The sequence below is a fragment of the Chiroxiphia lanceolata genome, chromosome 3 (assembly GCF_009829145.1).
Source record: "Chiroxiphia lanceolata isolate bChiLan1 chromosome 3, bChiLan1.pri, whole genome shotgun sequence".
Lineage (NCBI taxonomy): Eukaryota > Metazoa > Chordata > Aves > Passeriformes > Pipridae > Chiroxiphia > Chiroxiphia lanceolata.
In genome coordinates this window covers 100,827,070-100,899,158 of record NC_045639.1, presented here as the reverse complement: position 1 = coordinate 100,899,158, position 72,089 = coordinate 100,827,070, and the positions used below count along the sequence as shown (strand labels likewise).

General features: G+C 40.3%; 1 long non-coding RNA gene across 1 annotated transcript; it reads left to right on the top strand.

The window, feature by feature from the left end:
• The first annotated feature begins 28,665 nt into the window (after positions 1-28,665).
• On the top strand, positions 28,666-54,473 carry LOC116784366. Its single transcript, XR_004356031.1, has 3 exons — positions 28,666-28,743; positions 53,682-53,787; positions 54,363-54,473. It is a non-coding gene; the product is annotated as an uncharacterized LOC116784366 (long non-coding RNA).
• Positions 54,474-72,089: the final 17,616 nt, after the last annotated feature.

Here is a 72,089-nt window from a genome sequence, read left to right as displayed (position 1 = left end):
GTAGATGCCAAAGAAGAGTACATGGAATGAGGTGTGAGGCAAGCAGTGCCCTTCTGCAGCTCACCTGAAACCACAGGAGGCTACACTGACTGCATGACCTGTGGAGATCAGCCCCATCTCTGTGCAATCCCTAGGAAGGAGTGGGTGAGCCCTGCAAGAGCTGACCAGGAGCTACATTCAGTCTCTGCTGGAGCAGCCAGTTTTGTAGAGCTTTTGCTGTAATGTTTAATCAGGCTGTGGCCCATATTTGGGATTGCTCAGACCCTTTCTCCCCCAGTACTATTCTTTGGCACTTGTGTGTTGTTTTCCTGATAGTGATGCTCTGCTCTTTTCTTTAGATCCCATTTACTTGTTGTGGACAAAACAGAGAAAGTTCTCCAAGTCCATTTCAGAACATCATATGCCCTTAAAGGTTTGAAAGGGCTTATCAGTCAGTGACTTTGCAAGAGCATTTCAAACCCATTGCCGAATTAATGGATCAGCTAAATAGTGAGTGGATGTTTTTTACTGCTGTGGGTCACAGACCCCCTTCTGTTTCACTGGGCCTGAAGTTTTATTGCATGAAAAGGGATTGGACTGGATAAACTAGCATTCTTTCCTGAGGACCTAGCACAGCAGGATAATCACACAGTATTGTAGGCAACAGAATGAATAGGAGCAATTGTATCCAATACCTGAGTTATTGGAACATGCCTGCCTGTTCGTGTGAGCCAGGAGAGAAAGATTGTTTTTCCTTTCTGAAGAGGGAAAATTGGAGGGAAGCTGTGCCAAAACCTTTCCAGGTTTAGAGAAGTGGAGGAAACACCTGCTACGCCATCAGCATTCTTGTTAACAGAGACTGCATGAGTGACAGAATCTGTCCTTTCCGGAGATGATTCAGACTCAGAAGACTCTTGGTAGTGATGACACGAACGCCTGGTAGCTCCTGAAAGCAGAACTAATGAGCAGTGCCACTCACTTAGCGTATGGTTTGACAACAGATGCACATGTTGGTAATTAAGTATTTGGCTGCATTACATTATTTTATTTTTGGATTTCTCAAACACACACCCATTGCAATCTCTAGACACATTTCCATGATTTAAAAGCCTTAAACTTATAACAAACATAGAAAAATTAGCATAGATAAACTATACCCCACTTGTCAGAAAGGCTCAGAAGCACATAGGCCTTCCTGAGCACCCCAAGCCTAGAAAACATAGGCTCTGTATGGCAAAACTATACACAGGGAGTAATCCCAAGGACTTCTCCCACATTGAGCAGAGCTGTGTCTGTGGTTTCAGATAAAACCCATACACAAGTCTTAGACCAGGATTTTCTTCTACTGTATCATCAAATCAATCACTGCTTGTGACCCAGCAAAGGCTTGGAGTGGCCTTGAACTTCGTGAACTTCAAAAATATCTGAATGCAATTTACCTTGCAGTGCTTAGAGAGCAGACTCAAATACTTCATCTTAGAAGAGATCTTCTGGAATATCTTATTCTGTTCTTGCATGCCAGCAGGTGCTGTATGTCAACATGTTAATGCTGACCTCAGCTACAAGCTGCAAAATATGTAAATAATGGTGCTTGCTGGAGCATCTTGTTCCCAAATGGTACACCTCAGATACTTATGAAAATTCTCCCTTGGAGCCTATGCAGCATTGCTCTTTGTATCAGATGTACTGGAGGAACAATTGCCCTTGAAATGATAGAATTCCTTCTCAGCCCACTCTACCAAGGTTTCTGTTGTGGGTTGTTAAGGAAGAATTAGGGTGTGTCATGAGGGCATGGTGGAGAAATATATGATAACTTAACTAAGGAGATGACCTAGTCCAGGAATAATGCATGGCATTATGGTTTTCCCCAGACATTATGTTATAGGATAATGATTTTCTTTTGCATGAAAGTTAGGAGCTGAGCCAACTATATTGAACTTGAGTTTGTTTTGAGATTCTGAAAGCATCAGAACTAGTGAGAAGACCTGCTCTCTATCCTGATATTAGTAATGGTATAGAGCAGAGGCCCAAAATCTACTGGAATATCCTTGTAAAACCACCTGTAAAGTTGCTAAATATTTTGGGTGTCTGGAGTCTTGTCTAGAATTTCTCAACCTTGCTTTATAATTCAAAGAAATTTCAAGAATCTGTCCCCACTGCCTTCCAAAAGCATAACTGGTCACAGACTGTGCTATCTTTCTGTGCAAAGATAAGGTAAAATCCCTTTGCTTTCCTCTCTGTATTTGTAAGCCTGGTTCTAGAGCTAAAATTGCAAGGTGCCAAGACTCTGTTTTACTGACTGAGTCTCTGTGTATCTTCCTGTGTTCCTCTTCATTGTCTGAAAGTCAGCCTGTGTAAACCAAAAAATGACTACAGTTTAGGCTGTAGATGTTAGCTATGCTTAATGAAAAAAAATGAATGTTAAGTCAGTGCTGACACTGAGAAGAACACTTAGAATTTTGAAGGAGAAAGACAGAAATGAGAACACTAAGAAAGGTGTGACCAGGTAGCTCCACCTACAAACCGTAACCCTCCAGGGCAATCTCAGGTTTCTGCTGTGTAGTAGCATTCAAAACAGATTACATGCTAACCTAGACTGCAAGCATGAGAGTACTGGAAATCTGTTGCAGGTGTTTGATGGTAAACAGTGTTTATAGCTGCCAGGGTGGAAACATTAATGTGTGTGAGTGAGTGCAAGTGGAGGGCAGGCTTCAAACTTTCACCCCATTACCTTCACATTTCAGTTTTGCTTCGCTGAGTACTAGCTGCCCTGTGAGTTCAGTCTGCTAGTGAAGTTACTAGATGATTTTACTTGAGCATGTCCTGTGTTCAAATTTGAAATGCCAGAATCACCTGAGAAGTAGTGGGCTAATTTATCACAGGCACAAAAATATACAATGGAGACTGAATGGAAGAGGATGAGTTCTGACAGGCATGCCTTTACTTTTTCAAGCAAGTATTTTTGCTTGGGTGGGTGGTGCATTAGTTATATATACAACTCATGCTTTTAGCTACAGCAAAATGTGAGAAGACATAATAATAGCTCTTCACGCTTAGGCTTCCTCTTTTTTTTCTTTTTTTTTTCTTTTTTTTTTTTTTTTTTTTCAGTTCAGTTAGTTTCAGAGTTTAGATTATTCTCTTTCTGAGAACTGAGGGAAGTATTTTTAATACTTAGTGTGAGTGGTGACTGGGCTGCCCTTAGCTTAAGATGAAAATAGCAGTACATTTACTAGGGAGTCAAGCCAGAAGGTTGGACTTCTAGTGCAAGGCACCTGATTACTGCTTCATAGTGGTTCCCAGTCAATCAGAAAGATAAAAAAAAAGTTCATCCAAAATAAAAGGCAAATTCACCTTTGAAGGCTTGGTGTGTGTGAAGGGCTAAGTATGCTCTAGTGGTATCTTTTTCCATGGGGAAAAAAAGAAAAAGTATAGCCAAAAGATAAATGTTTACTAAATTTTTGCTCTACATGTAATAGTTGACAATTGTCCACCATGAAAGTGTACCATGAGAAGGACTAATGAACTTCTTGGTCTCCTCCATTAAGGCTGTGTGCAGGCTGGGGTGGGCGATGAGGGGACAAGAGGCGTTTACCACAGCCCCAGTGCACCCACTGCTGTTGTGTTTTGTGGGTGGGGTGGGTGTAAAGGAACAGGAGGTGAATGAGCTTGTTCAAGTGATCTTGTGCAAGAGACTAAGGGGTAAAATGTTCCCCCATGCTTTGCCTTTTGGAAAATGCATTTCTTAACTTCTACTTGTGCCACTCTAGAGTAAACAATATGAGAACATAAAATGGCTGTTTTAGCTCTGTCTTTTGACAATGGTCAACCAGATGCCTAGGGAAGGGTATACAAGGGAAAACCAGGAATATTTCCTCATAAATTTCCTGCCTTCCTAAGCCACAGAAGTCTGTGTTTAGTACCCAAATGGATGTCTGTCTTGTTAATTTGTGTAACTGCATTTTGAAACTATCTACTATTCACAATGTCCTTTGGCAAGAAACTCCTCCATTTAACTACCAGTTCTGCTGAGAAGAACCTCTCCTCACTTTGATTCTCTCTCCTCATTTCTATTTTGTGTCCCTTGTTCTCAGTGACCATTTCTCATTCCCCTTCCTATGTCACTCTTTTGCAAGAATCCTACCCGTTCAGTTTCTATTCTGGGAAATGAAACATCTGTACCTCCATCATGTGTGCACCTTTGCATGTTTGATGGAGCCTGTGATATGGGGCTGCAGGGGGTCTTTCCAGCTGGGGTTTCTCTAGTATAGGCTTAAGGAGGCACTTGTCTTCCTCAGCTCCAAGAGAAATGGGTAGTCAGGTCAGCTGAGGTATGTCTGAACTCAGGGAGCAGTGAAGAAGCCATCCTCCTTTGCTTAATACATGTGAAAGAGGTGCAGGAATGAGGGAGCACAGAGTGGGAACCATACATCCTTCTCAATTCAGACTCAATCTTATTAATAAAAATACACCTTTTCTAAATTCTGGGAAGGTACAAGCACTTTAAAAACCTAAAACAGTTTAACCCCAACACAACATAACATAAAAAAATCTTGAATTTAAGTGAGGTAGAACTAGTGAGAGTTGAGGACTGAGGTCTGCAAAGCTTCATTCATGTATAGAGTCCTACCTTGTCTGAACTGCCCCTGGAGCCCCACGGGGGGGGCTGGGCAGGTTGAGGAGTGGAGGGTGAAAACATTTCCACAGCGCACAAGCTGAGAGCGTTTGAAAATCAGAGTGCCGAACTTTCCTTTTTTTCCCTTAAAATTGGGCAGATGCTTTAAAAAGCAGACACTTCGTCTTTAATTTGTAGCTGTTAATTCATTTATAAACTACATGTGCTTCACGAGTGATTATGCTAATGCACTTAAGACTATTTAAACCCTTGCACTGATTAGCCTAACCATTCATTGTACAAATAAGATGTTATCTTCAAAACGTGTCAAGCAAAAATCCTTAATCATAAATACGCTACTTTATTGAATGCAACTATTGGCTTTACTGAATTCAGCCACTTACACTTTAATTTTTAACATTCTGTTTGGCTTTGTATTCATGTATACTAATAGAGTGGGACTAGGCTGGTGGAACAGATTTAATAGCAAAAATAGGCAGTTAAATTTATATTTCATCCTGTCTCCAGGCAAAAGAATTTGTGGGGTCACACTCACCTCATGCATGCAGAGGAGCAAGTGGGCTGCAACCCCTCTGAGGCCGGTGGGATACACTGGCTCTCTGCTGTGAATTAGCACAGCGTGGCCCTGGCCCTGGTTCCTGCTCTGAGGTCTGCCAGGTGCTGCAGGGTTGCAGGCAAATCACTTAGCCCAGTGGGTCTGGTTTTCCCCATCTGTATGGGGTAATGATGCTCAGCTACCTTCAACATTTGCTGCTAAGTGCTATCTGAGTCATAGGCATTGTTATTAAAGGTATCTGGAGTGATGATTTCTTCGGGCAGCTTTGTGCTGAAGGTGGCTGAGGCCATTCTGGGAAGATTCCCCTGGGGCTGTCATGGTGTCGGTCTCATCATCTAATGTAATTTTTTGATGAAATGATCCTGGGAGTTAAAGAGAAACGAGGATCTGTTCTCCCTCTGTAGTGCTCTGAAAGCAGCAAGGGTGTTTTGGGTGATATTTCTGATATTAAAAACTTGTTGCCAGCTTGCTGAAGGTCTTCTGCCAGCAGGGTCCCAGGATGGGATTCTGCTGGGGTAACAGGACTCTTGCCTTTTGATTTGGAGAAGGATCAAACCTCTTTTGCCATCTTTGAGGAAAAGTGACAGAACTCTTTGACATTTTTGTTGGTACATCTTTTAAAAATCTGTCTTAAGATGAATTTAAATTACAAGAATTTTTGGTTGTGTGTTGATACACGACCCTGACGTTTTGTGAAGTCAGGAGGAATGTTCTTCTGGGAGTGGGCTACAGGGCAGAGTGGCTTTGTCCTTACCTGGCCTGCCAGCATCCCAGAGAGTTCGCTTATGGTACAAGGCCATGCATCTCCCAAGCCCCGGAGGAAGCTGAGGAAGACCAGTGTAATGAGGACAGGCACTTCTAAGCCCTTCTGCCCTGGTTGTGTTTTTGGGCTGGTTCTTCCTCTGTGAGCTGAGCACTCTCAGCAGCAGCCATTAGAAACTGAGTTAAACTGAGCTCTGGGCTTTGTGTGAAGTAATTGCGAAGGTCAGATATTACAAGTGGAAAAAAAGTCTGAGATAGACATCTGTATATCTCTACCTCTATAAAACTACTTTAAGACATGTGCTGAGGATGGAATACATGGAAGAAACTGTGCTACTTTGCTAAAATGTGATATTTGCTCTAAGGGGCAACTGCTTATACACATGTGGCCCTGTCAAGCAGAACCTCTGCACCCGCCCGTTGGGAATAGTGACACCTGTGCACGCGGATGCTGACTTTTGCATACACAGAAGCTGCTTTTAGGGTGGATGCGTGCAGGCACTCCTCCCTGAACATCTGCAGGTGCGGCTGCATGCAAAGAGACAAAGGGAAGTTGAAAGGAGGCAATAGTATGTGCCCTTCTTGGCAAAAAGTCACAAGTCAAACCTCAAAATGCTGTAAGATTCCATGTTTTCAGGCTTTTCTCTGCAACCAGAAAGGCCAGAGTTTTGAGGACAGACTTTCAGGAAAGAGGACAGGGAGCCCAGCAAAGTGTGGAAGCTGACAACCCTGAAACTTTACCCCCAAGTGTCTCAAAACAGCTGCAGCTGAACTGCCCACAGCATAGATTGAGTGTCATGCTCTGTGTCACCATTGAAGTGGAAACCAGGAGACCCTCTGGCTGTCCTTGTAAGAACAGAGAGTGAAGCAAAAAGCTGCATAGCTTGTGGCAATGCAACTCCCACAGGAATGGCAGCACCAATGCAGGAATGTCACATATCACCACAGCTTGCTTCGTACAAGTGTGTGCAAAGCACATCCTAAAAACACATGTGTTCATGTTCTGCTTTGAGATAAGCAGAGATAAGGCATATCAAGGTCAAGCTGGATGCGAAAGGGTTAAACATCCATCTCACTGCAAAATTATTAACATTTACATTTTAACATTTATATATTTAGTGTCACAGGAGAGTGCTTTTTGTCTTAAGTACAGAGAGGTACAGAAGGTATGTTGGTTCATATCATGGATTATAGACCAAACTGAAACCAACTAAACCATTAGCACAAAACCATGCTGCTTTTTCTTCAATGCCATTAATTAGAAGAGTTGAAAATCTTACCTACTTTCTTATTAAAAATATAGTAGCAAGATTTGCACTTGTATGGATTTCTCAGAAATTTTTTTATGCTCCCGAGAGCCACACGGTATTACAAGGAAACTTACTACTGAAAGGCAAATAGAGGCGTCAAAAAAAAAAGAAAGATGACTAAGAAGGGGACCTAGTCTATGATTTAATTGGAATCAATGGGAATTGTGCCATTTGCCTTTGGTGGCAGCAGAATCAAAGCTGAAACACCAGCTGTAGTTTATTTTAGATTGCTGCCTATCTGAGTTTAAATTTCAGATATCTCCACAGGGTTCTTTTTCTTTTAACTATCCACAATTTATGGCAATAGTATATATTCTAAATGTTTTCCTCTACTAGAGGGTCAGCTGAGCCTGTAAGGTCTGTAGGTAAGACAAGCCCTTTCTTTTTTTTCTGAGGGGGAGGTCTGCAGGATGTGAATCTAAAGGTAGTGGGTATTGCACTGCAGGGGGATGTGCTTTGAGATGTGCCACCAAAGCTGCATGAGTGCAAAGGTGAGAGGTTTGAGCAAGTTGTGCTACTCAGCACTTCTCAGGTAGAGATATGGGGAGCAGAAGCCAGCTAAGTGGACTGGAGATGGAGCAGCCTGCGGGGTGAAAGTCACATCAGGCTGATGACTGAGCTCTAGGGGTGAGGATCCAGTGGGAAAGATGGAGTGGAAGTCCCTGATATTGACAAATAAATCCATAATCTCTTGGGAAGTGCTGTACTGCTGTGAAACAGAGTACAGGGGGAAATAGCCTTTTATAGGGAAGAAGGAAAAAGTAAGGCCTGAAGTCAAAGAAGGACTTTCAGAGAACAACAGGGAGATGGTATTAATCCTGAATAGATGTAACAATTCTGTGTAACATTAACACTTGTATTTGAGTAGCAGTACTCTTCTGGCTGGTAAATGTGTATGATTATCTTTGGGTGATGAATGAAAAATAGTAGTAAGTCTTTGAGAACAAAGTAGTTGCAGAGGTGTCAGCATCTTCTCTACCTGCTCTTTAATAGTGGTTAGTGGGTAGAGAGCTCTGAGGAGGTTTAGGCAATCAGACAGGGAGAAACTAGAGGTGAGCACTTGAGACACCAGGTGATCTAAAGAATGGATAACTTTGTTGTTGTAGGGAGAAGAAAAGTTTTAGAAAACAAAATCCAAGGAAAAATGTCATGAATGTTGGGTGAAGGGAAATGTCTAAGGGGCCAGGGCACAAAAGTAGCTGCATCCTTGTGGAGGAATATATGGAAACTATCAGCTTTGTAACAGCCTAGCCAGGAATCACTAATCACTAAAACCAAAAGAGGTGAGGTGCATCTTAGAGAAAAAGTTGTGGTTTACAGAGCTTTAAAGTTTCCTGGTTTGCTTCTGCTGTGGGTTATTTTGACTGACAGGTGTACTGAGGCAAAGCACAATGACTGTGTTTTCTCCCTATTCCTTTTTATCTGATCAGAGGAGAGAAATATCAGACATGAAATAGGCACTCAACTCTGCTCCAGTCCTCTCAATGGCTAGGATCAAGCCATTGATCTAGCCTACATACTTCACACAATAATGAAAATCCTCACACTTTTCCACTTATAAACTGTCTCCCACCAGTGTGTCTTACTAAAGGTGCCCAGAGCAGAAGCTATCTGACATTATAATAGAAAGCAACTGATAGGCAGTTCTCTCTTCTAGAGGAACCAGAGCTGAACAGCTAATATAATCTCCTGTAAACAAGAACAAATGATGACTGAGATGTTTCTATCCCAATAAATTGCACAACATACGCTCTGTTGTCCTTCTGATTCCGTATTTCTTGAATATTCTAATGTGCCATTGATGTTTAGAGGAGTTTTGAGCATGTCAGGAATGTAGCTGAGGCTTGACAGGTGAAAGGTGTTAGCAAATTATTGCCTGAAGCACAAAGGCCACCTGTACTTGTGACTGCAAAGGTTCCAGTGGCAGTAACCAAATTAGGTTTTGTTGAATTGCTCTGAGTAGGAAAAATATTTTTGCTTTGCTAAAGAAACTAGAATTTGTGGAGCTGAATGTTAACAAGACCATTCAAAACTAAAACAAAAGTATCCTATCTCTGTCAACTGTTATGAACGATATCATACTGAAGTTAAAAAAACCCCAAACTCAAACAAAACCCCAAACAAACCCAAACAAAACACATTGTATCAATTTTCAATTTGTTACCATAATCTGAGTGTTGTGGGCTTTCTGCACTTCTCTGAACCACAAATAAATAGATGGGATCCATCCCTCAGATATCTATATTATGGTCTCCTTCCTCATTTCAATGTGATAGCATTGTGTTGAAAATGCTTTGAGTGAATGCATATATTCAGATACTCTTACTGAAACCTCTAAAATAAGAGAACAATTAGCAGAGTAGGGGACCTAACTATTTATATTATCTGTTGTTCAGCTTAAAAATTCAGTTTCTTTTTAACAGGTTTTCTGTGCAGGGTTTCATGAAGGATAATTTTTGGAGGAAAGTTTTGCAGGAGGGGAAATGGTTCAGAAGCAAGACAGATCTCCACAAAGTGAAATTTATCTGTTTAGCTGTGGACCCAGAGCCTGAGACTAGACATTATCAGCACAGACTGGGCTGACATTATTGGCCCAGAAGTAAACACAAAGGAGTTTATTAATGTGGGTGGCATGATTGGCATGAAATGGAAATAATACTTAGCATTTATAAAGTATTACTACTCTTATTAAATTAAACAATTTTAATATAATGGTTCAAACAGGCAACATCCTTTTTAAAGGTAGGAAATGAGGCTTATTGAGGCTTAATGACACACACAGGGTCACACCACAAGTTTGAGGGATAAGCAGCTGAATTAGAAGACCTGACTTCCATTATAATGTTCTACGTTAGATGACAATTCACAACAGAAAGAATGAATGGAAATAAAAAAAGACAGATGGAGGGTGAAAGAAAACATGCATAAGTGTTTGAAATAAATATATGAACTGGGCAAGAATGAAACTGGTAATTGAAACCTTTGCTCACTTTAAAATACAATTAAATGTATTTGCCTGCAGTGCATTTGAAATAACAGGCTTCTGAAAGGAATGATGGGACCTATGAGAGAAAGTGAAAGCACTTACTGAGGGTGTTGCTAAAACCTATATTTTTACCTCCATTTTCAGGAAAGAATAAGAGAACAGATGGCAGAAATTTCCCAAGGGAGAAAAGAGAATTACTAGAGAAGATCAGGATCAGACCTGCACAGGTGATCATGCAATTGAAATGCCTGAAAACTCAATTTCTCAAGGTCGATATAACCCATGCCTAGGTAACCAGTTACTCTGAATTCTGAGGCAATTGGGACAACACAAGAAAACTGGGAGGTGCTAGAAGACTGGCAAGAGTGTAATATCAGTGATGACCTAGAGAGAATCAAAGTACAGCAGAGTCTTGTCAGCTGGGTGGTTTCTATTTTATGTATGTTTCTGCATCTCAATCATTGCTGGAGTATTTGAGCACCTTCAGTAACAACAGCCATGGGGTCTTAGCTCTCTCAGCCTCTCCTCCTGGGAGAACCAGTGTGTCTTGGAGAGCCTTGTTTCAGTAGCATTTTTTTTTTGTTGTTATTAGTGTGTGTTTTGTAGAATATTTTTTGCAGCAGGATGGGCTGAGAAATGTGCCTTGTGCCTGAGCTGGAAGATTGTGGGTTAGGGAGGAGACTGCACTTCTCAGTAGCAGTTCCTCCTGGACTAGGCCTGGTTAGACTGGAATTGCTGGAGATTTAGCAAAATAAGGCCAGGAGTTCCTCCTTCTTTGTGTAGCTGTTGACCTTATGTCCAGCTGATTTGTGCCTGCCTTCTTTCCACTTCAGTGATAAAGACCCTTTTCAAACATCACCATCAGACTCCAGCTGTACAGAGGAATGCAGTTCTGTTCTAGTCCCTGTCTAACAACCAGATTTTGTGAGATGTTTTGTTCCTAATGCCAGGGGAGCTAAATGCCTAAATATCTTTAAAATCTGTATTGACTTTATTCCAATTTTGTCCAACTAGCAATTGCACAGTGTATCTCTGTGCTTTTGCACCATTTAAGTAAATACTGCAGTACGAAAAGAGACAATATCCATGTGGAGGAGGCTGGAAAACCTGAAGAGTAGTACAGTAAGAGAGCTTAAATAATGTGATTTGATTATCCACAGTCAGCATGATTGCCTGAGAAATACTGTGTCTACCAAAGAGAATTTGTTTTGTTTTGACTTCTCTGAGAAAAATTATGGTGACTTAATACTGTGATTAAAATTTAACTTAACCGTATGGAACAACTGGATATTATAAGTGTTACCCAGGATGATCAAGCTTATTCAGTGCAGAGGAGTAGGTTCCTCGCTTTAGGGAACCTCTTCCAGACCAGCATCCAGAGTGTATGCTCAGAACTCATCCATTTCCTCTCAGTGGGTGTCTCGGAGACAGAGAGATGCCAAAGAAGGCATGAGCTCTGGGAGATGTTCAAAAAGTGCTTCATTTCCCATGTTGTTGATAATGACCGTTCCTGTTATGTCAAATCATTTTATCTGGTCACAAGTGAATCAATGACGTGCTTGACAATCATCTTGATGGATCCTAGTTGGATGCTCTGGAAGAGTTAATGGCCAAAGTAAGAACAATTTTCAACAACTAAGAAAAAGACAGGGTATTTTGAGCTGGAACTAACAAGTTACTAGCGCTGACCACTGAAATGTGTTAGAGACACATAGGCGCTCCTGGATTTCATATAGCCTCACTTCTATCTCTCAGAATTTGTAATTTTCTTTAACAAAGAGCATTTTTTCTGACATTAAGCAATCACTTGGAATATCTGTTGTCCCTTCTCTTATGTCATTACTAAGCCTAAGTTATAAATATTTGGGATGTAACATACAGCATGTTACCCTCATCTAAATAGTGCAAGTTCTGATGCAAAAAGTCAATTGCCTTGCAAGTACGCCTGATGTTGCCTGCAATAAATACCTTGTTGAGGGAAAGAATAGATGGAGAAGAGGTCATGCATGGCTTATGTTGATTGAAGATAAGTTTGTGCCTGGTACAGTAAAAATATTGTTCAGTACTTATCTTCCTTGTGAAAATATTACTGTTGTAATAGTACCAACATATCCATGTGTGTCAGTTGTGTCTCATTCAAGCACCAGCCAGGGAGGTTCATTTTGCCCCACTACATGTTGTAAGTCATCCACCTATATTCTGCATGAGTGTCAGCTGTCCCTGTGATCCCACTGCTGATGCTTCTGACCTGAGCCGTGTGCATTTCACTAAGGTACCTCACCAGACAGTGCTTGTGGATGAAGCTTTGCCCAAAAGCACTCCCATGCTTGTAGTTAGTTGGGGGAATTAGGCCTAGCTGTGAGCAGTGTGTGATAGAGAACGTTCACAAGCCTAGAAGTGGCCCTTGCAAGTTTTACCACGCACTGGAAAAGCTCAGCTCCTTCCTGCCACCGCATTGCTCACCACACTTAGTGGTTTGGTGCTGCCATTTGCACGGGCCTTCCCCTTCTCCTTCCCGGCAGCACTGGGGTGGTAAATTTGTGCTCACACAGTGTCTCAGTCCAGATCAGAGGTGTAGCTCGCTTTAGGATGCAGGTGGTGGGAGTGGGAGTGTGCAATCGCTCGCAGTCGCGCTGGGTGACAGCTAACCAAGACGGCTTCCTCCTCCCACGCGCAGGGCCCAGTGCAGGGTTTTTTTCCTGTTCTTGCCTGCTGTCAAGATGTGCAGCAGGCTCTTGGTCGGAGCGAGTGGGATGAGGTCACGTCCTCTGTACCATGTCAGAATGGGAGTGATGAGCATCTCCCATCTCAGCGCATGAGGAGTCAGCTTCAAGAGAGGTTGGTGGCACTGACAGTTCTTGGTGTGCTGTCATCCTCTGAGGAGGAAGTTCTCTTTGTTCAGACTTATTTCTTATACCAAATACTGATCAAAGTTATATGTTGTTCTGCACCAGCAGCAAATTTGTCCCTGGGGTTTTTATCCTTCAGTTGTTTAAAGCATACTCTTATGATTGATCAATGTGAAGTGGGCTATGAAGAAGTAAAAATTGATTCTATCTCGGTTCAGCACCCAGTATTCTGTATAATTCAAATCAGCTGTATATAAAACGGTCAACCTCTTTCCCATCCCATAGCAGGACTTTAGTTTCTCCTTGATTAGATATGCTGTTTGGCTTAATGTGGGCTGAGGTTGTTCAAGTAGACCTGGTTATTTTATTTGCTTTTGTGGTAATTGAGATTGATACCCACTGAAATTTCAGCAAGAGCTGAAGGAAATTTAATTCTATTGCAGTCAAAGGTGCTGCTTTGTGTGCTGCCCAGCACAGTGGTTTATCACTGCAACTCCTCAGTGTACTGGTAATAAAAGTAATAAAGCCGCAGTTGATAATAGTTTAGTGAGGGTGTGTTGTTTGAATTGGGGTTTACAAGAAAAAATCCTTGCCACAACACCACATATCTTGCCTACCTTTTCAAGGAAATCTTAAAGACTTTTTCTTTTTTGTTTTCTTTTTTTTTTTTGCCTCTTAAGTCTATGTTTTTTTTATCCCTGTATACATTGTGTATTATGAACATCAAGTATACACCTCTTTTCAAGCTGCAAACTTCTACTATGGATAGAATACCAGTAGGGATAATAAATAGGAACTAAATGCGGGTTTGTTTTTTTTGGGGGGGAAGCAATTTACATGTTATGTTTCTGGATCCTAAAGAAAAGGAAGTGTACTTGACGTTAAAATTGGCTTCATGGCTCTAGTTTTCTCAGCTCTGCACCACCTGCCTCTAATCAAACTGTCCAATTACAGGAAACAATTGTTTTCTTGCTTTCTGTTAAGTGCAGAAATTCATTCACTAAAGAACTTTTTACTAAATGTTGCTTTTAACAAAACCACTTTCACAATTTGTTTGAAAATAACGTGCTGATGTTTTTGTCCAGTATGCATGTTAGAATTTCAAGCATATGGTCACCAAGATCCACCCAAGTGCTTTTACAAAATAGTAATATTTATCTTAACTGATTGCAGGGTTTGGAAATCTCTATTGTATTGGAGCAACTCAGTGGACATTAATAGTTTCACGACTGTTGTGGTAATCTGAGAATCATGCCCTGACCTATAATTATCACGTACAAGAAGAGCACTGATAATACGGAGGGAAATTGGTCTCCCTAGATATGTTTCCTTGATGTGAGACGATGACTTCAGGCTGTTTCTGAGCTGCAAATCTCCCAGGTGAAGTCTTCCTGGAGTAGAATAAAGTAGAACAAAAAGCAGAGTAAGAGTATCCAATCTCGGCTAACAATTCTTACCTTGCAAAACTGGATGTCAAACTGGACTATAACCTTAACACGCTCGTTCAGCCCTACATGAGATCATATGGAGAAAGCAATGATGTTTATGTGTCTTTACCTAACAACTGCTTTGTATCTGCAGAGAAAGAGATTTTTAAGGAAAATATTAACAATATTCTCTACAATTTAGGAACTTACCAATTATACTAAAGGTATTTGACCACCTCACAAATTTTATATGAAACAAAATAGACTAAGTAAGAGTGTAATGATCCTAGTTAGGAGGCCTGTATTAAAAAGACATACACTGTAAAATTAACTTGAGAAGCATAAGGCAGTTATTGAAACTGATATAGAGGAAACATCAGGAGCTACTATTCACTGTCTCATAACAAGAGAAGGTGGGGGTATTCTATGACATTGACAGTCAATAAATGTGAAACAGATAAATCAGTAACTCGTAGGCATTAACTAGTAATCTCCCAGCATGTGGAATTAATTTCTATAGGAAATTGATATTAAACTGCAGCACAATTGGCAGCATTGCTGCAGTCATGTTGAGAGGGGTGATGTACTAAAAACTACTTTTTATTTCCAAAATGTGTTTAATATATGTCTGTGTACTCACATACAACTTGCAGCTATGCTAACTGGATCAATAGCCTGCTATTTCCTCTGTTAGTTGAATCAATGAGGAGTTGTTTTGTATACACACAAAAAAGCTTTGGAAATATGATACGATGTTCTACATGGAAATTTCTCTTTGTCCTCATAACTGTACTTGTCTATGCCTTTTTTTTCTTTCCCACATTTTCCAATTTTTCTGCATTTTACATCAAGATCAAGAAGAGAACAATGCTGGAGATTTCTATATTGGCTGGCTTGTACTGTTTAGCAACTTTTTGTTCGTGTGCTGAAGGGAAGTCTGGGGAATATATCACTTTATTCCTGTTATTTCCAAGATTTTTTTAGTCGTACTTGATGGCTTGATCTTGCTGCATTTATATGGATAGTGGAGTGGTATGTAAGATAAGAATAAAAATTGAGTAAATATAGAACAAATCTTCATTGATTTTAAAATAGAATAAAGGAGAAGAGTAACCTAACACAAAGCAAATATTGCTTGCATTGTAGTAAAACCCAGACAAAATCTGAAATGCTCCATAAAAAGGGAGACAGCATGTTTACCAATTTTTATTCCTATGACATTAGTGATTGTTTTTTTTGTGTAACCTGTTATTTATTACAGTACCCATCAACATAGTAACGTCCATTCTTCATGTGATGGATGCAAATATATTTTACATATGTTAGCCAAACATCCTGAATGAATACAGCCTTACTTTTCTGGAGCCAAGAGAAGCCAAACTAGTACCCTGACTGACAAGTGCTCAGGTCTAGTGGAAGGCAGGTACGGAGAGATGCAATTCCCAGCACTCTTAACATTGCAGTTTGTGCCTATGTCTTTTTCTAAAAGCAGATATAAGGTTTTGTCCTAAATCTTGGGTAATACAGAGAAGAGAATTTGAAGAACACAGGAGGTCCAGAGTAGTGGATAGTGTTGCCTAGATGTTCTTCATATGGGTGAAAAGGCATGTAGCTATGTTCTGTATGTTCTGTATGTGTAGGTCTGTATGGACTTTTTACAGTTATAAGAAGCTGGAGTGGTGGGTATGAAGACATTGGGGAAAGAGTAAGGTTAGTGGGTTGCAATGCAAGGATGAGGGGTATGGGGATAAAAATGTCCTGGCATAGACAACTGAAATGCTGGGAATTACCAGAAAAAAAAAGTATCATACGGTGATAATTCCATCATTACAGACCTTGTCCCTGGTTATAAACTGACCCTGTTTTTCCTGCTAAAACAGGGAAAAGTTGTTCTCCGATTTCCAAGTTTCCTTTCATAAATTCCACTTGAATTGTTGTCCACTGTCAGTGTTTTGCTTGAAACATGGTCATCCTGCCAGGTGTTTGCATACACAGGTCTGCATGCACAGAGGGTTACTGCCAGCCTGGCCCTGCCTCTGGTGATCTGATGATCTCTGGTTTTAAGTGCACGGTCAAGGTCAGGGAACAAATAAGAAATTGTATGCTTAAAGAAAGAAAGAAGGATACAAGCAGAATTTCAAAACACTGGAGATTCTGCAGGTCCACTGCCCACTTGGAAACAAGTGCTATAAATCTTGCATGCCTGATGGCCGTTCAGCCTCTCCCTGCTCTGTAATGGGCAGTGGGCAACGTGTGAGCTGAAACAGAGAACAGCAAAAGCCTCAGATCACTGTCAGGACTCCCTGAAGGGGAAGGAAGTCTATGCACATCAGAAAAAGCTTTTCTCTAGCATTTCTGCTGTTTCCAGTTATTTCAGGTCCTGGTGCATAAACCTTCCAGTGTGCTGTACTGGAAAGTTCTAAATTAGACAGGTCTACCTACACAGAAGGAATAGACTCATTATAGTGGTTTCACATCAGCTCACTCAGGGATTATCCCTGGGCAATGAAATTTTTGTATGGAAGACAGAGGCCCACATGAATCACTCAGATGCCATCATTGCTTCCTGCTCTTCACACCCTATCTTACTGCATTTTTCCCACATTTGTCACTAGCCATAATCAAGTTTTGGTGTGGGTCTTGCAACTCATTTAGCCCTATAGAAATAAAAGCTCTTAGTTTAAATATGCATGTCTAACTTTTCCCTTAGGAAGAAAATGGTTAAAAAAAAGAGACTTTTCGCATATATGTCACATTACTTAGTTATGTAAGAATGTCCATTATCCTTCGAGAGCTGGCCCAGAGTCCAGCAAGTCCAACAGCCAACAGGTGCCCCCAGATGGCTTCAGAAGAAGATGCAAGAAACATGACCTTTGAGGCAGTGCAGAGCATGGTCTGTGCTATCACTGTGTTAGTGAAGTTGGGCCGTGTGATTTTAATGGGGTAACACTGCCACTGCCAATTACACCTTGGAAGATGCTGTCACAAAAACTGATGAGCCTCCTTTTGAACTAAAAGATAGAACAATTGGTCAGCCATCCCTGTGGCAATTCCTTTGTGGGTCAGAACAGTATTTGGGTCTGTGTTTTACTGTACTAGTTAAAACTGTAATGAACAAATGTAGCTTTTTTATTCTGGACATAGTGCAAGTAGTTTCTAGAAAGAGACAGAGCCTGGAAGATTATGATACTGCTCACGTGGCTTTTTGAGTGGGTAGCTGAAACATTTTAAGTAACCAAAAATAATAGTAGGGAACATACGAGAGCTTTTTGTTATGTTTTCTATTTTGTAGGACAGTCTTTAGCTAGTTATTCATGCTGAAATTCATTACTTTCAGGACTCACAAATATATTTTATGACTATCTAACAGCTTGTCTGCATATTGGAACACAACCTCACAAATAGCAGCACAAAAGTATTCGCAAAATTAATTTAATTAGTATTCTATCAGCTCTGGAGCATAACTACTGTGAATAGGTGTTGCACAGACAGTATAGTTTAATGATTCCTGGAGTATTTTAACTCAGGACTCCATAACCTAGTTTTTCAGCCTTTATGCTCGTAAAAAGAGGGTCACAAAATCTGTCAGGCTGCCCAGCTGTTAAATGATTTGCTTATATTTAGGTAGCTTAACTAAAATTGGTAGAACACATTGAAATATTTGGATGAAAGTTGCTTTACAGTGTTAGCACAAAGTATTATTATTAGAAACATTATTACATTATCAGCAGTGTGGCTTACAATGAAAGCCTAGGAACTTCTGGCTTTAGGAGATGTGGGGTTTTTTTGTTTTAACAGAAATATTCAAGAAATTTAAAATAGACTCAATAAGGACATAGATGTAAAACAAATAACAGTGATGTTAACTTTATTAAAAAGCTTCATTGTGGTATCAGGCAGGAAGTGAAACTGCTTTCAAACTGCAAATATTTCTCAATCATTTCACGCACTAGCAATCTTTGTAATAGGTTTTCTGTTATTTTTTGCAAAATGTTCAGATGAGCAGATAAAAGTTCAGACATGAGGGGAAAGGCAGTCATTTTTCTTGGATTTCACTAGCCATATATTTCATTCTGTGATTCAGAGTGACCTTAGAGTCTGTCTCAAAGAGCAGATGTGCACACTGAAGGTTTGAGCCCTATTTTTGTAGGGCCATTCCCTTTTATAAGCCAGCAGTGCTATATGCTATCAGCCTGCTAACCGGCCTTGGGTGTTGACTCATGCTTGGTGAGAGTTCAGTCAGAGACAGCTGAAGTAGAAACAGCTCCCAGCTCTCTTCCCACCTTCTGCTGGGGACACTGCCTTGCCATGAGCCAGCGGGATGTGATGTGTGCCTGCACCCCAGCCAGGGCGCTGATAGCTCGCTGTTCTCCTGTGAGCTCCTGCTGATTTCAGGCTGTAAACCCTGCTGACTCAAGAGGGGATACTTGTTCTGCTAAACCCTCCCTGGGATGGTAGCTTCCAACAGAGGGACAGAGACGACAGTTGGCAACAGTAAATGCTTCATCCATCCCAGTTAATTCTGCCAGCAAATGTGCATCAACACTTTTAGGTTTTGTGCTACTTGGAACTCCTTTTCTGTCTCTGAGTATCATGTTATGTTGATCCCAGAGGGTCGAGTACAAAAGTATTGAGCACTTAGAGCTACTAAATGTCCTTAGTTGATGAATTAATGGGGTTTGAGAGCACTTGGAACTGGGACTGCTCAAAAAAACTTCCATTAAAACTGTTGCTTGACAGAAAAACAGTTTTTTCATTAAAAACAGAAAGCTAGAAAACTGAAACTTCAGCTAGCATATTCATTTCTGCACCTGGGTCAGATGCAAAAAGCACAAGGACTAAGTGTTAATTAGGTATCTCTTGACTCAGTAATTTTTGCTAAAAGTGCTGTGTGTGGGGCATCTAGACAAGCAGCAGGTGTTGTGGTAGATTTTACTTGTCTGATCATGTAGTTTCTAGCCACCATGACCCCAGTCTTTCTCTGAATCTCTTCAACCAGCAAAGGTTTATTCTCACTGTACAAAAATAGAAATAAAAAGGTAGTAAAAGCACATTAAACATTTCCAAAGTAAATTCATTTGAAAGTGATCTAGTTTAAACACTTATTGGGTTATGTTTCAGTCAAATGTTTGTCTAAATTCTGGCAAATTGAACTCTTGGTAAATTGAGAGAAAATTAAGTTTTTAGTTCTGAGGATGAAAACAGCTTAATTTTTGTAAGAAATTATATGTTAACAGTGTCTACAGGTCTAGACACTGGCCTGGGATTTGGGAGGCCTGGATTCAGTTCTTTGTTATTGTGTGGTTTTCAACATATCACTTAGTTTTCCAGTGCTTCACTTCAGCATCTGCAAAACAGGAATGCTGTATTTACCTTTCAGAGGTGTTGCAGAGATCAGTACTTTGGAGAATGTGATGTGCTCAATCACTATGGTTGTATAGGACAGTGAAAAGTTTGAAGCCTGTCCTTTTGTTGTTCCCTGGATTCCTATTCTTGACATTTTGCTTTGCCAAACAGGGGAAAATCACAAAGCAATCCAAAATCATATCAATCTGCGGATCCTGCTCTGTTTGCATGTTCCAAAGCCTGTAAAGTTTTATTAGAATCTTTGCAGTGACTTCATATACTCTGTGTTGGACTTTATTGACCTCAGGACCCATGTGGATCAATGCATTTATTGTTTTGTGCTGAACGTCCTTACATTTCAGAGGGTGATCTCAAGACTGCTGAGCGCTTGTCAAAGTCTTTCATTAGATACTATGTGCTTGTTTTGGTATCCACAAGTTTCTCAAGCATGACACTAAGAGGAAGAAAAGCATTAGTGCCTAAAAGGGATTGCTCCATTTGCTCTGCTTGTTCCTCAAAACTTTTATAGAGATAACAATATTAAAGTAAGGCCTAATGATAACATGCTGGAGGGCAAAGAGACCCCTCACAGGTGTTATCATTCATAAAGATACACAACTAAACCAGCTAAAAGGATGGGATAGAGCCTCTCCAAGCCTTGCAGGGAGTTGGTGGCTGCAGGGTGTGCTCTGAATGTTCCGGGAGCCTTGATTCATTATTGTTATTGCACTGTTGGCACAGCATTTGTGAATGCTGTAGAAAGGTTTATAAACAAGTGTCAGATAACAGAAGTACTTGATGAGCTCTTGAGTCACACAAACTGCAGATAGAGGGGCACTGATGATTATGAAAAACTGAGTGATTTCTAACGCAGTTTAGAGGAGATGGAAGAGGACAGTGTGGTTTGTACCTGAATGAGTTCATCTGCTCCAGATGGTTCAGTTCTTAAATCTGGTTTTGGTGAAGCAGGTTGGGAGTTTTAAGATCATAAGATCATTCCGGTTAGAAGGGACCTCATGTGAAACCTTCTACCCAGGTTGGGTCAGCTAAAAGATCAGACCAGGTTGCTCAGGGTAGGTATTGAAAACCTCCAAGAATGGAGATTGCACAACCTCTTTGGGCAACCTGTTCCCCTGTTTGATTTCAAAGGCTTTTATTGTGAAAATATATTTTTCCTCAGATCCAGTCTGAACCCCATTTGCAACTTACACTCGCTGTCCTCCCACTACGTACCACTGTGAAGAACCTGCCTCCATCTCCTTGATGGTTATCCTTGTAAGCACTGGGGGGCTGCTGTTAGTCTTCCCAAAGCCATCTCTCCTTCAAGCTGAACAAGCCCACCTCCCTCAGCCCCTGCTTGTTGGGCAAGTGCTCCAGTGCTGGTGGACTGCTGAAGTCACTCTGGTTTGTTGATAGCCTGCTTTGCAGTCATACAGATTCACAGGAAGAAACCTAATTCATTGAAAATCAAAAATTTTCATTGGAAATTTCGGTTTTCCCTGTAGAAAACTGTTTCCAGTTCGAATGTGGCCCCAGCAGTCAGCCAGCCGATGCACTGTGGGGCTTTGGCCTCACTGGCTCTGCAGCGTTGCAGCCGCGGTTGGGGCAGATTGTCAACTGGCATTGACAAGGGTCTCACTCAGTTCCAGGACTGCTGAAACATTACTCTGGAATTTCCAAAATGAAGTACTGTGTAATTTTAGGGAGGAGAATTCAAAAAATGCAACATTTTTTTCTCCAAATTGACTTCTCCTTCAGTTCCCCTTTTTCCTTCCCCCTCCAAGTAATTTTCTTCAGAATTGAATTTAAGTAAGGCACAGGCTAAACCTACAAATCTTTTTTTTTTTAATTTTTTTTAATTTATCCAGAGGATTGTGGGAAATGGGCAGGAGACCCTGTCATTAATAAGGTGTTTGTTTAACAGAACAAAACTATTTCCCTCTTTACTGTAGACTTCAGATTCTGAACAATTATTAACTTGTTGCCTTTTCCTTCCTTCCTTTTCTCTTTAAAGTTGTACCTGAGGTTTTGCATTTTGCTCTTATCTGCTGCTTTCAACATATTAAAAGTAAATTTTTGTGGGATTGCAGAGGCAGAAAGCAGAGGATGTTCCAGAAGAGAGGCTAAAGTAACAATAATACGATTAATTATTGTTTTTTATTAGTAATTGCACCATTATAGATATAATCCTAATTTTGCACGTGCAGGCAAACTCAGAGTATATCCTAGGCAAACTTGGAAAGGGACTGTGTTGCTAGTCCTGGTGAACCTTCTCAATTGACTTCCTTTCCTCCTCTCATGTTCCCTGCTCTATCACTTGACCAACATTCATGAGGACTTGGAGGTGACTACCTGAGGTATGTGACATCATCAGAAAAAACATAGAGTTCTACCTGGCATGGTGTTGTATTAAGAAAATGGGCGAAAGGGCCAGTAAATCTCATTCATCCACAGAAGGTGCCTCACAATGTGGGGTTGAGCTAGTGGACTTCTGAGCCGCGGGAGGCTGTAAGTGTGAATGCTGTGCTGGATTGAAAAGGGCCTAGAAAATGTTATAAACAGTTGTAGCATTTGAAGCAATAAGACAGGCTTAATTAAATCTCATATTTCAGCACATTGGTTAGTCTCAGTAGGGATCAGGAAGGCTTTTTCCTTATCCATATACAGCATTTTGTAATTGGTCAGGTGCATTATGGGGTTATTGTCTTTCTCTAAATCTGAGGCAGTCATTAAATACTCCAGCAGGAGTGGGGTGCTGGACATGAGCAGTTGCCTGATGTGGCATGGATGATTTGGTCTTCCTTTCGGTTGTCAGTTGTTTTCCCTTGTGATTTATATTGTGATTCTTGCAATATTGATGTTTTTCTTGCTCCTGGATAAAGGTCAAGGCCATGAGAATCTTGGCTTCTCACTAGGATACCAATTTTTTAGCCCTTCTATCAGTCCAATAAGGGTTGGAAGCGCAAGCAAAACCCCTGAAATAGAAGAAAACCCAGGCCATCTTTTACTGCACTGTGTAATATATTGGTTGCTAACACTGTCTTTGCATGTACCAACTTAGATCAACTATGTAATCCATAACTTTGTCCTATAGTGAAAACTATAGAAATTAAGCAAGTGGGAAAATGCTTCTGATCCTTGAAGTGCTCTAGGAGATGGATAAGAAGGTGTTTTATGCCTGCGTCTTCTCCATGGCTGCAGTAGTTGTGACTACAGAACTATTTCTACACAGACATTCAGTGTTCATGTAGCTGGAAGCCTGGAAAGCTTTAGTCTTTTGGGAGGATTGAGAGGAGTATCTAAGCCCAAAGCTAGATGTTTGTGTGTGCCTGCTTAACTCCTGCCTGGTATGTGACTGAGCTTCCTGGAGACTAATGTAGCTGCATAGGTCTCCCACATTCTCGAAGTCCTGATGTGATCATGCAAAGGGCAGAGGTGTCTGAAATGGTGGCACATTTGATGCAGGTCGGACGTGAGGTGTTGAATCTTGGCCAGGATGTGCCTGCAGAAGTATTCCGTTATCCTGGTGAGCAGTGCCGGGGGTAGCAGCTGAGAGCTTATCTGTCACTGAGTACAAAATGCTTATGGCAGGCACACCATGTGTTTCTGACTGCTGTGTGCAGATAAGCAACCTTTTAGAGTTTTGTGACAGTGGGCATCCACTAGTTGTATCCATCTGCCAGCTGCTCATGGTACCATGGAATGGAAAAGGTCATTTTACTGGGGTTGGAGAGTGTGGAAGAGGGTCAGAGGAAACATGACCAGCCTGTTTTATCTTGCCTGATTGAATGAATCACATTAAAAGCAATCCAGTTCCTGTGCTATATTTCTAGAGAGTGGCCAAGATTGCTTTAATTAAAAGATTTTTTGTTTAAAAGTATCTCTCTAAAATCCTTTATAAAGTATTTACAGATCATTAAGATGGCTACTAATTGTCATAGATCATTGTTTACAGTGAACTGGGAGCAAAATTACGTATGGTACTGGCCATTTCTTAAACAAGGAAGGACCATCCCTACCCTGAATTGCTTACAGTTATTGCCCAGCATGTGTATTGGGGGATGCAAGGAATATGAAACTGATCCCCAGTGAGTTTAGTGTGGAAGCTTCTGATAATGTTTTAATAATATGGAACTCAGGCAAAAATTTAGCTTTCTTCTCAATAATGAATGTTCGTGAAAAGTTCAATGTGTATTTATTGGGTGTGTTGTGATACTGGCACATGAACAGAATAATAAGGGGGTTTGTATGCATGAAAGGGTTTTCACCTGCATATTGACTTTTAATTCTTTTTTTAAATGCTGAACAATAAGGTTTATTCTAATTAAAAGAAGAAGATGGATTATTCCTCCAGAGTGATTCTGGTAAAAAATTTAATTTGTGTTGTATTAATTTCCTCTTAATTGTTTGCGAGAAAATGACATGGTGAAATGCTTAGGCTCTGTGCAGAAATGAAGAGTAAAGTATGTTTGCAGTGTATGAAAAAAAATCTTTGCAAAATTTGCAGAAGCTTGTCTGGTGAGCTTATGCACCTGTGTATTGGTCAAATTATATGCTTTTAAGTGAAAGTAAGTGAAGAAAATTACTAATGACACCCAGAGCCAGTGCAAAATGGTTTCAGTTTCTTGAACGGGGCACCAAGATGTGAATCATCATATTTTCACTGTCAGAAAAACCTGAGTGTTTTTTCTTCAGGGTAACAAAGATACGTGTCAACTGTCTGAATAAAAAAGCTCAGAGAAGGCAACAACATTAGTTTTACCATGAGGTAAACTCCCTCAGGTCAACCCCAGGCAGGGTACAATGCTCATCTTGGCAAGTCACCTCATGGTAAAACTTGTAATACCTCGTCACTATTTTTCTACCTCAAGGTACTGGTGTGCATGTTGGCTACCTTGAGGTAAAAATGCTGCCTCTTCATCAGCAGGCACCAGCCCTCAGTTCTGTACGTGCAGGCCAGCACTGTGCTCCTTCCCTGTCCCCAGGAGTGACAGTCAGCCTTTACCTTTGCCTACCCCATCTTTTTCTGCCTCTCCAGTGCTCTTCACAACATAGAGGAAGTCTCTCATGAATTCATTTGAACCCACTTCACCAAATCTGGCTCATAAAAAGTTCTCAGGCTGTCAGGGGGACCCTGTTAACTAGTTTCAGAAAAATGTAATATTATTGAAAATCACTGTGTGGCATGTATTCTGCAACCCTGAATATGGCACTGAGACCTTCTTGCGTCATGCTTTTCCCCTGTAGGCTCTCTCCAGGCTCCTCTCCCATCTACTGCTTCTTCAAGCATTCCTGCTGACTTCAGGTTTGCCATCTTACACTTGGCATATCCTCGCTTCCATCGCTACTGGAAAATAGGGACCTTCTTATCTCTCTATCTCATCTCTCTCTCATTTGCTGAAGGTCCTTTATTTGTTTCTGTGCTAGGAGCTGGGAATACAATTTTCCTTCCCACCAGTCTTATCTCCCAGGCAGAGCAAAAAGAGGTAAATTATTCAATTGACCACATTTTAGCTGTAATGGGGTGAGAAGCAGATGGTTAATAGCCATTGTTATTTTTCTTTCCATTATATCAGCCATTGCAGGGGGAAATAAAGGTATTGGTTTGACTGGGGAGAGGCAAGGGATTGCATGCATCCTTCACTTTTCTCTTTGGGTGAACGGGCTGTCATCAAAATCATATGGTCTGTGCTTTGATTTGTAGAACTTCTCCTGAACATTGGGCTTGCCTGGAGATGACATTGAAAAGTTCCCATATTACAGGCAGACAGATGAATGCCCTTGAACTGAAAGTAAGGCCTTGCTTGACTTAGAAAATGAATGTCATTTTTTTGGTATTGTTATTGAAGGTAGTGTTATACTCCTGTGTATCTGAACATGACAGCAGTTACAGCATGGGTAAGTGCTTATAATCATCTCTGATAGTGTTTATTTTAGAAGTCAAGTGAATCACTAGAATCCTGCTTGCTGAATGATTTTATTGGGGAAAATGGTTGCCTTGCAGCTATGTAAACTCACAGACAACCAGAAAATGATGTGGTACCAAGTCATCACAACACCTTAGATACATTCTGTGTTTCAGGTATGGAAGATCTCTCAGTTTAGCAGATTATATTTGAGTATGCTGTTTGTCAATTACTCTTTTTAATTTCTGTCCTAATTTTCCTTCTTCTAGTGAGAAACTGTGTTTTCTCATCTCCTCTTCCTCTACAATTTGAAACATCTAGTGTTACAGGGTACCTCTGTCAAGACTCTACATTTCTATTATGGAGTTATTCGTCAGTATTGATCATTGTCTTCTCCTATCAGGATGCTTTAGCAGCAAAGGGCCACAGTATTAACATCTGTTTGACTCCCTAGATTTTATTCTAAGCTCTGCTGAACCTACCCAAGATCAAACTCTTGATTTATTTGTGAGTTCAGACTTCTTATCCCAGGTCCTGTGAGTGATCTCTTCATGTGGGTGGCCTCTGTGCTAAAAGGTTGGGCCTTGCATTTTTCTAGCCAAGTCACATGTGGCCCTCTGGAATCTCAGAAATTTTCCACTTGATAGAAGAAGGGGACTTCAGAAGCACTGCTATAAGTACTTAGAAATATAGTCTGAGAAAATGTTTCAGCGTTCAGATATCCTACTGTCTTTCCCGCTTTTGGAAAATGGTGGCATATTTCTTTGAAACTGCAGTTTGGCATACTTGTAGGTATAGGCTGGTTCTGACCTGGATTTAGTTGTCTATCTGCAGAAACAGCACAAGGGCTTGGAAAGCTGCAAGATGCAACTTTAACTTGTATAAGTTATATCAATATGTTTTGTCTTCATTGAGTTTTGAATTGGTCCTGATGTCCTGATGACAGCTTCCTGAGCTTCAGGATGCTGTGAAGGAAACACTCTCCCTTAGAAATCAGTATATTAAAGGTTCAGCAGATGTGCCAAAAAAATAACTTTTGGGTTCCTGGGTTTAAGATGCAAGTCACCATTTTTGACTTAAGTACAGGGTTATATTATTAGAGAATGGCTTCGGCAGAGGCAAATTACCATTTACAGGCGAGAGAAGTGCCCTGTTTCCTTTGCCTTTAAGGAGAAGGTTTTCATTTTTTCACAAGTAGATATGAGTTTACAATTCTTTCACACAAAGGACTTACATGAAGGCTTGCATGTAAGCAATGTGGTGGGTCATTAACAGTCCACTGAGGAGGCAGTAAGTGGTGGCAAGTATCTGCAGGTGAAAGCCAAGTAGATAAATATAAGGCACTTTGGAACCTGTTTTCTTATCTAACCTTTTAAGATTGTCATTAACAGTTTCCTGTTTATCCTTCAGTTGAAATTTCTGCTCACCTTGAAGAAGCCGATTGTTCAGTGGGAAGACTCATTAGGAACTGTATCACATTCCATCTCAGCAACTGAGCAGTCAGCCCTGAGGTTTTATTCCCACTTCTGGATTGGAAGGCTGCTTTAAGTAACAAAATGTTGCTGAAGTCTAGTGTCTTTGGCCATCTGAATTTACTTGCTTTAAAGCTAAAGGTTATGTATTTTTCATTTTTTTTGTGTGTGTATTTTTTTGGGGGGCCCATTTTAAGACTAAAACCAAGAGGTATCTCAGGGGGTTTATGGTTAGCTCACACTATGCAGAATTACACACAGTAGGAAATCTGGGGATTTCTCTCTCTTGCTTCAGTGACTCTAGCAGCTTGCCCAGCAATCCTACAGCGACATGTTGTAAGGGTCATGGGTTTGGAGCAAAGCCAGCACTAGTGTTAGCAAGCAGAATTCCTTATGACTCCACCATTTTTTTTTTTTTTTGCTATTGACCTAACACAGGCAGCAAAAGTAACATGTCTGAACCTATTTCCTTGTCTGCTCTGGTGGTTACCCACTTTCTTCTCCCCTAATTCAGGGAAAGTGGGGAAGAAAAGTTTGCCTGTGCCCAGCAGCACTGCAGGTGTCTGTCCCTCTGAAAGAGTCCCAGTGGTGTGGGCGTGCTGGAAAGAAAAATCCCCAGTGACTTCACCCAGCTTGGCTTGTGGTGGTTACTCACAATGAGGTCATTTTTTTCTTTTTTTTTTTTTTTTTTTTTTAGCTATGCATGTTTAATGCTACATCTGAGTTTTTGCATATGAGTGAAACTGCAGCCCTGGGACTGATTCAGGGAGTTTTCTCTGCAGAGTAATTTTGGTGAGTAAACATAGATTAGAGGAAGCTGGGTTAATCCAATAACTCCTCCCTCAAGGGCAGGTGCAGCAATGTGGCTCAAGGTACAGAGGAAATGCCTTGTTGACACAGGTGATCAGAGCAAAGTGGGTAAAATTGATATAATGATATGAGTTTGCAATGCAAAGCCCTGCTTTCTCAAGGCTGCTATTTTCAGCCTTCCATAGCGCATCTCTGTTCTTTCACCTCCGTTTGGTCAGGCATCCTGTTGTGGGTAACTTCCCAGCTCCTTTTCATGATCTCTCAGTAGCTGCATTGCTGCAGTGTAGCTTGGACTGTGCTGTGCTAACCTGTGAGGATTATTAAAATAAACTCTGAGTCATATTTAAGCTGTACGTGGGATAAGATGGTTATCAAGGTTTATTTTTTCTTATAATTAGGTCTCTTAAATGTTGCCTCATTAGATATCTTCTGTGACTGTTGGAAAAGTCCTCAGGGGACTAGTGGTTGTTTGTTTTCAAGGGAAGTTCACATGATAAATACAGAAACTTGCCACTCTGTGAAGGGTTTTTTATTAATGACAATTAACCAGATATTTTTCTTTAATCCTTGGTTCTTGTCCTGATTTCTCTCCAGCCTTTCCACTGCTATTACAGCTCTGATATTCTATAGCAAGTAAGAACATAACATTACTACTGTTCATACGTGGGAGATGGAGGAACTGCATTAAGAGCCCATCAGATAGGAAGGTAAGAGGCTGCTTAGATTTGTGTGGAGCCACTTCCAAGCTTGGCAAGCTGGACTGGAGTGCCTTGGCCCAGGCTGAACTCTTATTCCTATCAGCACTGCTGGGTTTGTAATAGCTCTAAGCAATTCCATTCCATCCTTCCCTTGAATGTTTAGCACCCAGGGGTTCAGGCATGGCCTGCTTTGTCTCTGTGCTGTTCCTCTTCTTCCTCTATGCTTAAGGGGCTGCTTGGGAAGTAGCACCATATGCTTTCCCCTGCTCTGCAGTAGGCTAAGATTTCATGTTGCCTGTCCCTTGCCCTCTTTTGCTCACGTGGCTGTCCGCTGGCTCACCTCCATCTCTCAGTGCCTCCATCTGATAAGACCAGTGTTGTTTAGATACATTTCTGGGAGGTGTCAGAAAATATCCAAGGAGACGTAGTTCTTTTTTCAGTCGTCTTTTCTTCTAACCTCAGTCAGGAAATCTTAATCTTCAAATTCTACTTCTCCAGTGGTCACCACTGGTTTTGCCTCCTCCTATCTGTCCCCTCACTTCCCCTTCAAAAACAGGAATAACTGGCTTGATGGTCCCACTCAGAACTCGTGGTCCACTGCGTGTGTGGGACACCACATGTGAAGTAGGAACTGCTCTGAGAGAAAAAAAAGGATGTTTCTGGCCCTCTGAGGCAGACCTCTGCCTTTCTGCTTTCCACTGTTGAATTATCTCTAACTGTCACAAGTTTTAGGTGAGGTGGTTAGATAGATCTAACTGCATAATACGATCTCTCCAATGATAGCTTTTACAGTCAAATGTTGCAAGTTTTTTCCATTTCTTTCTTCATCTTTTTATCTCTTTGTAATTCCATTTTTTTTTGGTTTGCTAATACTGGGATATCTAAGATGCATTTTTAGAAGGACTGGTGGATCTGGAGTGCTCACAAATTTAAGTAGAATTACCTTTTTTTTATTTCTTTTTTTCTGAAAAGCTGTGCCAAAGGTGCATAGATTGTCAATATTCTCCTCAAGTCAAAAATTTCAGCCATGTAGTCAGAGACAAGGAGGAAATAACATGTGGTACAAGTGATCGCTCTTGTATCGTGAGCAATGGGTTGTGAGCAAAGACCATGAGGCTGAGACTTGTTTCTCTGCATGATTTGACAGATTGATCTGTGATTAATCTGCAAACAGGAAGAAAAAGGGGATAATTAACAACAAACATGAAATTTGGAATGAATAATTTGATGAGTCGAAGGCACAGATTAACTGTATTTTAGATTCAGAGACTATTTGGAAAGGTTAAAGCTAGGAGGAGTTCTGGAAGAGGCTGCATCAGCAAACTGGTACATTATTTACTCTGGCAAGGTTTTCAGCGGTAGGGAAAGCTATTCCAGGAGGTGTTAGTCTGGGCATGGTCAGCACTGGCTCAGAGTTTGTACAAAATGCAGATTCAGGAGATTACTGGGCACAGAAGCAGACTTTAGAGTTGTGAGGTGCTTTGTAACATCAGCCTGTTGGACTGTTGGATCAACTGAGACGGCTGTTCTCCTCTCTGGAAAAGAGGAATTGGCCCATGCTGTGCAGTGACTAACAAATTGTCCCTGAGGACTGGCGAGTTAGGTAGGAAAATGTTATTTACCTTAAAAAAAACCCCAACATTTTTTGTGCGTATTCAAGATGCTAATAATAAACTGTCAGTGGAGCTCTGCCCTTTGCTCATAACTGTGGTCATCTCTTCTCCACATTGTGACTGAGTGTTAGCATTTGTCATTTCACCCAAACTACTCATGCACTAAAACTTAACAATCTGGCCATCACATCTCCCCTGGGAGGTTTGGATGTGAATCATGGAAGAGGTTTTGGGTCTGTGCCACAAGTCATGGGAATTTGTTTTATAGTGAACCACATTATGTCCTAGAACTTTACATTTTCAGGAGCCGAGTCCAGGAGTCCTAACTCAGATGAAATTCTTCTTGCAGTTGGAAAGTTTGGCTGTCCCAAATATGATTTAGGTTTTAATTTGGCTTCTTGTTTGCAGTTTCTTTTCTTTCTTATATATTTTCTCTTTGGATTGAGACTGATTCTTTTACATGAAAAATCTGCCTTGATTCCATGAGTGGCTAGTCAGTACTTTTTTTTCGGTACTTCTTTCTCTTTTCTTTCATATAATTGAAGATATTTGGTTGAACATCCCCACTTCACACTATGGTCCATACTTTTTTTTTCCCTCCTGCAGTGTCACAGGTGAGGCAAGAGTTATGAACATTTTTCTGAAGATTGCAGATACCTGGGTTAGACCCAATTAAAGGCTGCCCTGGGAGCTAAGGACGTTCGGTACATCACACACATAAACCAGCTGAAGGACCACTGAACTCAGCTGCAGCAGAACATCCATTTGCTGGAAAAAGTAGGCTGATAAACCCTGTGCACTGACTTCCAAACTGAAGTAATTTCACTAGCATGCCTTAAAAAACAACCAAACACCTCCCCTCCAAATGTCCAACCCCCCGCCCCACCTAAAAAAACCAAACAAAACCCTAGCCATAACCGCCAAACACTGCAGAAAGGAGAGAAAAACTTCCAGAGAGATATTTGGTTCATGCTTCCAGAAATGTAGTATCTCAGGTCAGGTCTTCTGCAGGAAACTAAAATAGTTTGTGGGAAGAACCAGCCTTGTTTGTTCTTAAACCAGCCTTACAGAATCCACATGACATTTTATTATTTTGTAGAACTTGCTTTTATATATGAAAAATAATTAAAAGGAGAATACAATTAAGCTGAAATTAACTAAGGCTGGATGGATTCACCATAGGCAGTGATGATATCTGGAGCTTAACAAAAACCAACCTGTCATGCACATCCAAATGGTATTTTGAGATATATACTGAGCTTAAAAGAACTAATATTCCATTTGAAAAGAATAAAGGATACTATTTTGGAACTTATTCTTTTTCTGAGGCACAGCTGAAGGGTGAAACTAAGCTTTTCCATACAGATATATGAGACAGAATTCATACTCCACCAAATGAGACCTTTATGCTTCCACCTGCATATTATGGCTCTAATAAACACGTTATCAGCTCGTGAAAATGATGGCAAACAGGTGACTGGAGGATTTGATAAGTCAGCAACAAAGATTAACAGATTTTTCTCAAGGAAAAAGTACGAGAGATTCCTTTATTTAAAACAATTGCAGCATGTGAATTGACTGCACTTAAATCATTACTGGCAATTAGTATGTGTCAGAAAGGTTGCAGCTGGCTCCAATTACAGGTAGAACTTTTAGAAGCTGAACTTAATTGTACCATGTGATAGTGAGAGGCTGAGCAATACAAACCATCATAAGGGTGCTCCCAGTGCAGAAAGGAGGGCAAGATCTTATGAGCCAAAACTTGATTATTTTAACTAGGCCTTGTCCCCTCCTCCTGGGAAATAGATATTGTAGGGAGAAATTGCTGGGAATGCAGTAGTTCACCTTGCTGAGCTTCTTCAGGTGCTGGGGAGAGCTTAGAAACTATGCAATGCAGACAATACTTCTCTTTTGTCCCTCTGCAGTAGGTTTGCCCAATTTAGGGTCTTGCAAGTCATATCCAGCTTAGGCTGCAAAATCCATTCAGCTCAAGGCCAGCAACTTGCTGCCTCAAAGTCCCTGCAGTTGTAGGCAGGGAGTGATTTGCAGACTGCCTAGGTATTTTGATGGGACACTCCCTCTTGTGTAATTGTCACGTGTGAAAAACTCTTTCCTTGTATGATGGCATTATGTTGGAGTCTGTGGCATAAAGACTCTTGGATTTACAGCCATGTGCTTGAGATGTTTCTGCTCTAGCCACGTTATCAGGATCTCTCTTGGTTTCATGATGTGCTATGACCATAAGCCTTCACCTTGATCATGGACCAAGGCAACATTTTTGTTATTCCAGTTCTCTCTCCGGTTGTGTGAATGTGTTTCTTGTCATGTGGCAAAACAGTGATGCTTTGAATAGAACTAGTAGGTGACTGATCATATGTTAGGAATGGAGATTACAGTATGTTGACTCCTTTTTTGTGTTGCTTTGCCTAAGTCTTGTTCCCTGTTGCAGGAGCCTAAAAGTATGGAAGGTAAGTATTAATATTCCCATTTAGGGATTCAATGCTGCATGTAAACCTGATGTGTGTCCCAGTGTCAAGATGATGCCCTCAGGTGGAGCCCAGGCTTACTGCTGGCTTGTGGAGGGGCTTGTGTATCTTTAGTGGAAGAGGGGAGAGCATGGAAAGCATGCTACCTTTTTGTCTCTTCCCTCTCTTATATGTCCACTGGAGGAGAGAGGCTAAACCTTTATGATATATGTACCGCTGAGTCTTAGCTTCCTTTTTCCAATAAAAAAGTGTATCCAGGCTGTATTTTGAAATATTTTGTTGAACAATTTGAACTGGTTATTACTACTTCAGCTGAACTTATTAATGAACTGTGGTATGACTGTATTTGTATCTCCTTGTTCATTAGCCAGCAACCAGTGCCTGTGTGGGCAGAAGCAGGCATTTCACAGTGTGCTTGCACTTGGGCTGATGCATGGGCTCAGGCATCCTATTGGTTCTCTGTATTGCTCATAAACCCATGTTTGATCAGCGGGACATTTACCATGAAACTCATTAGAGCTGCTATTTTGAGAAAGCAGGGTGATGTTTCACATAATGTGCTAATGTGAAAAGGATGCCATGCTTGTAAAACTAAACTGGAACTTTGTTGGAGAAGCATTAAGCGTTCCAGCCGTGCACACAAAGTTTCAAGTAATTCCTCCAAAGTCTTCACTCTGACAGTTTTTCTACTCACATCCAAGTTCCACAAACGTTGCCATAATGTTGATAATATGTTTTAAATCCCTAGCTCTTTCTCTGAGATTTTGAGATGAGAATAGTAATCAAGTAACAACTGGGATCTGAGAAAAGAGAGTCCAGAATTCCCAAACTCTCCCTATGTTAATGTACTTTTCCTTGTATCAGCATGAACAAAGGTAATTGCTGTGTAGTCAGCTAAGGTACTTTTGGGAGAAATAGTGTTAGTTTGTTGTATGAAGCCTTTGTAAGCAGAAACACTGCTGTCTCTGGCCACGTGATTTGTTCAAAAGCAGCACACCCATTTTTGACACAAATATATGATACCTCTACAAGAAATGATCTGTTCTGCCCCATTTATTACATTCACAGGGTGCCTTCAGTGCTGTGGGGCCTGTGGATGCCGCTCCTAAAAAGCACTATGTTGCAAATTCATAATTTTCACAATGTAATGGCCCATCCAGTGTCCTCAGCTGTGTTGTGCGCTGTCTGTTGCTGTCAGTTCCTGAGAACAAAAGTGTGAACACGGGAGATGACCTTCCAAAAGAAACTTTGAATATGTTAAAGCAATGCATGGTATATCCCTTTCCAAGCTTTGTCTCAGTGTCTCAAGTGTTGTACAAGTGAGAGGGATGTCGTGTTCAGGGCTGTGCAGCTTTGTGAAACGCATTTGGAGGTGAGCTGTCTTAGCCATTATTGATGCTAAATATGACATTTTATTCCATTTAACTGTGCTCAGAGAGATGAACTTCAGTATTAGCAGGCCCAGACAGGAGCTGTAGAAAATGGGAAAAGTAAGGAACAGTGCTCACTGGGACTGCATCCCTTCTCACAGACTCTCTGAGACCAGGGGCTCAAGGCAGGGTTGTCTGGAATACGGTAGGGCCATGTGGCTGTCCTGTTGTCACCTCCTTGGGAATGTCTTGCTGGCATTGTCTTAGGCCTGTGAGCTGCCTTCAACCTCTTTGGTAGACTGAGTGTTGCAAGCTCCATGTAGTTCCTGCAGCTCTTGACACACACCAGAGACAGCTCCTTTTATTTTTTAAAATGAAAGCTGAGATGCTTGTCTAGTAAAGTAATTGCTGGGAGAATTTTGCCTTCTAAGAAACAAAGCATTTCTGTCCTTATGCAAATTTAAACAAATGCAATACTGCTCTTAGTGGAAACTGCCATGGGGTATGCAAGAAAGTTCATGTCTTGAGAAAACCAGGCTTCTAATGGGCAGTCCTGGGTCTTGCTGGCCACATCTCTTTGAGGTCTTCAAGAGCTGCACAGATGTCTTTTAATTATACTTCCACAGCTGAATAATCTGCTTACTTTTTGGGAACAGCTCCTGTGTTAGGCAATTCACTGTGAAGAATGGAGGTTGCAAATAGGTTCCTCTCCCTTAGTGAATTTATTTCATGGAAGAAGGTCCTGGGGGAGAAAAGTTTTGGGGAAGTAAATTCAGCCTCACACATGGTACATATTCTTTCATGTGCAAGCCTCTAGCAATTTGTTGTCTCACTGCTCATGTATTAGAAGAACACAGGAGCCTTACAAGAGACTTAGAGATACATCAATATGGTACTAAATAAGAAAAGTCTGTGTCTGTCTTTAGTGTTGAATTGTTCTTCAGTGTTTTCTTTTGTCTTTAGTTATTGTAGTTATATAATTTACCAGCATTGCCTGTACAGATATGTTGGGGACTTTTGGTGAGACCTGGGATTTGGGAGGAGGATTTTGGGGTCCTTTTAGCTGCTCTGGCTGTGTCCTGGGGCATAGCATTTTGCTTTCAGGACTCCTGTACGGTATGCCATGAAACAGCTATAGGAGTAACTCTAAAGAGAGGTGTAGTGACATGTAAGAACTGCAAATGGGTAAAATTGCCTATAAGTTCTTTGGTGAAAAGCACTCTTTAAATGTAAATCATTATTATTATTGCCTTCAATTATAATCCATTTATGTCTCTGGACAGTGTAAACCAACAATGTGGGAGCTTTGCTGCCCTTCAACAATCCCAGCTCTGTGAAGTTACTCTTGGCTTCAGAGACTCAAAGTTCCTTACATGGCTCTTCTTCCTGTCTCTTGCCCACTCCTAACTGAGACTGTCTAAAATGACTATTTCTAATGGTTTGCATTACATTCATGACCATATCTTGTGTGTATGGGAAAAAAAAGGCTTTAAAACACGATTTGTTTGAACTGCAGTCCTCTGAAAAATGAGAGCTCTGGAGAAAACGTCCAAGGACCCTGGTGCTCTGGTAACAACACTGGCTATTGCAGAACTTGGGATGAAAATGGGAAGTCAACAATACTTGAGGTCACTTTATTTTTTTTTCCTCCCCTCTGAAGATGGCTGCAATTGAATTGATTCTACTTGCAAAGAACCCTCCTTGTATTTCTGTTTTAATAACCTGCCTTCTCCTCTCCCCCATGCCTCAAGCTGTGGTAGGGATGACATTCCCTAATTGCCCAGGTAGCATTTTGAAAGCCATGGGACACATCTTTGTTCCTTAAAAATTTGCCTAGTGAAAAAGCACTTTCTTATTTTCACAGGTTTGTTGTTCCCCTGTGTGGGAGGCAGTCCCTATTTGTTCCCTCCACTGCCGTTCTCATCGCCCATATTTTCTTCACAATGTCTGCTCTGTGTTTGGGTGTCAATAGCTGGGCTTCACCCTCCTCAGGTCTCTGACTGCTGGGGATTTGCCTTAACAGCCAGATCTTTCGTAGCAAGGCTTTTTGTAAGACCTCTCACTCCCGTGGGAGAAGCTGTCAGCCCACACAGCTTGTCCTGAACAAGGGAATATTTGAAGGTTTTACTTAACTCACTTTCCCATTTTTTCACAGATTAGTATTTTTTTAGACCCTGTTATGTTGTTTAAATTGAGTCTGACCACCAAAACAAATGAACATTGTGTCACCACATCTTGGTTCCTTTCATACAGCTGCAGCTAAGAGAGTTTGGAGACGGTGCTACCTGCAGAAATGTTGAAGCTAACACTATGTATAATCGTAATGAATTACATTCAAGGTACTCCATACATAAATCTGGTCACACCAGAACAAGAACTGTGGAAACTATATAACATTAATGTATACTCATTACATTCCTCCTTTCACAGGCTCCAAAGTTGTCAGGCTGGCAGAAGGGTGGGGACCTTGGAGTAATGAGGAGTTAGATATTTTACTAGAAATCATTGCAGCTCTTCATTGAAAGGGGATAGCCTTTAGAAAACAGGGCATCTGTGATGTACAATAACTGCTAAGGAGTAATGAATTCTATGTTTGTTGTCTTTTTATTTGTGGCAAAGAAGCTTTTCTCATTTTGCAAGTTTATTGAAAAAGGCAAGAATAAAAAAAACCCCAAAACTTGAAAACTCTGTTTAAAATGTATAGTTCAGCTTTCTATTCTCTTTGAAATCAAAGACAAATTTCCTACTGATTTTCTCAGGAGCAATATAAAGGCCTGAAAACATAGGTAATGTTCCTTCTACCACATGGAAACATGTCATTAGGTTCCTCCCTGGATGGTTTTGGCTATATCATTACAAGCATACACCAAGGACTGAATTTGGCCTCACAATGATTAATATTTTGTTTATTCAATTTGCAGAACCACTACTCAAAATGAAGGCCCAGCTGACTCTGAAACGGGGAGGAGGAATACAGGGCAGCATCCATGCAAGATAGGGTGGTAGGGTGACTCCTTCCATGAATAGAGAGATTCATGTATCCAGAGCAGGAAATCAGTACCCAGAGTGATGCTTTTTAGCTGCAGTGCCTCGTGTTGGCCCTTACATCTCTCATACTGCTTGTCTTTTAGAGCCACTGAGTGGTCCATGCCCCTAAAAATCCTTTTCTCTTTTGCAGGGGAGTAAGTGTGGATCCAGTCATCTAACTGGAGTCCCAGGTTTGAATCTTTTGCTGAGGAGCTTGGCTGGTTCAGGTGGAGGATGTCATGTTACATCAGGTGTTTTTCAGAGAAGAGTGGCACTTTAACAGCCAGCTCAAAAGGAGGGAATTTCCTTTCCAGGCAGAATGAGCAGGCAGGTCTGTCTGTTGTTGATCACCAAGTCTGTGGTTTATTTAACTGGTTTTTTTGTGTGCTGAAAGCTCTAGCTGGTGATAGAGCTGCCAAGCTTTATTGCCAGCAGCATACTGGTGGCACTAAGGCTTATATCTGACTTCCTACAGCTGCAAACGCTACTAGCATTAAGATTTCACAATGCCTGGGACACGACCACTGGGATGAAGGAGAGTGGCTTCTAACTGAATTCAGGCAGTGAGAGAGGCTAAGGAAGGGTGGCTTTCTACAGAAGGGAAAACTGCTCAATAGAGGAGAGCTACCCCCTACTTTTCATTTACAAAGCCCACTGCCATTGCTGAGTCTATTCTTGGTTTCTTATGCCCCAAAGTGTTTCTTTCCAGACTCTATGTATTTTTTCACTTTCTATCTTCCACTTGTATGTGATTTGGCATGGTGATTCATGTCTTTGTTATCTTCAGACTGAATTCCTGCAATGGAGGATGAGGATGGAGGCAACTTGGAGACTCACCTTGTGCTGAGAGCCAAATGTTAGCTGCCACCATCCTTGATTCACTACAGCCAAGCCTTCAAGGTCAGGTCCTGCTTATGAAAGCTCCTGTCTAATCACATTTGTCCTGTGATTCATACACCTTTACTGGCAGTTATGTTCCTGCCTCTGAGTTCAGTTGTGGCTTGCCAGTCAGCATGATGTTAATCATATGCTAGGCCCCTCGATGTTGGCTATTGTTCTGCTGAGGTTTGGTTTTGAGAAATGCTGTCCACCTCCCACTTCAGCTAGAGCAAAGGTATATTTGTGTGCAAAGACAGAGGACTTTATAGTCCTGTAGAGATATAAATAATATTTTCTGTTATACTTAAACACAGAAAATTCTAGTATATTGATAGGCCTCAGCTTTTAATACTGTTTTGTTCCTTGACATTCAAGTTTTTTCTCCAATCAAGAGTAGGTATTGTCACTGCTGAGATGTTCAGGGGCTGCTTTCTGCTCTGAGATCTCTCTCAGTGATTCACTTCTCTGGGCTTCTAAGTAGTTGGTTTGCCCAAGGTGGTGTAGCTGTTGTTTTCCTTGAGAGTAACACACAGCTCATGGCTGATATAGATAACAAAACAGACACTGTTTAGAAAAAGCCCTCAGTTCTGAGAGCCGATGTTAATAATCCTTGATCTCCACTGGCTTCTTGCAAAGTTGACAATCTGCTTCCAGGGTAGATTGTTGGTATTTGCAGTTTTAACTAATAGGCAACTGTGCTATGGGATGCATATTGGGATATCACTAGGATCAGAATTACTAAACTCTGTTTTAATCTAAGCTGGGATCACATTTGAGATTTCCCAGCCAGCACAGGACTCCCTTAGATCTGGTAGCTGTTGAGGCTCCAGTTGGCAGTCACAGAAAACACTGAGAATTTGAAACTGGAGTCAGAGTTGGTGACATGACTGTTTCTAATGATGATAGATATATCAGGGACTTACTGACTTTTTGTACTTCTTTTTTTAAAGATGAGCCTAGGTATGAAGGCTATTCCTGAGTTTCATGATTCCTCATAATAATTGTATTCAACTCAGTTCTACAAGGGTAAATTGGCATGGGAGAACCCAGACAGATGAGAAGCATAAGCAATACAAAGCAAATACACATTGTGTTACAAGACTATATGGGCAGATTAAGCCCCTACCAAAATGTTGGGCATACACCCTTGCTGAACCTCTGCCACAGCCCATCCAGTGGACAGTGCTGTATCCTCTAGTGCTGGGGAGTAAAAAAGTCCTCTTCTTGTGCACTTCAGTGAAACTGCATCTGTAGGACAGGCTGTATTTATTATGTGCATGTTGGAAAAATGAGGTAAAGAAAGGGAAAGAGGTTATAAACATAAAAAAATGTGTACATTTATTTTCAACACAGCATGCTACATGCTACATGTACCACTAATTGGTAGTGGACTGCATGACTCCAGGCTCAGTTCAAATCCTGAAATTCCAAGACAGAAGAGTTTCTTTTGAACTCAGTAAGAGAGAAGGACCGAATTTTGCATGTATTTGAAGCTGATTTCAGTTGTGACCCTTGCAATAAAGGCATCACATATAATATGTGATATTCTTCTTGGTACCTCATTCTGTGACATAAGTTGATAATGGGCCCAGCCAGCACTCACAGTGCTTGTTGTCTCTGAATCAGAACACATCCGCAAGGATGAGAGTGAAACTTAAGTGTGGAAAAGTTGAACACAGTCTTAGGCATTTCCTATAAGCATGAACAAGTCCCTTGACACCTCTCCCTTTCTAATTTTAGTGATAGAGATGGTGCTTTTGCAGGAATTTATAATTGCTGTTGATTTCTTCACTTAGAACTTGCATGGCTTGTTTAAACAGCATTGCAATTCTGGAGTTCTTTTGCAACATTTTAGGAGGGCACTAAAGCAATATAAAATAGACTAGGCCTGACCCCAGGGAAGTTAAGACATGGGTTCAAAATGTCTTATTCACTCATTCTCTCTGCAACTCAAGGACAGCACTCTTGTTTTGCACCTGGAGTACTAGTTTGTCCAAGGCACAAATTGCCCCCAAATTTTGCTTTCTGTCTTCATGCCTTTCTATGACTGAAAATCTACAGGGGTTTTTCACATCTCTTCTCTAAAAGAATGCCGTTGTTTTTCCTGTTATTGCCATAAATGCTTCCCTGTGAGTCCTGGTATATAGAGAGGAATTATACTTCTGAAAGTGGTACATCTGTGTACTTCCCTTGCAGCATGCTAGGGTAAAGATAATTGCCTGTTGCTATAATATTCTTGTGGAAAAAATGCTGTATTTCTGAAATAGAAGCATACTGCGGAAAGTCAGTACAGGTTTAATCCCCTGGTCTGCCCAGACTGTCAATGTGCCCTTGAGCAGGTTAGCTGGTCTCTGGGTAATTCAATTACTTATGAATATAACTGAAATAAGAACACTTCCCTAGTGTCTTTTTATGCTGTGGCAAGAAATACATTAAGGACTGTAAAATATTTGTAATCTACAATGGTCAAGCCATATAAGCCATTAAGGTGGCTGTTAAAATATCTGAATAAACAGTTTGTCCAGAAGACCCTTGGTTCTCCGTGAGGAATTGCAGCCATAGCTTTGCCTGCCTGTGCCAGAATGCTGTACAGCCTAGTATGACACTGTTAATCAGCATTTCCCTTCCTGAAAGGATTTGTTGGAGAAGCACCATTTTGCTCCACCTCAGACAATGTAGGCTGGCTGAAATCTCTGGGAATGCTTGTCACAGACAGTAAACTTTGACGTGCTGCTAATACCTCGTCAGGGACCCACTAGCCAGGGGATCCTGCTGGTACTTGTGTGTTAAGTGAAGGTGGTCAGGGCTTTTGTACTGTCCTAGATCAACATATTTCATTGTAGTTCTCTGCATACTGCATCTTGCATCAGATCTGTCCCACTAAATCAATGAAATTATTTAAATAAATTACTTTTATTAATTTATTATATGAAAAATTTTAGAGCAAATTCCTTTGATGTATGATATCCTAATCACACCCGCAGGGCATTAGCAAGCACAAGGCACATCTGAGTGTCTCTAATTCCCTAGTGGTGTGATTATATCTCATAATATTCACAACCCCCTGGAGCTTCTTTAGTGGTATAAATAAATCAATTATTTAAGTCAAATACTTTGATCATTAGAAGCTGCCAGTAAGTGCTTGAATGCCTGAGCTGTGCAATTCACCAGGAACGATCTTGCCTCTCAAAATGCTGAGCAGCTGAGCCGAGTGCTACCAGCACTTCATTTCAATCTGCTTTATAAATTAGATTAGAAGTCAGTTTCCAATACTTCATCCTGGATAGCAAGGAAGGGAGAACTGTACAGGGGTGGAATTATGAGATATTGCTGCCAACAGATCCTTTTATCATTTAACACTGCTGTCATAGGTTAAATATGAGCTACTGTTCATATTAACTAATAGCTATTATACTGAAAACTGACACAGGGATTCCAGCTAATGCACAATGAACCTGGTTCACACACACTGCATCATATTAACTATTATTTGCACATATGGATGGAAAGGAGTTTTGAGTCACTTGGGATATATGGCAAATTAGCATTTTATATCATATTAATGAAGTGCTAATTGCTCCTTGCAACCTTTTTTTGTGCAAATTGAATGGGTCCTATTTGCATTGTCATGTAACTGCCGTATTACCTTGCAGCACTTTCATTAGGATGAGGCAGCACAGAGTTCATCAAGGAAAAACTATTAGTAATTGTGAGATAATGAGTTATGAAACCCATATTGTTTAAAGTAGAGCAGAAGTACTGCAGTTGACTTTGGCTTAGCTTGGGAATAATTTTATTAATAGGTTTTATAAAATATCTTTCATTTTGCATATATTAAACTGACCTGTTTTAAAACAGAGCTCCCTGCTCCAATATTTTCTCTTTCAGTTCCTGTTTGTCAGGGTGTTTTGTGTCTTCTAATGGAACATGAAACATAGTAAAAAATAATAAATAAGGGAGTAGTTTATTGCTGCCCATTTGTCTCTAAAATTAATCACAAGTCAGGAACCATTTGAAATTGTAGAATTGTGAAATAGGAAAGTATCTCTAAAGATATTGAATTTACAGGTGTCCATGAGTCTGACCAAACAGCAGCCAAGTCTGTAAAACAATTTAAGAAATGTTGAAGATGTTACAGTCCTAATCATTTGCAGAATCTTGTTAACTATCACAGATACAGTTCTCCATAAATGTGAAATATAGCATGTGATACTTTCAACTAGGTCAGGTATTTTAGAGGAGAAGGACAGGTGGAAAAAATGAGGAAAAAAATTGAAAAGTAATTTCATGCTAACTCAGGGACGTTTCCATGATTGTGGAGGAAGCATGATTAATTTCTGAAGCCTCTGTGGGAAAGGCACCCAGACAAAATTACATAAATCTACATTAGAGGATTTAAATGCTTTTGCCAAGAAAAAAATGATCTGAATTTTAGGTAGCAGAGCCCGTTGTCAGTCAATTCATCCAGATTTAGGGCCTGCACCTTTTCTTTTTTAGTGAAGTATTGGATACAGACAGATTGCAAGTTACAGCCGAAGGCAGCGTGACAGCTTTATTGCTGTTGCATGGCCAACATGTTGTCTTTGGGAAATAGGCTGTGGACTTTCAGAAAGGTATGCAGAAAGAAATGCTTTCAGATATTTGTATTATTAAAACAAAGCTTGTTAATACAGATTGACTAATTCTCTCTCTTTTGACTGTGTATGCAAACACATTTATGTAAATGTAGACCTATGTGTTTATCAGAAAGGTAATCGCAGCTTGAGAGATGACTGGATGAAGAAACTGTACATAATATAGTCTGTCACCTAATATATTCTCAAGTGTCTGCAGGGGTGGGGAGTTAGGACCTCAAACAGACATCCTGAATACAGAAACAACTGCACAGAGCCTTGTCCCAGGTAGGCATGAAACAATGCAGCAACGGAAGAGCTTCTTACTGACCTAGACTTAAGACTGTTTCCAAACAAGCACAAGCAGTTCAGCATATTTTTCAAACCTGAAGTCTATTGTTTTTTCAAACCTGAAGCAGGTTGTTTTGTTTTGCCCTGTATGTGATCCTGGCTTACCTGGTGTAAAAAATGTGGATTGTCTGGATTTCAGTTGTATTCTGCCCACTCAAGGGCCAAACCAGAAATACTTGAATACGGTGCTACTTGCATCCAATTTGTTCTGAATTAAAGTAACTGTATAGGTGAGCTGAACAAAACTGTCTGTATGACCACATCATCTGCTTTTTGCCTTTACAAGATGCTTTCCACCGTGTCTCCATAACCTTAGACTTGCTAAAGTCTCTGTGGTGAAAAATATTTTCTCGCTGGGAGACTTCAGTAGAAGGTTGTGAGAACACAAATATTATTTTATTGGTGAAGTCTTACCTGATAGCACTGCACAGATTTGCTGCACCGTGTGTGTCAGAGTTGAAGTTTTAATGGGCTAGTGAGTTATCACAATAAATGTGGACCCTGTGGGGAATTGTTTACTGTGTGTAAGAAGATGAGGAGATTCTGGGTGTGGACAGGAGAAAAGGGCGATATGGCAACCTCAAGAATTTTATGGGTTTATGTTAAACAAACAGCAGCAGTAACATCAGGAGGTTATCAGGAGCCTGAGGAGATTCAAGAGCAAAGATCTGGTAGAGAGATAGAGGAATCAGATGCACAAACATTCTTCCCTGCTGACAGGTAGGACTGCATTGGTTTATTCCTCTGCTAGTCCAAATGCGTCTGGGAGAGGAGCTGAGCAGAAAAGGGAAGCTGGTAAATGAGGAAGGCTGCTTCTTGCTGCACAAGCCGCTTCCTGTATTATGTGCTCATCTCTTTTCCAGGCATTGCTGACCAGAGTCCTTGCTGAGCTCCAGAAGCTTGCACAGGGCTGTGTGGCTGTTAAGCTCTAGTTAGAGTGTAACTTAAGCTCATAACTACCAAAAGTCAGTAATGTTTGACCCTGTTCAGTGGCCTGTGAGAAATTAATTCAATTTCATTAAGATTCCCTGCAGTTACTTTACCTGGTTGGAAAAGTACTCCTGATTTCCTCAATTGGCACAGATTTTTTTGCTCTGCCTACAGAAGTAAAGGACTCTGAGTGAGTCTGAAGCAAAGCCAGCAAATATGTGCCAGGCCGGGGAGTACTTCAAATCAGGCTTGGAGACACCTTGTTATGATGGCATGGAGACTTCATTTCTGTTGCTGAGATCTGTATCTCCTATTTGTCTTAAAAAGGAAAAAAAAAATTTAAAAAGAACACTTCCTTCTATGGGCTGATGAGTAAGAAGCTTTTCAGACACCTAAAATGAGTAATGTGAAAAATTAATAGTTTAGAGTCCAAAGAAAAGTTTGTGTGACCTCGGAAAGGGAGGGAGAAGAGAGAGTCTTTAAGGGAATGACAAGAATCTAAAAATATTGATTTCAATTTGCCATGGGAGGGAGCAGGAGAAACAAGCCATTGGAACAAGTTCCTGAAGCTTCACGCTAGCTGGAATGTCTAACAGCAGAGTGAAAACAAACATTTCAATAAGGTTTGCCTTCTCAGGAAAGTTTACGTCCAGTCCTTCATCTTGCACTCTGTCATTGGCAGCCTCTGATCCTATTTGAAATAGCAAAGAAGACAGAACTTTTTGTGCTCATGGAAAAGAAGAGAAAAACTATGAAGGAAGTTTTACGTTGCAGGGGGGATTTCAGGCTTCAGCAGGATCCCACTTGTGCACTTGTGAAAGGCTGTGCTCAGCCTCTGGGGCTGGAGGGAGAAGAGGGTAGAGTTGTGCTCTGTGCAGAAACCCAAGGCAGCTCTCTGCCTTCATCCAACCTCTTCTAGGGGTGCCTGCATCAGGTAGCCCTTTGCCTTTCTCCAAATTCAGAATCCTCAGTGCAGATATTGTGAGGCATCCTGAGCCTGCAGGATTTGATTCTGTGTTTTGTGTGATTTCAGTCCAGTCTCTATCTCAGTAAAGTTGCTCCTGAGTTGGGAGCTCCAGTAAACCCTGCCTCAGATGGCCCACATTTCCCTTGACGGGGAAGGACACAGTGTGTACATGTGCCTCCAACTGGCCAGGCAAGAAGGAAGTTTTGATATTTGACATGACTTTTTTACCACTGATATGGAGTTCAAGGAAAATCACGGTCTCTATTGCTTGGGATCTTTGAGAATAATGGAATGACTAAGATAAGATGATAAATTGAAATTTGGAAATGGAAGTGGCTTAAAATCAATGGATCTGAAGGTGACTGGGCTATTGACATGAGGTGAACTTTCTTGTGACCTATATGCATGCATAGATTGACACCTATACAGGATCAAAGGAGCTTATGAAAGGCTAGAGTACATGAGAGGAAATTGAAAATGTATAGGTTGTTGATCTCAAGAGTGGCTTTTATTAGTTATTGTACATAATAAGTGTTGTGTCAGAAATGAAAGGGATTAAATCTCACCCAAGGTACTGCACCTGAGCAAATATTGTCTTGCCTGGGTGAAATTTGTGCCAACACAAAGAAGACTTGGTATGAGGCTATGTACTGCTTAAGTGTCACTTAAGTCTTCGAAATGAGGATTATGCAGGATTTTAGTGGTACAAAAATATAAGGGCAAATTTCAACCCTTACATTGCTACAGTGTATGTCCTTGGGGCTTCTGGAGTAATGTGGAATCTCACCAGGACACATCAAAGCAGTTGGAAAGTGCTTTTTCTGCATACTGACCACTTTCTGGATTTGTGAGTTTTTCATGTCACTGAACTGAAGCTCTGAAGTGCTGTTAGAGAGAAACTAACTGGATAAGTGAGTTTTAATGGCTGAATGTTTTATTCTCTGCTGTATTTTCCAGTGGCTCAAATGCTTTGAGCAAGCAGAGGACTATTTTGCTGAGGTCAGTAGATTTTTCTGAGATATACTGTAAATGTTGGGACTGCAGTTGACAGTTGGAAGTATGAATAGAAAACTCAAAGTTTCAGAATAAAAGTAGCAAACATTTTCAGGCCAGAGGAAGAAAATTCTAAGTCTGGAGATAAAGGAAATACGTTTCATGCTGAATCCTTCTGTCTAGATCTGCTTTCAGCAGATGACACCCACCTTTCAATCGCACTCTTGCATCTGTGCCGGGTTTGCACACCTCTTGCTAAATATTTTCCTGTCTGTGGAAGAATGGTGAAATGGTTTCATAAGAACACAGACCATTTACTTGACAGCCGTTCCCATATTTAATTGTCTGTCTTCAGTGATAAGGCATGCCTACATAAGCTGGACTGTAAACACCAGAGGGGAAAGGAGCAGGATATAATCTTGTACACGCAGTATTTTCAGAAAAACGTTTTCTATTTTTTGGTTGGATTCCCATATTTATTATGTCTGCCATTTGCCCTGCCACAACATAGGCTGAGGGGAAAAGAAATGGGGAACCTCATGATGTCTTTCTGCCCCTCCTGTGTGTTAACCTGTTTCCAGGGTACCTTGTAGCGATGCTTCTGTTTTTTAACATCTTTGTTCCATGACAGGGATTTAACCAATGGGGAGTGAGAGGCTTTGGAACACTGTCATATAAAACTGTTCCTTCTGAGAGGATGTTTGAAACTGTGTTGAAAATGTAATGTTTTTGAGGGGCTTGTGTCACCTGCTGCCCTCCCTATCATAACAATCACTGCCCACATCATAACAATGCTTCCTTCCCCACAAGGCTGGTATTGATCACTGAGCCCTGGCTATATGGATGCTTACTAACCAGAGTTACTGGTTAGTCTGAAGGATCATTTTACATGGTTTTGGGGTTTTTTCCCCATTTTTTTCCTAAATTTTTTGCAACTCAAATGTATTCTGTTAGTTTCATTTGTCCTGCACTCTCCTCCTCCTCTTTCTGTGCTTAATTTGATCTTACACATATGATTGTAAACATTGAATTTTTATATCTTGGATTGATGTAGTGGTTGTGTTCTGATCTGAAGCTGATTAGTAATCTGAGGAAGCCAGATCAATGCTGGTTTAGGTAAAATGATCACAGATCTTACCCTAGTGGCATGCATGGTTCCCTACCTTCCTGTCAGTCCCCATACAGCACCAGAGCCAAGATTATTCTTTCTGATGAAAGGAAATCTAATTTACTAGGTTTAAATAGTACTGCAATCAGCATGTTTATAGCTAGTGCTAATTATATCAAAGTTTTTGTTGATAAATTGATCCTATCCTACTCCTGTGTCTCTTTGGATATTGAGTTTCTTGTGTTGCCCTGGCCAGTACCTAGTGATCACAGCTAGATCACAACTGCTTTTGCTTCATGGCCTTTGCCGGCAAAACCTTGAGCTTGTATTTTGCTCTTTTGAGTAACTGATGGTCCGTAACAACCATGCTTACAAGTGAGAATGAATGGAGGTGCTTTGCATGCCAAGAACCCTATATGCTTCTCTGGCATATGAGGAGGCCATAGGGTGGTGATGGACTCCTCTGTCCTTCCTCTAATATTTGCCTGCCATAGGAACACTGGAAAGCAGGTCATTGTCCTCACAGGATCCCTGTGAGGTTGGCACTACTGCTGTCACCATTTTGCAGATGAGGAAATTTTTGGCAGAACAGAATCAAATGACATAGCATTCCTCTAATACACATCAGATGGTGATATATAGAAATGGGAATTTTGTGTTGTAGTGCTGTATACCTCCTTCCCAAGTTTGGCTAAAGACTTTGCATTCTTCCTGATTTCTGTCCTAGTCAGAATTGCTCTGTCATGTCCTCTAAATTAATTTCTATAAATTTTCCCTAATTTCCCAAATAAAAACACTGGAGCATATTTGTGTCATGTTTACAATGTACATGGAGGTGAGGGGAAATCTCAGAGGAGCCAGGTCATGGATGTTTAAACTTGCACCTGCACAGCTGTGACTGAGCTGAGAGTAAGCACAGAGCAAGCAAGAACCTTTCTGTGCTAGTTATGTTTCTAGGGAATCTTTTCTTTCCATGGTCAACAAAAAGTTTTGGAAAGCAGGATGGTTTTCCCTTCGTATGTTTTTGATACTTCAAGGCAAAAGTAAGGGAATAGCCATTTTTTTATTATTAGTGGGGAAAATGCATTTAGATTTCTGAGCAGCTTTGTCCCACCTTGAAGAGAAAGAGAAAGAAAGAGGAGGAGAAAAAAAGAGGGAGGCAGAGAAAGAGCATCAAAAGTTTTTCTGTCTTATTTATTTCTAGAAAAAACATCACTAGTGAGCTTATTAGTATGGCATTTTCAGTGGAAATACAGTATTTCTGCTGGACAAAATGCAAGAATGTTTTATCTCATGGAATTTCCCACTCAGGAATGGAACAATTCTTCATACTGCCACGGCTGCCTCAGCTCCTAATATGGATTTAGCAAGTAGCTCAAAAATACCCATTAGGACCCAAAGACATAGTTGCTATGGTGGTTTTTCAAAACCTTAAAGGGGTATACTAAAAAAAGTCAGGAAAAAACATTTGCTGTAAAAATTGTTGGTTGCAAAATAGGACGGATCCTGCATTTTGCTGCTGAGCTACCAACCTTTTGTTTTGATTTCTGCCACAGCAGGTTCTGCCTTGAATGCACTATGAAATTTGTTTTTGTTTTGTTTTGTGTGCACTGAGCCCAAGTAAAAGCCTTCTGTGAGGATGTCAGTGCCATTTTGCTCTCAGAGATTGTAGCTTTCAACTTGATGCTGTCTTGTAATGACACTATTCTTGTTCATCCGTGTTTTGATGGTCTTTTGATGTAAAATGTGCTTTCTGAATGAATGGGTTTGTTCCTTGTTTATAATTCAAATTGCTGATGCCTATTTTCACTGACTTTTTAATTATGCAACATTTAAATCCAGAGTTCATTTTCTTTGAGAAGAATCCTCAGAAGGCTTTTAAATACCAAGAGACTACTTCTGGTTTGGGGAGTCTCTGAGTCGAAAGTGCTGCAGGAGAGTCTACTGAGAAGGCATCACTCCATGCTTACCCTGATATCACACTTTTTCCTAAGTTTGTGTAATTGCTTAGTGATGGAGGTGGGATGGATATGCAGTCTCACCTGGTACAGCTCCTTTATATCCCAAATATCACAAAATATATGCATGTCTTCAGCCTTTGTGTCTTTTTTGGATCTCACTTCCTGCGGTTCTATTATACAATTGAACATGACTTGTGAAAAGGTGAGCATGTTTTAGGGTAATATCCTAGCAGAAGTCCCAGACTTGTGTTAGTAACCAGGAGCAGTGGCATGTGGTGACCTGTGGTTTTACTGTTGGCACACTCCATTGCGTGGTTCTGCCCATGCCAGCAGCCCTCTCTGCAGTGGTGCCTGGATACGGGTTAGGGCAGCAGTGTGAGCCAGGGACTATTCCAAGCAGGCAGACATGGATGAGAACTCCTCTTTGGGGAGTGAGCAGAAGGACAGAATTTAGCCATATGGACATGGACTGTGCCATAAAACTTGTGCTCAGGGGCAGGGACTTGGCCCTGAACTGCTGTATTTTCTATTCCAAGGCAGGCCTGTTGATTTCTGTGCCACGGTGCCAGGCCCTAAGACAGAATGCATTTACAGCTCTCTGTATACAGAACGTAATTTTAATGCTTGGCTCCTGCTGCAAAAAATGTCACAGTGAACTTCAAGAGGATTGTTTATGTCCCCAGAACCTTAAGCTGGAATAATGACTCTAATTTATTTATGCACATTTTGACAGCTTGTTATGTTTTATTCCGTAAAGCTAAATGTGGTCTCAACACCTTGGAATTATTGCTACCCAGTAATGATGCCAGGGAGATATAGGGATTTCTATCTCTGAGCAGAGAAGATCTTTTCCATTCTGTAAGGATTTGGAACCACTGTCCTTGCGTCTGCATATCTGTTTGAGAATGTATGGTGAAACTGAGGGGTAATGTGTCCTAGCTGCATAACTGAGTGGGAACAGATAGACTCTACATCAACACTGAATGCTTGAATAACCCAGAAACCAGTGACCTTAAGTGTGGGATTTGTCACAGTCAGACAAGAGATGGGGAGCTCTGTCCTAGGGTAGAGACCTGTAAATGCTTGCTTGTTCTCTGATATTAGACTGTTTGTTTTAGATCTGCTGAACAATACAGTTTGTGCACCCTCTTAAGAGAGACTCGGTCTCTTTCTCCATGGAGGTCTGGAAGACAGTTAGGCCCCTTCTGGTCTGAGAGGGTTGTATCATTTCTGGGTGTGATTTATGTACACAGAATGTTTCCAGTGTCTAATATAACACGTTGTTTGATAATATATTTACAGCTGGGGAGTTTGTAGGAAAATTGAATAATTTTGTAGCCAATAGAATATGATATTAATAGGTGGAAGGCAGGAGTTTAAATGAAAACAAAAGAAAGCAAAACCAGAGCACTAGTCATTGGATTCTGTATGGCTTTGAGTTTCTTTTTCTGTTATCTACAGCAATATCTATGCTATTAAAAAAAAACTTGTGAGGAAGCATTCCCAAGCATTGCGCTGTCTACAATTAAAGTGTTAGAAGAGTTCCTGGCAGACTTTAGACCTGGACCAACTAGATTTCTCCCAGATAATTTACAGGCACAATTCAGGGATTAAATTCAACCCAGGATCCATTCTACACAGGTACCTGACTATCTAGTTTTGGAGACTATATAGGTTAAATAATATGAATAGAAAATATTTGCAACCAGTAACTGTAATCCCAAAGAACTGTCCCAGGCTCGTTCAATTGTCTAGTGCAGATATAGCTAATGCAAATTTACTTCTATAGCATATCCATTTGGAAGCAGTGTTGAAATGGGGAAGGGGAGAAAGAATATGTTTAATCTAATCCAGGATATATGGGGATGACAGAAATCTCAGACTCTTAATTCCTTGCTGAATATCTTCTATTGGCTCTTAGCAGTAGTAGCACAAGAAAAATAACATTCATGATGGGCCAGTGTGGATCCCTGGAGTCTTGGTAGGGACTACTGAGAGACAAAGCTGTAAATATGTCATGATGGACTGAAAAGGAAAAGGTACCACGCTAGGGGGAACTCAGATTGTAAGCATTGGCTCATGTTCCCCAACCTAAGTGACAGGGCAGACTGATAATTGCTTTTGGGCTTCAGTCTGTGTTTTAATGCATTATTTTTTTAAACTTTTTCTTAACTGACTATAACAATAGCACATTTTCCAGGACCAAATTTATTTACAGGCCACATGGAGAACATGAATAGTTACTGCTTTAGAAACAATAGGAGGATGTTACTCTGCTGTTGATACAGATGCACTAATGTAAATGATCCTATGACCATTCAGTTACTAACTCCTTAATTAAAGGTTTAACTAGGTTTATAATCTGAGAGGGAGAGCTATGGCCACACTGGGATTCATATGCAAAATCATTCACCATCAAATTCTAGTGGGACAAGTTAGGTTTTCTCACTCCTGTTCTGAGGGATATCTGTTAATGATCAAAGTCAACATGAAAATTGACCACCTTTGCAGTCCAAGGAGGAAGATCTGCTTGAACATGGAGAGTGACCTGAATTTCCACCTTGTTTGAGTTGGCACTTCATATCAGGATTTGAATCTCATATTGTGCATGTCTTGCAGGGATGTCAGGTTTATAAGGATGGCACTCGCATACAGTTCCGTGATCATTGTGACAGTTCCCTGGTCTCTAAAGTAATTTCCTGGAAAAAAATGTGAAAATTGTGAGTGCTAGCCAGTGATTTATGGCATTTTAAGTAATGGAATGCAGCTGAAAATATTGATATGCAAGAATATAACCAAATCTTTGCTATAACCTTATGTGTAAACTGTGTAAGAGTATGGCATGCTCCTCTGTCCTTTTTGAGAGAAGGTACAAATTGGTTTTCTTTCCTGAAAGGTTGCAATTCCTATTGTTAGCAGAGGCAAAACTTGAATGTTGTTAGAGAAATGAGCTGTTGAGAGTCTGGTCTGAGTTCTACCATCAGTGAAGTCTGCTGTTGTCACTCACAGGCATTTTTCTCTGTGGTGTTTTAGCCTTGGCTCCTAGTACTAGCTTAAAGTATCTGGTTTTTTTTTCAGAAGTGGCTGGTCCTGACACACAATAAAGAATGCACAGCCTATGTCTTCTTACGACCTTGCCCGGGACTCTGTTTTATCTTGCAAAATGTACATAGCTGGGCTCTGTTGTGTCCTCTTTTCAGACAGGAGACACTGGCAACAAGAAGTAGCTGATGGAGTTTTGACAGCAGGTGTTTCATTTTATTTGGCTGCTATAGTGGTTTTTGATATACTAGCATGATTTTTTTTTCTTGTCTGTGAATTCATGTGAAAATGAGTTATGGAGCTGAGACCTGGACTGCATTAGGAAGTTGCTGTGCTTTAAATTAATTCTCTATACAGTGAAATATGACCTTTGGATGTTTGGAAAGGCCAACCACCAAATGCTTTCTTATTTTCATATACTATGGACAGGGATTCTCATCTTCAGGCTCATGCTCCAGAGAGATTGACCCTGCAGGACAATGGACTGGTTAGTTTTCTGGAAGATAAGCAAATACATTGTGGCAAACTTGAAAGCTCCTCTTCAAGTTTGTAACTTTTCCATTGATTTTGTAGCTAGACGGGTAAAAATAAGCTGTTTTCTGGAGACTCTAGCCTCCTACCCATCAGGTTATGTACCTGTGTATACTGAGATACAGCCCTCAGTAACTTCTAGCATTTTGCAGTAAATGGACATATGGAAGAAGGAGATTGTGACTTTGTATGACCTTTATAAGGAGTTGGCACAAGGTTATATAGTTTAATTTGGGCTATATTTTGTTAGCTTTTGCACATATGGAATGTCATCTTCCTCTGCAATAATCTCACCTATATAGTAGTGTCAGAATCTGTCCTACCAGCTGGAGTGAGCTATTCTACATTGTATCTGATATTCTTTCCTTTTTATCTGTTGAGATAGAGTGCTTTGCTGTGTATTCTGATATCCCATGGCTTTCCTTTTGGAGCTGTGTTCACACATCTTGATTCCATCTGTACACTTGAAGAGGCCCGTTAGGTGGAAGATGTATCTGTCAAACACATGTAGATTCTGGACAGCAGCCCTTTACGGGTCACGCCTTGAAACATTACTAATTTGATTTCAAAGGGAGCTATTACAAAATGCCTTTTGTGTTGTTAGGCCTCAGGAGAAGGACCGCAGTTGGACACAGTGAAATGCTGCATTTGCTATAGCCATGACGCTTCTTGTTGGAACAGATATGAGAATCAGTCATGTCTTTGTCTGGTAGCACTGCACCTCTTCAGGAGGAGTCCCCTGATGTGAGAGGGGGATGGCTGAATGTGTGTTAAAAGGTCCAGGGGACAGAATCTTAGTGATCCACAGCATCCATCAGATGCTGTCCAAAGCTGTTGAACAACCTCAGGAAATGAGTGGAAATCTGACTCTTGTTTGACTATCCTGAGTCCTGAGAATGGCACGGTGGGTGCAAGACGGTTGACATACACATCTGTGCACTCTGTGGCAGTGCTTTGAAGATCTGAGTTGCAGCCTGTGGATTTTTATGATGCAGTCATGTGCATTTTTAAGAATTAGACACCTTTGTGCTTGAAGTTAAACATGACTGTGACTCATTCATCTGTCATTCTTACAGACTTGGTGTGAGAACCATATGGATGCAAAGAAATACCGTAGACCCAAGATGCAAGTTTATATGTTGCAAGACAGGAGGCCAAACACTGAAACAGCATCTGACAAAAGTGAGTACTTGGTCAAAGTTTCCACTTCTGTTTGGTCAAATTTCCAACATAAATTAAACCATTGTCTCAAAGTAGTGGCTTTTGCCCCTGGGAAACTGTGGATCTTCCCCCACAACTAATTCACTATTTGCAATTAGTTACAGTTGGTCATAGGCTGCACAATCTCTGAGCACATTAGAGCAGTAGTAGTAGCCTGACTGGCATTTGTAAACAGGGAATACTTGGGACTTCATAATACTCTAACTCGGTGCAGTAGTGTGCCAAAATAAAGGTCATTTCAATTTCATATTAGGTCACGCACTTTTGAAATTACATGTGTTTAATGATTTTTCTCCAGTAAATGAAGGATAGCAAGTATTACACTTAATAGGCTTTGATGATATGCCCACAAAAAAGACAAAGTCTTTTCAAAAACATTAAACTGATATTTTACCCGAAAAAACCCCCAAAACAGAACAAAGATTCAAACTCCTGCCCAAAGCTTCTGTAATAAAGAAAACTAGACTTTTTGACCCTTTCCAGATGACAGTTTGCAGAAGTTTCACTGTAATTTATTTAGGTATCCATCACTAGAGAGATTGAAGCTGATCTTCTGATAAGGATGGAAGAGAAAGAAGGGTACAAGTTGAGCTTGTCACAGAAGCTGTATCACAAACCCCATAACAGGACCATTAGAGGAGTGAAAAACTGGCCCTTATGTGTATGTAGCCTATAATTGTGCATAGAAAGTAGTTTCTGTCTTCTCATGTACTAAAGCTGTCTTGTCTTCCTACTCTACCCAGTACTCCAACTGGTTGTTCCCTGTTATCTTTCTGCCAGGCTATGGGCCCAACAGGCACAAACTGGAACACAGGAGGTGCTATCTGAACATCAGGAAGCACTTTTTCATGGTGTGGTCAAACACTGTCGCAGGTTACCCAGGGAGGCTGTGAAGTCTTTATCCTTGGAGATACTCCAAAGCCATCTAGACATGGTCCTGGGCAACTTGCTTCAGGTAACCTTGCTTGAACAAGGTGTGTTCAGATGACCCCCAGAGGTCCCTTCCAATCTCAACCACTCTATGACTCATTCTGTGGCTGCTTGATCAGGGCTACTGACATCTTGTCATTCAAAGACCTAAAGGCGTTGAACAAAATCTGTTACCCAGTCTTGGTTTTTGGAATGTTGCTTTTGGTGTCAGCAGTGGGTCGTGTGCCATAATTAAAAAAATTAACAATTCCTTCAGCACAGACTATGAGAGAGAGCTGTTTTGATTCTTGATGTTGTAGCTTTTGAATGTGCAGGAGAAACTGTTGCATGGAGGAGGACATGTGAAGACTGTAAGAGGTAGGATGAACACTAATAAATGGCTGATAGTGTGAACACTGGTGAGGTACACCTTTCAGTAGTTTGTAACAAAGCTTATACCAGTTGGGGTTTGCAAAAGTTGCTTCTTAATATTCTTTAGTAGTCAGAGAATGAACAGTCTCTTGAACTGGTCACACACTAAGTCATGTCTTCTTTTGGGTCACTACTCCCATTGAAGTCAAACTGATGGTAAACTGTAAACGGAGAAGTCAATACCGTATGCAAAATAAAGTATCCATCCTCCTGTACCTCCTGCCTGCCCCCACTGAGCAATAGGAATAGAAAGAGATCAGGACTGGTTTCCTGTCAAAATGTGGTATTAGGCTGTAATCCTAGAATGAAACAGCTAAAGTAATTCAAATTAATTTCCTTTGGAGACCATTTTCTGAATGGCACTTTAGGTGCACAAACTGCAAGAAGGCTGCAGTGCTGCATACAGATGATAAATCTTTCTCTGTTATTCAACTAATCAATTGCTTTTTTTTGGGTCAATGGTTGTATGACATTATTTAACAGAGGACAGCTAAGTCCATATAAATAATTTAAAAAGCAGAAAGAGATCGTGTACTTGCTGTCTTAAACAATATGATGAAATTTAATAATAAACCATTCAGTACCACTCTCAGTTGTTCTTACAACCTGTCCTACAATGTTTTACTATCAATTATCATGCCAAATAGAATATGATATTCCTATTTTTCCAGTGCATGGGCATGAGCACTTACATCAGCTTCCATGATAAAAATATTTGGCTTAAAAATTATTTTAACAAATCGTGAATTGTTTCTAGTCATATCAAATTCAATGCCACAAGATAAACAAAATGGTTTCAGGAATACTTTTGATGCAATGCTTAATGTATTCATAGTAATAGGAAACTAAAATTGTTATTTTTTAAATGCATGTGCCATGGAACTGAGAAATATTTTAAGACAAAAAAATACTGTGTCTTTGCTACTTTTTGACTGATACGATGCCCAACAAAGTTGGTAGAAATTCTCTTCTGAGCAGAGATAGCAGGAGGGCACTGCAGTCCTCTTCCTTTGCCATGATTTCTGTATAGCTACACATGCATTGTGTCACTGGTTTTAATTGGCCCTGTTACCTGTCAGGGTAAGTTATTCTTCAGATCCCCTTTTGCATTTCAGGTGCATGCTACCATCAGGGTGTCTCTGTGCTGAGTACTGCGGCTGCTCAGCCCCTGGCGCTGGGACACATGCACTCGGATGAGGGGCTGAGACATGTGGAATTGTGCAAGGGCTGGTGCCAGGGATGTCAGAACCAGTAACCAGCCTGGCATTATGGGCTTGGGGGAAACCACCCCCTGGGACTGCAGCTGTGCTGCGGGACTGAAGACAGGTTGTGTTGCAGACGTATAGTAATGCTTAAAGTCTGGCTGTGCTGTCAGAGCATCATGTCTCGTGTTTCACAAGAGAATTGTATGCAGTCTTCGGGCCTTTCATGTCTTATGTTTTATCCTGAGACCCATTTCCTTTTGAAAAGACAATAAAAGGGGTCTAGTGGGTAGGATTTTTTTCCTAGTAGAAGAGAAATTTTTCAGACTTTGCATGCAAATTGTTGGAAAGAGGGGGAACACTGTTACATAAACTTGAAGCATGAGAAATGCAAATATATTCTGTAAATGATGTGTTTGTTTGAATGAGTGATCACAATCAAACAATACATCTTAATTGTTTTCTTTTCTTTAGAATAATCTTACAGTCCTGCAAAAAGTAATGAGAACACCATTAAAACAGTCTCCAAACTTTATTGTTGTAGTTAAGACTTTAGTGAGAATATGTGCAAACAGTTACTGTCACAAAATCAAAGTTACTGCATCCATAATAACCACAGCCTTGCCACTTTGCCAAAAATGAAGAGATTCTATATCTATACAAATGGTTTAAAAGACCAGTGGTGGGAAATTCTCTTAATTACTTACCTGTAAAAATATGAGTTGCTGGCCAAAAAAAGAAAGTGTAAATTTTTAGTTGTTGCTATTGACTTATACTGTTACATAGAACTACCTCTGAGTTGACACTGTATTTTGAAAATTGATTTTTTTTGGGGGGGACTCCCAAAACTTTCTGTTTGCATTAAATCTCTGTTGCCCTCTGATGCATCCTCTCCTCCTTAGTGGTTCTTTTAAATTCCAAGGTGCTATGTGCTACCCCTGGCACAAATGTGTATTTCCCAGTGGAACTTCCCATGCTGATAGGGTTGGAGAAAAGGCAGTGCACAGTCCTGGCTTGATTTACATCTAATGATGCGAGCAACTGTCGCATGGGATACACATCTAAGAAAGTAATTCAGGTGGTATCAGAGTGCAGGAGGTGTTTTCGTTATACAGAGTTGGTTTCAGTATATTATAAGAGGAAGAGGCTCTATTTAGTATTCAAGGAAGGATGGCAGATTGGAAGTTATGTTTGGGATGGGCTCTTGTCACTACTGAAAATAACTGTGGAGTCTCCAGGGAGTCTATTCAACTCTGCTACATCTATGTTAAAAGGAAACCACGTCAATTGTACTCAAGAACTTGGATGAGTTTCACAAAACCACTTCAGCATGACTTAGTGTTTTCTCAATTTTAAAGAGTGCTGTACCTTCTTAGTACAGGATAGGGATATGAAAAGTAAATAAACCATTCCTGTATCCAGGATGAAGGGAAAGAAGTGGATTAGGAGGAGCATGGAAAAATATACTGTAAATATAAGTTTTACTGCATGTAATGGCTACAGTGCTGGCTTTGGGGATCAACTTTCCACTGTCCTGCTCTGTGGGCTGCAAAGTGACTGTAAAAGTCTGCTCAGAGTGACCATGTCTCACAGTCTTTGCACAGATTTAAATCTGTGAGACGGCAAAGAATTTGACCCAGGTATGGGTTATACACAAGTACTCAGTAGAGTCCATTTGAGATACAGGAGGTTTCCCTGCTCAGAGCAAACAAGATCTGCAACCCACTCAGAAGCTGCTCCACTTAATTGTTCCATACTTTTCTTGGCCAAAATCTTTTTCCTTGTGTCTGAAAGAACACCTTTAAGATTAACCATGGAAAATGATTTTTAAGATGCCTTATTTGCCCTTGACAGAAAAACTCTCTGTTGGGAGACATTGTGTCACAAAATTGGAGCTGTGGTTCAGGCTTGGTCATGCTGCTCCTAACTTTTCCCTGCATGACTGCACTGTGGCTTGAATTGATCACAGCAAGTAGATTGAAGCTGTTAGTTCATTTAATTGTCAGTTCTGTGTCTGTGCAGTAAGTCAGTCAATGATTCTTCTGAAGTGACTGCTGCTGCATCACACAGCTGCTCACATGGCCATTGAATGTGTATTGATGAGGCTAATGTAGTCACTGAGCCAGGTTCACATCTAGCAATGTCACAGCTCTCCACATATCGACCATGATGGTGATTTGTTCTGCAGTAGTGTCCTGAAAGCCTGGGCAGTGTCAGAATCCAATGTACGAGTTACTAGATAGGATGATAGAGGCTACATGAAACTGAAGAAGCTACATGAAACTTGTGAGAAGACAGTAAACAGCAAAACCAATGGTGCTGATGGTGGTACAGAATGCACAGGCTAGTGTTACAGTCATTTAGATGTATCATCACTTGAGATGCCTTAAAATAGCAAATTTAGTAATTATTTTTAAATATTGAGCTTAACAATAACATTTTAATTAAAAAGAACTTTATAATGAACTTTGCTGGCCATTCTGAACCAGAAAAACATACATGATTAATTTTTATGAACCAAGTGATAGGGGAGTTTTGATGAATATTTGAAAGACCAGTAGCAATCTTAAAAGTTAGTCTAGGGAAAATTTTCATTTGTCCTGATTTCAGCAGTGGACCTGTAACACATCTGGAAACATCTTGTAGAAAACAGCTGTTAGGTCACCAGTCCACCTCACCCTGAAGATAGGTAACTGTATTCTGTCTTGAGATGTGTTTTCATGTTACTTTGAAAGCTAATATTAATTTAACCCTATTTTACGTCTTTTCCATCTCTGATGCTGCTGTTAATAATCTCTGCCTCTTAGATGGTTTTTAGCCTACCAGCATTTGTAGACTAATCACTTCTGATCACTGACAACCTCAGCTCTATATGAAGTATTGATATAGAGATGAAAGGCTGTGTATTCCATTAGCGACCCTTCTCTGCATTCTTTACATCTAAAAAAAATTATTTTTCTCTATAGGCTCTTTTTTTCCCCAAGATTGCTCTCTCTTTGTCAATCATTTTCCTTAAAAATGTCTTTGAGACTTATCCTGGGAGCACCATGGTCATCTTCATCAAAGAACAAGAAAGCAGAACAATCTGTGGCATCAAAGAAATATTCCTCATATGTACAGTTTAATAAGATGGGATTCATGCAACATCTCAGAATAACTAATTTCTTTTAGAGCAGAGGCATTCCAGTGTTATTTATGTTGATAATCATTCCATCATTCTAAGAATTCTTCTAGAAAACAGGATTCTGTGTGTAAACTGAAAACTTCACATTTCTGGGGGGACAGGTCAGTCATGATATTTACTGTTGTAGAAGTGATCTGGGTCAATGATAAGTTGTTTGCGACCACCTGGCACCAGCCAGAGAAACATGTCTTGGGTGTATTGGGGAGAAATTATACAGTTGCATATTTTTTATGCTGAGATCAACTGTGGGGCCATGAACAAGAATTAGTTCTTTCTCAGAATGAAAGACGAAAAAAGAGTGTGTACCGTTGGGCACCACTGGAGCAGTACTTACTTAGCTAATAACGGTACTAAGCCTATGGAAATGTTGGGAGTAAGTCCTGTTTCCCTGCTGCTTACTGTGCTGAAGCAAGACCATTATAAGACCATTATTTTGTAAGAATAAGGATTGATAATATGAATAAGTATTTTTGGATCAGATTGCACTGAGCATTGGAAATTTCTCACAGTTAATGATTCCTCCAGCTAGTCATTCATTGCCAGAAAAGCCTTCTTTATTGATTATTATTGCATATTAATGAATCTATCAGATATTTATTTTGCAAATTTCTTGGTTAAATTTTCTTTATTGATTTCTCCCAGGGGTAAATGAGCTGCAGAAGTTAAAATAGGCAGTCCTCTTCTGCTAGGTCTGGATATTTAAATGTATTTTCAAAATATCAGCTTTATTACAGGAGAATTTGGAACAGGCATTTGGATTCCAATTACATAGTGGATTGCAATACTTTTTATTATATAAGGATTAATTTAGAAAACAGCTGGATGGACTATGTCAAGAATACTAGCATGAAGGGAATCACAGGAGGGCAAATTTCCAGAAAAATTCTAGATGCCTGTCATCAGAATTGTCCGGGAAGAAGTCAAAGCTCTGTATGCAAATGAAACTGCACATTTCCAGCCACCACTGTTGTGTGTGTAAATGGAAGTTTAGGAGGCATAAGTTTAGTAGGTCTCTTTAAATTGACTGTGCCAATATCTGAGAGGTGATTGGATGAATTTTTCAGTGTTCCAGCTACTGCTTATAATTGTTGCTTCACATTATAAACAAAGCCATTAACTGAAACATATCTACATTTACTGAAATGAGTTTCATTCATTGAAGACATTGGGGCACATTTAATGCCTTTTTGCTTTGTATAAAGACAACAATAAATCTTGCACATTTGCTAATATTTAAATCAAGCTTCAAGTTAACCTAAATGACTACTTTGATGAAGAAGCAGGCTTTATACATTCAACTAAAACCTCTCTTTTTACATAAACATTTTTACTGTAGGTTTATTGTTGATAGGACCTCGTATAAAGACAGTGCCTTCAGGAAGAAACACTGGAATTTTTGGGATTTGTTTAAACAAATGTATAAGGATATGTTGTGACTATGTTGCCTCACATGCAGTCGGATCAAATGGACTTGAAATACTGATAGACTAAACCTACAATAAAATTCTCTAATATTTCAGTGAACATGGTCATATGTGAATCTGCTTCAGAATGAAGCTCGTAATCCTGGACCTCTTTTCAGGAGAGGCTGAATATATGTATGAAGATGCTTCATAAAACAAATCATAATAGAGGACTTGTTACAGAGCATGGTATTACATACTATGCTGGGTTACTTTTGGGGCAGCACAAGGCTACACAGGAAGATGTAATTTAGTCTTATGCACGTGTATCAGGATTTACATAATTCAATTCTATTGCAGTTAAATTCTATGGTAAAACTAACCTGTGGATCGAACAATAATTGCAATGAGGGGGGATGATCATGTAGTGATTTTATTACCTTGTCCTGCAGATAAAAAAAGACAAAATATCAAATGTAAGATGTTTGCAGAGTTACCGTCACTTCTCAGGTTCTATCATATTTTGGTTACAAATTTAAGAAATTTAAACTTGACATAACAAGTGTCGGCATTAAAATATTGCTGTTTGCTTCTTTGTAGTTGATTCAGAATAAAGTGTAGTTCTGAACTGCTGGAGAATTAAGAACATTTGAATTCACCAAATTCTATTTTGGAAGCACTTATTGGAATGGCTGTTTTTTACACAATCAGTTGCTATATAAATCCCAAATAGGTTCTAAAATATAGGCTAGTCATTACCTAGCAAGAATTGTTACAACTGATTATCTTTATGCCCACACTATCAACTTCAGAAACCTACTTTTCATACAAATACTTTTATGTGAATTTTCAGACAATGGGCACAGTAATTCAAGGCTTGCTGCCTTCGTTTGAAAGTTAATTTGGATGAAAGTAGGGTTTGCATTTAAAGTGCAAAAGCTTTTCCTGCATAAGTGCATGTGTGGACAGTTCTAATTCAGGAATCAAAATGTCTTCTTGTTTCACTTAATCTACTTAGAAAATAGTTGTGTTTAGCTTAATCCTTCACTGAACTGGAACAGGTCTACTTATTCCAGTCCACCTGTGGGTTATGTTGAAAAGGGAGTAGCTTTTCTGAATATCTACTATTCATTTCAGAAGTAGTTTTGCAACTACTTAGGTCTGTTCTCCTGATCTCCATTGACACTCATTGCAGCCTTTCAAATCTCAAGTCTAAATTTTTCAACTGTCTCGTCAAATAACAGGCTGCAATTTAAATGCTCAGAAGACTGGACTCTAAAATAGAAACTAAGTTGTATTGAGCATTTGTGACAGAAATTTAACTTAGATTTTGTGGCTTTTACCAATCTCGAACTACTCTCTTGGTTGTATGTGTAGTAGTAGCAGTATTCAACAATGGCAGTGATGATAGTAATTAATTGAACAAATTAAATCATTGATTGGTTTGGTACAGAGGAAATCAAGGCATGTGCACAAATCCCATCAATCTCACTTAAATGGTGCCATGACTTAGGAATAATTCCCTGCATCAGGACTTAAGGCTGTCAGCTCTAAGGAGCAAGTCTTGTTATCTCCAAGTATCTGAGCTGTGCTTAACCAACTAGAACTGTTATATGGTTGAGAGCTTGAGACACAATTGCAAAGTATTATATAAGCATCTTTGGGGCACTTCAGTAGATTCAGAGAGTTAAAAATAAAATGTTTACACTTAGTCTCTCAGGGAATTCAAGTCATTATTCTTTCCTTCTTTATTTATTTTTAAATGAACATTTAAGCTCCTTATGCAGTTTGTAAAATGCCTGATGTGCATACCTGGGTTACTCTGAAGGTCAAATACTGTGTATATTGGACATTTCAAGCTGCTGTCCTGCTTAAGTTCCAAATCATTAGCTTAGCAAATGGGAGCTTAAATATAAGCATAGTCAATAGGAAGGAAAAAAATCCACTGCACAGTATGTCTAGTGATAGAAAAAGGTGCAGAACACAAACATAAATTTTTAATTCAACATTCTTTAATTTAAAAAAACCCACACCACCACCAATCCCCTCCCCCCTGACAAGCTTGCAAAAACTAGGTCTGAATTCCCAGTGGGAATAATGAGCAGCAGCAAGAGTGAATGCTGGGAGAGAAGAATGCAATTGTATTAGTCTCCATCACAATGGGAGGTAAACCCAAATCATTTATAAAACGTAAATGCTGGCAGAACACAGGGAGCTCAGAGCACCACACTGCAGGTGTGATTTATGAGGCTGGGGACTGGCTATAAATCAAACCCTTTTGTTTTAAATAGTACTGCTTCAACGCAGGAGATCAGTTTACATGTAGAGGAAATGATGAAAAAAATGCAGTACATTGCACCCCAAGAATATTAGAGAATCAGCATTACAATGCGACTATCAGTACCATGCTCAGACAATGGATATCTGATGCGCAATTTAACAAATGCTCCCACTGCTGAACAGAGTGCCCTAATCTAGCAACTCAAGTTTGTTTCAAATGTATTAATCATGGGATCTATTTTGTGAGACCAGCTGTTAAAATCATTGCACTTAGGACCAGGAATACATTGGCTATTCCTATTAACTAGCTAGAGGTGTCCTTTTACGCTGTCAAAAGCTCTGCTTTTTCTATGTTTTATTTATGTATGTATGTATGTATGTATGTATGTATTTATTTATTTATTTATTATGGGTCTCATTATTTAGTGGCTTTGTCCTATGGAAAGGGGTGGATAAAAAAATTAATTCCTAAAGGTTCAGATAGAGAGTAGGCATCCTGGGAAGTTCTGCCAGATTACAGGAAAATGCATGTCTGGCAAAGAAAAGTGCTTTTCTCCCTCTATTGGTTGTATAATTATCAAATGGAAGGGATTTTAAAGGTAACAAGCAAAATGATTTCTTCTGCTCTGCTCTCTAGATCTGCCAGGGTTTATCTTGGCAGCATATTTTGCATTCATTTTACATGCCTGACACTAGCACCTTAACTATATGCCTGAAACCACACTGTGTGTCCTGCAGTGTGGGCCAGAAAAGAACATAAAAAAGCTGAGAGGACAAAAGGCCTACATAAAGGGAGGTACAGCAGTTATATAAGTGTTCAAAGAAATTTATAGTGAAACAAAAGCTGCATGTGTTGCATGTTGTGCATATTGTGACCATTTGATGTAATGGTCTTGTCATAAAACTGTAGCGTGGCTTAGGTTGGAAGGGACCTTAAAGATCATCTCATTCCAATGCTCTGCTGTTGGCAGGGACACTTTTCACTAGATTGGGTTGCTCAGAGCTCTGTCCAGCCTGGCCTTGAACACTTCCAGGGATGGGGCATGCACAACTTCTCTGGGCAACCTTTTCCAACCCTTGTAATCTTACAGCAGCCTATGTAATCTTACAGAAAAGAATTTCCTCATAATATCTAATCTAAACCTACTCTCTTTCAGTTTAAAGCCATTCCCCCTTGTCCTGTCACTACATGCCCTTGTAAAAAGTCTTTCTCTGTCTGTCTTGTAGGCTCCCTTCATGTACTGGAAGGCTGCAATTAGGTCACCTCGAAGCCCCTTTTCGACGCTGAACAATCCCAATTCTCTCAGCCTTTCCTCAGAGGAGAGGTGCTCCATCCCTCTAATCATCTTGGTGGCCTCCTCTGGACTCACTCCTGCAGGTCAATGTCCTTGCTATGCTTGGGACCCTGGGCTGGATGCAGCACTCTGAGTGGGGTCTCACCAGAGCAGAGCAGAGGAGCTGAATCACCTCCCTCAACCTGCTGCCCGCACTGCTTTGAATGCAGCCCAGGACATGTTTGGCTTTCTGGGCTGCAAGTGCACATTGCTGGGTCATGTCCTAGCATCTCATCCACCAGCACCTCCAAGTCCTTCTCAGCAGGGCTGCTCTTGGTCTGTTCATCCCCCGGCCTGGATTGATACCGGGGATTATCCTGACCCAGGAGTAGCACCTTGCACTTGATCTTATTAAACCTCGTGAGGTTCAGTAATGATTTAGCCGTGTGAATGTAGGAAGTTGCACTGATAAGCAGAGTGCCTTTATGCAAGCAAGGAGCCAAAAGACATCTTATATTGAAAGGCTTTATTATTTTCCAAGACTCCAAGCTGCAAACATTACAGAAACACATGCACACACTTTCCAGGATTTTTCTGAGGCTCTGGTATTGTTACAGGCAGCATCAGCTACTGCTGGAGGCATTAATATAAATTGCTTGTGTGAGGAAAGTATAATTTCATTGAAATAATTGATTTTTTTTCTTCTTATTATAAAAACATATCTAGTAGCATAAAGTTATGGGGCACTCTGTAAATGTAAAAACATATTCCTTGCTCAGTAGAGCTTGCAGTCTAAATTAGACCAATATATGAAAAAGATATATCAATGATGAACAGAGAAAAGAAACAAGTGACTGAAATTACTTTTACCAATTTCTTTCCAGCTGATAATGGACCAGACTTTTAAAGGTATTTGGCCTTCTGTTTTCAAAAGATTAAGGTGCATAAGTGTCTTTGAAAATGCAGTAATTTTAAATGTAAAATTTAATGCATCATAAAAAACACATTATGTGCAAGAGGAGCAAAGATGTGCCTTATGAACGTCTTTGTGCCTTATGAATCTTATGTTGTCCTGGACACTAGAGGCAATTTAGATAGATTACCTTGAAAGGGGTCTGCCCAAGTTGTGTAGTTCTCTCAGATTGCAGAGCCATCTGTAATCTTTATAACACTTTGGTTTTTTGACTGGATTCCTGAATATTCTTTCATCTTTGTTTTTTTTTTTTTTTTGCTAGGCAAACACACTGTTTCCTTTCTTTGTCTGTTGTGCTCTGTGAGAGAAATAGTTTCGTGGGCCAGAAGTAGTGTTTTAAAATCCATTTGTGCAAACTCTTCTGCCTTTTAGACAAATAAGGATGTCACTCAAGGGACCTTGTTGCAACACTCGGGAAAATATATAATTAAAGCGGATTTAAACATTGAATTTCTTTGCCATCATAAAGGTTAAATACATGAAAAAACAAAAAACCATTTATATAGCAGCAGCAATAATGAAGGGTTTACATCTGCAGCCTCCATGAGCAGTGGAGGTTGTGGCTTATCCTATGTAGAGTCATCAGGAATAGCTGGTAATTACAAAGTTCAAAGCCTATTGTCCTCCAAAAAACCAACTTGTCTTTTTGGGGTTGTTTCAGAATGACGAGACGTCTGATGGCTCTATTCTGTTTATAGGTCTTCTTAATTTGCATTGAATTCTGACCTCAAATGGAAAGTAATTTTTGTGAACATATTAACAGAATGATGTGTAATAGATCTAGCAGAGGTTGAAGGCTGGTAATAGTGACTGATGTAGTACCATAGAGAAAAGAAATCTGAACAATGCTCTCCGAGGAGGCTGAGTGAGGAGTGAGGTAATAACAGGTTTCATTGCCCAGTTGGGGTTGACAGAAGGCAAGATGATTTTCCTCCTCAAATTCTGCTCAGAGGGTGGGAGGCAGCATGTATTTTACATATATGCGGTAGGTGATAGGACAGACTTATTCAGTGATCTAGAAGGCATTGTGCTACATACAAAGGTCTCCTACAAAGCTGATGAATATTTTTTCCTATTGTGGGGCTGGCACGTTGAATGCCTCCCTGCAGATCTTGAGTCCAGCCTTGCTGTAGTTTGCTCGCTGTATAATCTCATTAAGCCAATGGGTATCACTCTGACGTTAAATTACAGGAGTGTTTTTTGTATTCTGTATCTGACAAAGGGTGTGGTTTTACCTCTGGTAGGCGTTGGCTTGCACAAACTATTTCAAAATGTCTGCTGCAATGGCTGCAAACATGGAATGTTCCATAGGAGCTTACATACACGTGTCTGTGGACATGTAGAGCATAAAGAGGGTGGTTCACGACCTTTGATTCTTAAACCATAACCTTCCACATAGGAAGCTCAAGTAGGTCATGTACTGAGGAGAGCCAGGAAACGCACATGCATGCGTGATGCAAATCTGATAGCCTGTCTAGTAGCTGGGAGTGGCCACAGATGTGCATCCCAGTTTGTCAGATGTGTTTATACATTTTCTGAGATGTTACAGATATAAAGTGTATATCAGTGCTTAGAATCTGACCTTAAAAAATAGATGTCTTCTAAGATTATATTCAAGTTCCTTGTGATAAGAATTAGTTTTCCAACTTAATCAGCATTTGTGACTTGATTCAGCAGAGCATTGAAGATGTGCTTATGGCAATCACCATTCAGCAAAATTTTAAACTTTAAATACATGCTGTGGGAACAGAGCTTAAAATTAAATGGGGGTTTACATGCCGTGCAAAACTGGGTTTTGACTTTGAGCCTCTGAATGGGAAAATTAGTCATGAAAGTTTAGTTCATTGTGTGAGATTTCTCCCTTCCTACTCAGGAGAGGACTGGCACAAGATGTGTCACTGGAAGCCACGACTACCGGTGAACAGTTAACAGGATGCTTTAGAATCCTTCTTGAAATAAAAGCTAAACATGTGAGTAGGTATGAAATAAGCAGAAATAGGTTTTTTTAGCATTTGGATATTAAAAGAAAATTTTTTTGAAGACTGACGTTTCAGTTTCAAAATTAAGTGAAAAATTTGTCATTTAGAAAGTTTGCTGTCATCTGCATCCCTCAGGGTCCATATGCCTGCAGACAGACATTCCTTTTTTAAGTAATTTTTCCAAGATCCTGGGCTTGTAAAAATATAAAGTAAATGAACAAATAAGCACACACATATGCTTCACTATTTCTCTGATATTACCCTGTAGGATGCAATAAAGACATGTGGAATCAGACTAAAAGGATCAGAAGTATCAAGGACAAAGACTTCCTTTAATTCCTTAGAAATATAGACATGAATCAACGTGTCCTGTTGCTGACTGACTGACTGTAATGCAAGTAAGAAATGGCATCTTCAGCTGTGCTGCTAGTGGAGTTCTGCAAAGTCTGCTCCACAAAGGTGTTTGCAGGTTGAACATGGGACCTTGTTTCTCTTGAATGTACCATTGGCAGCAGCGGTGCCATTGGAGTATCTTGCTTCCTCCCCTGATGCCTGCAGATCAGAATCATCACTATCTCCCAGCCACAGCAAACTGGAGAACCTGCTCTCAAAAATGTTGACTGTGAGGAATATCCTAGAATTGGTAACTTGCTGAAGTGACTCCAATGCTCCATCCTAAGGTCTGCAGATGGCTCCTGAATTTTTAAGCATTTGTACACCTTTTTAGCATTGATACGAAAGGTATTCTCTTACAAAAGAAGTTCATTAGTTGAACAGTGCTCTTTTACAGCACTGTAGGAATTAGTGCTCCAGACAAGAGTACTTTCTGGTCTAGTGCTTATATTCAGTTTTGCCAGGGGGCAACACTGTGTGGCAAAGGGATGATTCTTTAAACCCCCTGATTAGACATTACTGCAGGTGCTAATTTCTATCTTTAATTTACCTCTGATAAATTATTATCATAATCCAGTGATTTATGAGATTTGAGGTGGGGTATCTAGTGGGGAATATGAGAGGGATAGAGAATCCCACCAGACAGCTCACCTCAAACCTTATATGCTACTGGAAGTAGAGTTTCAGAATAGGAGTCTGGATTTGTTCATAATTATGTGTACACATTTTAGTTTAATAGGTATGAAGAGTATAAAACAGGGTAAGTGAACTATTGCTTCAAAGGGAAATGTTTAAAAAACTTTGAGAACACCTGTCCTAATTATTGTATATGACATTAATTTTAGTTTCCAATTAAACTCTGATTTAGAAAATATCTTGCACACATGACTTCTGCTGGTCACCCCCATATTATGGGAAAGAGTGTGTTTTGCTGTTTCTGAATTATTTGTTTAAAATCCTTGTAAAGTTTAATTTCTCTGTCTTTCGTTCCAATCCGGGTAAGAATTTCTTTTTTAAACCTCATAAATTAAAGAAATTTGGTATTAATTCCTGTGTCATATCCAATGTTAGCAATATTAGATTTTTTTCCTTATGTGTTGTGTAATTGGTGATTGATCCAGTTTGGGTCTAAATATCAGAAGAAGCAGAAATCCCTCTAATTTCCAGAACCTGCTTCACAACTTTGTAGACTCTGTATATTCCAGTCACAGTTTCTATTTGTGCAAAATTTGGAATATGTGTATTTAAGTTAACAAAGCTGTTTTAGTTTAACATAATGTAATAGACTCTGTCCTCAAACTCCATCATTCCAGCACTTATTAGGCATTCTGGTTTTGTTCATACTAGGAACCATCATAAAGAAATTGATTTCCCTCTGTTCACTCATCCAATTTATTGCAAGAGAACTCCATGTTCATTTGCCCATTACGCAGCATTTTGTGGGGTGAGAAAGAAACAAGCCAAAAGAAATCAGCAGAAGTACTTATCATGTTGGATGAGGCTCTGCTCACATTTATTTTTGGTATAAATGCAGAACAGCTCCACTTCTCTCAGAGGAAATTATTTGCATTCAATGGGTGAGGCTAACTCCAGATTATACTCTGAGCCCCCAAACTCATCCCCTTTTTTGCTGGACTGAGTTGCAAATGACTTCTTTTGACCATGTAACATATGTTTTATGATTTCCATTACCTGTGTTGTTCCTCCCCATCCTTCATTGCTAGTTGTGTTCTGCAAGTTGGGCAGCCAAATCATATGCCCTCCATGGCTGTTAAAATTGCACTATAAATAGGCTGGGAAGCAATATTGTTGGAACAAAGCAATTGGCACAGTCCTTTTCCCTCTCCCCAGTGGCAAAGTTGTTGATGACCACAATGCATTTTGTCTCTGTTATCTGGAGAGCATGTGGTTGCTTCTGCATCTGGGTCCCTCACAGGGTTACACAAAGCATGAGTGTTTCAGTAAGGATACCACCATGAGCGCCCTGAACGTCATACAATGACAGAAAACGAGAGCCCTCTTCTTGCACATTGCTCCGTGCTGTGAACAAAATGGCATTCTTGGTGGAGCCAAATTGAAAACTTCTGCACAGTTGGCTCAGTTAGAAATTTGCAGTGAGGGGCTGGTAAATCTGTAAACTGTGAATTTCATTGAGACCTGACGTGACAGTAGATGAAGTGATCCAGTAGTAGTGTTGTTTTCCTTCTATATCACTCGTTGCCTTCCTGTTTAGCTGCATCATATGCAGTCTTCCCAGCCTCATCTTCAGGGCCTTACAGATGCTGCCTTCACTGCCACGTCACCTTCCTGTACTAGTTTAACAGCTTCCCATCTGTCCCATGCCTACACCTCTATGCTTTCTGTCATGTATTTTCTGTCCCTGGTACAATTTTTCCCCAGAAAACCCACCTGCTTTTGTATGCCAGTAATTCTTTGCTCACCTACTGTACCTTTCTTGCCTTCCCCATCTATATCATTAGGACTGTAATTAATGAAATAGCTTGTTCTAGTTTGTCATGGGTGCTATATATTTATACATGTTGGGTGGGTTAAGATTAGTATTATTCGTGTGACGTTGCGCTTTTGAAAGCTGTGTACAGGATCACTATAGACCATAATAAAAAGCTGTTAATATATCTTAATTTCAGTTATGTGAGAACAGGGGCAGAGACCAGTACTTTGTGACATGATCTGCAGCTAGACTGATTTCAGCAGTGCATTGCAGCTAAACATGTAGACATTATAGGTAAAGTGTTTATGCATTTGTGTGATTCTGGGAGAAATTTCTGTTTGGAAATTTTGAATAACAGTTTTGATTAAATTAATGTTGCAGAGACTCTTCCTTTGGAACGATGATTTGTTGGTGGCTTAAGACGAATCATGTAAGAATTTTATACAAATATCAGACTGTTATTTAAAATGTGTCACAACACTGGTAGGGCACCTCTGAGCTCATGCTAAACTCAGCTTTCGAGCTTGTGGTGAAGTCCCAAACTCCATTTTGACTGCGTGGTTTGAAACATGGTCTCTTCTTTTGGCTTCTCTGGCAGTTTTCCAATAAACAGTCTGTCAGCCTGTTATGCTTTCACAGCTGTATTAGCCCCTTTGGCCTCCCCACCAAGCTCCTGACTAACATCAGCTCATCTCTGCTGAGAATGTTGGTCCTACTGGAAAAGTGAGTTTACAATTTATTCTTTGAGCATGTGACAGCTGATAACAAACAGACAAACACTCTTTGCACTCCTTGCACACCAGTCAGTTTTCTACTTAAATAGCATGAGAAATAACACATGCACTCATGTACCTGTATGGATATATATGTACATGTGCATGTTCATGAACACAAAAATGTGTATTTATGCACAAACATAAACATGCATGTGCATCTTCCTAAAGAGAAGAATATATATGCTCCTTGCCTTTTCTTTTCTCTGTTACCCTACTGCTCTTAGGAGCTCTCTATGCCCAAGCCTTCCACGCAGTCCCCAGTCTTCATGTGGTGCACACCTCTTCATGGGCTTGTTTTCATTCAATTTCTACTTCCTTACTTGGCCCACTGCCTTCTCCATCTCTTTGTCTCTATTTCTTTCTTACCCAGCTTGCCCTTCCCAGCCTCTAAATCTGTGAGATTTTATCAAGGCAAAGTATGCGCTTCTGTAGGATCATATCAATGCTTCATTTCATTCTTCTGCCTTTAGGAAAATTCCCAGGCTCTAGCTCTGGCAGCCAGCACAGACATTTCCTAGATTTGAGCCTTCTCAGTGCCTTGCCCTTGTGCCCAGACAATAACCCTTACAAGAGACTTTTTCAATGATAGATTTTTTTGGCCCTGCTTCTCTGCTTATTAATACAAACCGTAATGAGCCAACGTGTGGTGAAGACAGATGGACATAAAAGTACAAGTGATGCTACACTGAAGCTAGGCTTTTGTATGGTGTGTAGGCATGTCCTGGATGACTCCTAAGAGGTGTTGGAAAAAAGGCTGACATAGGGGGACTACAAGGCCCAAAACTAAATTAGTAACTCAGAAAAAGGTGTTGAGCTCTGAGGTTACCAACCCCAAAGTCTTAAACAGTGCAGCATAGGGATAGTTTTCATTTTCATGCAGTAAACAGCAGTTTCAGGCATCACTGGGTTTCAAATGAGCCATATTTGACAGACCAATTCAGACTGAAACCAGAGTAGAGTGTTTGTAAAGGCACTTGGGCTAAACTGAAGAAAAGCTTTCCATGAA